At 42.5% G+C, this 72,089-nt stretch overlaps 1 protein-coding gene across 1 annotated transcript; it reads right to left on the bottom strand.

The window, feature by feature from the left end:
* Window positions 1-25,927: 25,927 nt before the first annotated feature.
* SNX7 (sorting nexin 7) lies at window positions 25,928-54,095 on the bottom strand (the record flags this gene model as incomplete). The annotated part of the gene is made up of 9 exons (XM_080623071.1): window positions 25,928-26,008; window positions 32,474-32,626; window positions 37,480-37,560; window positions 41,248-41,447; window positions 43,326-43,530; window positions 44,521-44,685; window positions 45,147-45,257; window positions 47,510-47,692; window positions 53,943-54,095. 9 exons carry the CDS (start codon window positions 54,093-54,095, stop codon window positions 25,928-25,930), a joined length of 1,332 nt encoding a protein of 443 aa, XP_080479197.1.
* Window positions 54,096-72,089: the final 17,994 nt, after the last annotated feature.

The raw sequence follows: 72,089 nt of genomic DNA, 5'->3' as shown, positions 1-72,089 counted from the left end.
CAGGCCAGCTATAAGTTTACTGTATTTACAAATGGTATTTATGCAACAGGGATTTGTTTCCTGTCCTGCTGTTCCCTGAATGGAGCTCCTCAGGATCACTATGTTCTGAATATGGGTGTGCAGCCAGGACTTGTGGTGTCAGCTAGTTAACAGCAGCTTAGGAGCTGGAGGTGATGGCTACTGAATCCATTATTCACTGATTCCCTTATCACACACCCATGCTCTTACAAAGAGAGACTATAACCAAATCACTCCATTTACAACCTTAGCAATAGGAACCGCCACTGTTGGTAACAGCATGACAGTTTCTAATCCCAGCAGTTGAGAGGGTTCTAGACAAACGAATGGGCAGTTTAGGTGCAGTGTGACACCGTGTATCAGGGTCCTGATGTTCATCACTGCTCATTTACTTCTGGGGAGGCTTAGGAGAAGGATTTGCCAGATAGAGGCTGGGGGCACATGAGGAAAGCAGTTGCACAGCTATGCAAGTGCTAACTCAGCAGTTTGAGTAAGGATGTAGGGCTCCATTTATCAGATAGGGGACTCTGCCTTGGAGGACTCTTTAGCTAGGAGAAGGTGCTTTAGGATGGATTCACTCATCAGCTATTAAAGCAGTTGGTCACTGAGGTATCTAAAAGCAAAATTATGGTTAAAGTCCTTTTTTTCCATCCTGGTAGAGTCGCAGAACATATTGCAGTTTGACCAGATTTTCAGCCAAATTGATGCTCATGCGTTAGTTTTGATAGCAAAGAGCCTGATCCCTTGGCTGGTCTTAACCTAACTCTAATTAAAAACCGCTTATTGCCCTGGGGAATCCACTCCTCAGGAAACTTGCCCTTTCCAACAGCAAAGCAGCAGCTCTTAGGGGTGAGCATTGCTCCTGTTTCCATTTCTCTGGTCTCCTGGTCTTCGTGTCTCGTATCAAAGAAGCAGGACGTACCAGGCAACAGCAAAAATAAGGTCTGAGCCCATCTTTCTCTTCCTCTGTCCTTTAAAAATGGCATTGTAGAGGTCGCCCTTGGTGCAGACATAAGTTTGTAGCTATGTCTTGTTTCCTTTTCTAAATGGAGTTGAGCCTTAGTTGTAGTCCAAGATCTTGGCCATTGTGATGTGAAGATCTGCAGCACGTTCTGTTTTCCAGCTAACCCCAAGGGATGTTCTGGCTTAATTTCCTCAGTGCCACCAACAGACTGGTCACAGTTTTCACTCCCTGTTCTTCAATTTGGCTCAGTGTTGCTGTGCACCACTAAAACAGCCAACCCATGGTAGTCACTGGGCCAAACTGATAGTGACTGAAGAGGCTGGCTCTCCTGAGGCTAGTGATGCAGTGACGGTGGTTGCCTGGGTTCATTTTGGAAGGCAGTTGGTTGTCTACTAGGCTTTGTATTTGCATCTTCTGTAGCCTGCTTAGCAGTGCCTTTCAGGGGTCAGCTGAAGTCTGGGGCAGAGATTGATGGCTCAGATTTCTCACATCTTATTATAGAAAACAGAATTAAGTGAAGGATGGTGAAATAAATGCATGAATCATTATTGTAAGGTGTGAAAGCACAAGGGGAGAGATGGGGAGTTGGGAATATGTTGGGAATATGGAAAGTGTGTTTTAAGCAGAGCATTCAGTCTAGAAAGCACCAAATATAAGAATTAGTAGGCTGAGCTTTGGAAGTCATTCTTCATAGAAAAATCATATTCTAATTTGTACTTTGCATGGAGTTATTCTTTATTATTCCATAAACTTAAGGAAGTTCTCTAGATACTTCTTGGCAGAAGCTTTATTACTTCTGAAAGTGTGTAATTTTACTTGATAGATATTTTTATACTGATGGATCTCTTTCTGATTACTATAAGCTTGTATTTAGGCTGAACAGGTGCTAGGAGAGCTATCTTTGAGCTATCTTAGTAGAGCTATCCTAGTAAAGCTATCTTAGTAAAGCTATCTTAGTAGAGCTATCCTAGTAAAACTATCTTAGTAGAGTTATCTTAGTAGAGTTATCTTGGTAGAGCTTAGTAAAGCTATCATCTTAGTAGAGCTATCATAGTAAAGCTTTCTTAGTAGAGCTATCTTAGTAGAGCTATCCTAGTAAAGCTATCTTAGTAGAGTTATCCTAGTAATGCTATCTTAGTAGAGTTATCTTGGTAGAGCTATCTTAGTAAAGCTATCTTAGTAGAGCTATCTTAGTAAAGCTTTCTTAGTAAAGCTATCTTAGTAGAGCTATCTTAGTAGAGCTATCCTAGTAAAGCTGTCTTAGTAGAGCTATCCTAGTAAAGCTATCTTAGTAAAGCTATCTTAGTAGAGCTATCCAAGTAAAGCTTTCTTAGTAAAGCTATCTTAGTAGAGCTATCTTAGTAGAGCTATCTTAGTAAAGCTATCTTAGTAGAGCTATCTTAGTAAAGCTATCTTAGTAGAGCTATCCAAGTAAAGCTTTCTTAGTAAAGCCATCTTAGTAGAGCTATCTTAGAGCTATCCTAATAAAGCTATCTTAGTAGAGCTATCCTAGTAAAGCTATCTTAGTAGAGCTTAGAGCTATCCTAGTAAAGCTGTCTTAGTAGAGCTATCCTAGTAGAGCTATCCTAGTAGAGCTATCTTAGTAGAGCTATCTTAGTAGAGCTATCTTAGTAAAGCTATCTTAGTAGAGCTGCCTTAGTAAAGCTATCTTAGTAGAGCTATCCTAGTAGACCTATCTTAGTAAAGCTGTCTTAGTAGAGCTATCTTAGATCTATCTTAGTAGAGCTATCCTAGTAAAGCTATCTTAGTAGAGCTATCCTAGTAAACTATCTTAGTAAAGCTATCTTAGTAAAGCTATCTTAGTAAAGCTATCTTAGTAGAGCTATCTTAGTAGAGCTATCCTAGTAGAGCTATCTTAGTAGAGCTATCCTAGTAGAGTGTCGTGGTTTAAGCCCAGGCCGTAAATCAGAACCATGCAGTCTACTTCCCCCCCCACACACTCCCCAGAGGGATGGGGAGGAGAATCGAAAGAATGTAACTCCCATGGGTTGAGATAAAAACAGTCCAGTAACTAAGGTATAACACAAATCACTACTGCTGCCACCAATAATAATAATGATAAGAGAAATAACAAGGGAAGAAAATATGATACCGCTCGCCGGAAAAGAGCCCGACCGAAAAGAGGACGTGCCCTTCCGGGTAGCTCCCAATTACATCCCCGGGCATGACGTGCTGTGGTATGGAATACCTCTTTGGCTAGTTTGGGTCAGGCGTCCTGTCCCTGCTTCCTCCCGGCCCCTCCTCCTCCCTGGCAGAGCATGAGACTCACAAAGTCCTTGGTCAGTCTAAACATCACTGTTATCAGCTTTGTTCCGAGGCTGAAAGTCAAAAACACAGTGCTGCAACAGCTACTAAGAAGGAGAAAAACTGACTGCTACTGCTGAACCCAGGACATAGAGCTATCCTAGTAGAGCTATCTTAGTAGAGCTATCTTAGTAGAGCTATCTTAGTAGAGCTATCTTAGTAAAGCTGTCTTAGTAAAGCTATCTTAGTAGAGCTATCCTAGTAGACCTATCTTAGTAAAGCTGTCTTAGTAGAGCTATCTTGGATCTATCTTAGTAGAGCTATCCTAGTAAAGCTATCTTAGTAGAGCTATCCTAGTAAACTATCTTAGTAAAGCTATCTTAGTAAAGCTATCTTAGTAGAGCTATCTTAGTAGAGCTATCCTAGTAGAGCTATCTTAGTAGAGCTATCCTAGTAGAGCTATCCTAGTAGAGCTATCTTAGTAGAGCTATCTTAGTAGAGCTATCTTAGTAGAGCTATCTTAGTAGAGCTATCTTAGTAAAGCTGTCTTAGTAAAGCTATCTTAGTAGAGCTATCCTAGTAGACCTATCTTAGTAAAGCTGTCTTAGTAGAGCTATCTTAGATCTATCTTAGTAGAGCTATCCTAGTAAAGCTATCTTAGTAGAGCTATCCTAGTAAACTATCTTAGTAAAGCTATCTTAGTAGAGTTATCCTCATAGAGCTATCTTAGTAGAGCTATCTTAGTAAAGCTATCTTAATAGAGCTGTCTTAGCAGAGCTTAGTAGAGCTATCCTAGTAAAGCTATCCTAGTAGAGCTATCCTAGTAAAGCTATCTTAGTAAAGCTGTCTTATTAAAGCTGTCTTAGTAAAGCTGTCTTAGAGCTTTCTTAGTAAAGCTCTCTTAGTAGAGCTTTCTTAATAAAACTATCTTAATAAAGCTTTCTTAGTAGAGCTATCTTAATAGAGTTATCCTAGTAGAGCTATCTTAGTAGAGTTATCCTAGTAGAGCTATCCTAGTAAAGCTATCTTAGTAGAGCTTTCTTAGTAAAGCTATCTTAGTTGAGCTATCTTAGTAAAACTATCTTAGTAAAGCTATCTTAGTAAAGCTGTCTTAGTAAAGCTATCCTAGTAAAGCTATCTTAGTAGAGCTATCCTAGTAAAGCTATCTTAGTAGAGCTATCTTAATAGATCTATCTTAATAGAGCTATCTTAGAGCTATGTTAGTAGGGCTATCTTAGAGCTATCTTAGTCGAGCTAGCTTATTAGAGCTGTCTTAGTAAAGCTATCTTAGTAGAGCTAGCTTAAAGTAACAGCTGACTTGAGCTTTTTCAAACTGTTGGTAGCAATTTTACTTTTCTGTGTCCTTGGGCCGAGGCTTTCAAATGCATTTTATCATTCAAATGTTAGTATTTTTTCAAAGGCATTAACTGACCACATCTACCTGAATGTGCCTATTTCTGGATGAAGCTGTCTAATATTAGACTGAACACTTAGATTTGGCCTTAATATGCTGGCAGTGCTGAGCTGATGCTGGAATGAACCTACAAGAGTCTGCTTGCAAGTCTCAGTTTGTTGGCTTCACGCAGAGAAAGATGATTGCACAGGATGCTGAGCTGCGGAAACACATTACTGTGGGACAGGCACAGCAAAGGGCTTCCAGACATTCTGAGGAGCTCAACTTGAGATCTTGGATTTGCCTCAAGCTCTTGATGGGCTCATTGGACACAGCCAGCAGGGACTGAAAGCAATGAGTGCCTCATCACTGATTTAGCAGGGGCAGCGGCGGCCCACGTAGTCTATGCGGAGCAGATTACCCTGGAAGGAATCCCAGGAATGAAAAGTACAAAAGCAGAGATTAGAACTCATTCCAGCAGGGTGGTGGAAAAGGCAGGCCACAGGTTCATCCTGAGCAGGGACATGGCAAGAAGTGCTCACCCTATGAAATAGCCTTGCTTCTTCCTGCTGGGGCATTTATGCTGGCTGGGAAGCCATGAAAGTCTCTGCAGGAGGCAGTTTCTTTTTGGCCAAGAAAAGGTGCTTATATACCATAGCTGAGGGATTTGCTAAAGACAGAAAGCAGATGTCAAATGCTTTAGCTTGCAGTGGGAGTTCTGTGGATTAGCTTTTGGGTGCCTTTGAAAAGCACAGCCTGTGCTATTCATTTGAGAATATCAGGTGGTGGATTCGGGGATTCTGAAGAGCCCTTTCTTGAAGTCACAGTTTCTGGCTTTTTTAAATCTATTAATCTCCATATTGGAATATTGCATCTGAGACAAAGAAATCTCCACTTTGCCTCTACTGTCTATTAAGAGATTTCCCGTGCTTCCAAGGCAGCAGGAAAGAGCTCTACAAAGTTCAAGCTGGGAAGCCCAGTTCTGCAGCATACAAGCACATGTGATGTAGTAATATTTCTGTCCATACTTGTCTTAGAGTAAACCAGAAAGAAAAGGAGCACAAAGCTTAATTTGCCAATGCCTCTGAGGTTGGTGCAAAGCTTCCAGTTTAGCTTAACATCTTTTGGAAGGAGGAGAGAAGAGAGAAGAAAAGGTTCAGGGAGCTGAATTGTTCTTTGGCTTGTAGGCCGAGGGCTGGAGGGTTTGGTTTGGAGTGATAGGACAAGGGGTGATGGGTTCACACTGAACCAGGGGCAGTTCAGGTTAGATCTAAGGCAGAAGCTCTTCCCTGTGAGGGTGCTGAGGCGCTGGCACAGGGTGCCCAGAGAAGCTGTGGCTGCCCCATCCCTGGCAGTGTTCAAGGCCAGGTTGGACACAGGGGCTTGGAGCAACCTGCTCTAGTGTGAGGTGTCCCTGCCTGTGGCAGGGGGTTGGAGCTGGATGAGGAAGGTCCTTTCAACCCAAACCATTCTATGATTCTAAAGTATAAAAAACCCCATCATGTGAATGCATCTTCTGCAATGCAGTTAATACAGTGAAATCCATTCTGAGATCAAGGGTATATATATATATTTTTTTTTTTTTTTTTTTGGTTATTTTTTCAGGTAACAAGTTAAACTCTTGTCATGGCTTAAGCCCAGCCGTAACTCAGAACCATGCAGCTGCTTTCTCACTCCCCCTCTTCCTCCCCCCAGCTCCCAGAGGGATGGGGAGGAGAACAGAAAGAATGTAACTGCCACGGGTTAAGAGCAGTCCAGTAACTAAAGTATAACACAAACCACTGCTGCTACCACCAATAATAATAAGGGAAATAACAAGGAAGAGAATACAACCTCTCACCACCAGCCGACCAATACCCAGCTGGACCCAAGCAGTGATCTGGATCTTTTGGGTAACTCTCCCCAGTTTATATACTGTGAATGATGTGCTGCGGTATGGAATACCCCGTTGGCTAGTTTGGGTCAGGTGTCCTGTCTCTGCTTCCTCCTGGCTTCCCCTCCTCCCTGGCAGAGCATGAGACTCACAAAGTCCTTGATCAGAGTAAACATTACTGAGCAGTAACTAACCCATCGGTGTTATCAGCGCTGTTCCCAGGCTGAGAGTCAGAAACACAGCACTGCACCAGCTGCTAAGAAGGAGAAAAGTGACTGCTACTGCTGAACCCAGGACAACTCTATAAACTTATTAAACTGGTTTAACTACAGGCTTATCCTGGTTATCCTTTCCTGGTTTCTATGCAGTGTACCCACTGTGCTGTAACATAATAGCAGGAATACGTGACTATTTTATTTGGTAATGTGTATACTTTTAAGATAATGGAAGACAAATTCTCCAGCAGTCACTGACTGAGTCCAAAGTGTACTTGCAATTCAGTTCTCTTAATACCATCTGTAGCTGCTATAATGGTGCCTTGTACATTCGGATGCTGAGATCAGTTGGAAATAAAAACAAGGCTTAAACTACTCCTACGTAGTAAATAAGCAAAGAATGATGTTCTCCATGCTCTTTACTGCAGGTGATTTTGCTTTTTACAGGCCATTTCGGAACACCTCAGGGCTTACCTAGTAGATTATAGGTAATAATCCCCAATGAAACGGTAGAGTTTTCCTCCACACATCACCTGCCTGCATCAGAGGAACCAAATGGAGCATGTGGAGGTTTTGTTTTTCTTGATTCGGTGTCAACAAATGCTCTTGAGCATCAATTGAGTGGTTTTATTTCTTCTTTCCTTTCCCCCTTGAGGAGCTGGGAAACGAAACTCACTTTTTCAGGGAGCTGGGTGTACAGAGCTCCTTATGGGCAAGAAATGAGATGAGGAAATGATCCTTACTCATGCACCTTGCACACCACTTACCACTTACAGCTATTTCCAACCCATTACTGAGTCATTACGTCAATGGTTATAGCTGACACTTGTGAGTACCATAAACTGTTCCCAACCACTCCTGTCTGCAGGGCACCCATGGCTTCTGAGAGCTGATTTGTCCCTTGGTGATTTCCTCCCCTCACCTCCTGCTGGGTTGGAAGCTGCTGTGAGCCCGGCCTGGCGCTGTCCTGGTGCATGGACACCCTCCAGAGGACACTCCAACTGCTCCGCAGGGCTTGGAGCCTCCTGGCATGGGCGCTGCTGAGGGAGGAGTTCTCCTTTCAGCAGGAATCACGGCCCCCATCACATTCATTAGACATTGCATTGGGAAGCTCTGAAATGACTGCATTGCACAATCCCGATCCTTTGGGAAGAAGGATGGTTCAGAACAGTTTCTGATGGAATTGCAAGTTGAGGTTCACCCTTTTAATTTTTGAACTCAGAACTGGGCCCTTTAAAGCTGCTGCTCCCCTTTGTGAGTGTTTTGGGACAAATGGCTTTGCTTTCTGAGGCTTTTCTCACTAGGGACTTGTTTTGATGCTCAGCACCACTGCAAGGGGCTTGGCACTGGGCATACGTCCTAATAACTGCATCTCCTTTAGATGATTCAGCACAGCTGAAATAGAGCTTTTCCCTCATGAGCAGCAGCATCTTCTACATCCCTGATGTCTCATGGCTGAGGAGTGAGGTACACCAGACCTCGTACCCTGTGGCTTTGCGCAGTGCACTGATTGACACTGGAACTTGGCCTAAGTGAAGGCAACGCAGGGCTGGGGTGAAGCAGGTTTCCAGGCACTGGTAAACCCCAGTGTTAAAGGCAGGCTTTTAGCATCACCATACTGTGCTCAGTTCCACGGTCATAATGTGACTATGGTGTTACCTGATGTGCATCCCTTGCTCAACAAATGAGGCTATAGAAAAAGTCACCCTCATTAAGGTGTTTGGGGTTTACTTCAAGGAAACAGCAGCAAAATGGTTTAATTAAGAAAACTGAATGTATCAGAGAACAGGAAGAATATTGAGAGAAACGAATAGTGTGTGTTGAGTAGTAAGGATTTTGCAAAATGGGTGTTTTCTTCCAGTTCTGTGTGGCAACAAGTAAAAGAGGCCATGGTGAAAGCAAGCAAGTGAGGGGAGGAAAGCTCCAGCTCCTCAGGAGCTGTTACCCTGTGTGCAAAGGTGTTTTTGCCTAGGAGACAAGCTTGAAACTGATGCCCTTTAAAATTAACTCAGAGCATCTCTTACCATAGGGTTGTGCTGAAGCGAAGAGCTTAGGAAGAGTCAGGAACTGAATGAAGATGAATAGATGATGGAAATGTTCATGATTATTGTATGTAAGATTACAAGCCATTTACAATAGAATTAAACCGAGAGGCTAAGGGAGCAATCTTAGTCCTGAAGAGAGGACTTCTCTTGTAGGACTTTTTACTTCATATTTGCTCTTACCCGACGTCTTGTGAATAAATCCCATGTGAGACCCACAAGAGACTGCATACTGGGCTAAATGGATCTCAGTTGAGTCTATGCTTACAAATGCTCTCTCAGATGGTTTATATCTGTGAATTGGCTACAGATAACTTCATCAACATGCTTAGTATTTGCAGTTTGACCTGTTCGGATCAGAAAGAAGTGAATCAGTGATGTGGCGTTGTTCCTGCTTTCTGCCTGGCTAAATGCACAAACACTTCAGAAAGGCAGGCCCTTGGGTTGGGTTGTTTTGGCAAAGTGGTTTTGGTTCGTAGTAAAATACAAGGTGAAGTCTTACTGTAATGGGGCAGTAATGTTGCAAATCTGATTTGTGTAGCTAGCAAACAGTGTGTAGATGAGAAACAGCCAAGGAAATAGCATAAATCATAGCATAAATCATAGCTGGGCATAATGTACGGAGTGGATGTTGGTGTCATTCTCATGGTGTTTCAGTACCCTTCACCTTTTGTACATGAGACACAGTTGCTGTACATGCAGGAACAAGACATGCAAATCCCCTCTGGATTTCCATTGGAGATATAATTCAAGTATGCATTTAATAATAGGAAATAATAAATTGTTAATAATAGGAAAGTCGTAACTTAAATATGACAGGTCAAGAAAGAACCTGTAAAGAAGTCAGATGTGGTCATCACCTACAGTACCTCATTCAGCCTTAGTTTGGTGTATTGGTCCTTTGCATACATTACAAAGCCCATCTTTTCTCTCTGCCCCATGGGATAAGCAAGTGCGGGAGCACGCTGCAGGCTCGACACAGGCTTCTTTGAGTTACCATGAAGGTTTTGCTGTTTAGCATTGCTGCATCTGAAGGTTTGTTTTCTTTGCAGACAGGGTTCCTGGACACACCGTGTGTGAACTTAGCAGAGCTGGTTCTGGAACGTTTCGGGCTTATTGCATGACAAACAGTTTGCCACAAGCCCCAAGAGGATGATGTTTTGAGGCAATCTCCTGAATTCCCGTGGGTCGTCGTTTTGATGTGGTTAACTACACACACAGTTCTGTTCCTTTTGGCAAAGATTCATCAGCGCGTGAAATGGTACAAAGGGCCCTGGATTTTCATACATGAGATTTCCTGAGTTCCTGCGTTTCAAAAGGCTTTCCTCACTTGTATTTCCCTTTGTAATTGTCTTTGCTATAGGAAAAGTGGGTTGTCATTTAACTTGGCTAACATCACAGTTGTGAGAGCTTTGTTTCCTCCCGATCACATCTGTCTGCTTCTCTTAGGTTTATGACAAAGCCCATTCCCATCACAAACGCCACAGGCTGCAGAATCCTTGATGTTGAGATGATGTTGCTCTGATTAAGACGTAGGCAGCCAGCAAATTGGAAATGCTGATCCTCAGCTGCTGAGCCGGAGGTTTGATTCATCATTAGCAGTAAATAGAAAAGTCCTATCAAAATACCTTCCTCACTCATAGATAAACAGCATGTGTCGTGCCTATCTCTTTTGCAGGGATCCCTCCTGTTCTCTGCGACAGTGACCAACAGCCCGATGTGGCACAGTGGCCGCAAGCAGTGGAGTGGTCCATGAAGTACGGCAGTCAGGTAAGGATGAAGGGCATAACACATCCAGGAAGTGCCTTCCACAGACAGCAGTAGCTGCAGCTTCATCTGTGTCATATTAGTTGTTCTCACACTATATACTGCTTCAGAATGGCTGATCAGAGGTAGGAGATCCCTAGGGTGTGAGGACCATAATGGCTAGGCCCAGATGTCTGTTTAAATGGGCTATTGCCCTCTTCTAAGTTGGAGTACTGTGGCATGGGGAGCTGTAACCTGGAATACTGTGGCAATGCGCTGGCAAGGGGGGATGATAGACTGCGTCAGCTTTGGTGCTATAATAATCCCTATAAATAAGCTGTTCATCGTACAATTATATACACATGGTTTAATTTTTTTCATAGTGTTTTTCAGCTACTTTTCCCCTTGTATAACTGAGGTTTAACAGTGATAACAATGTGAAAAGATCAGTAGTGTTCCGAACAAAATCTGATTTCATAAGAGATCCATTTCACAGTTGAATTTTAGCCCTCAACTGCTTGATCTGCCTTCTAGTTAGTAGGAAATCCATCATGTGCTCATAGAGCAAGAGCTGTAAATCTCAAGACAAGAGGGAGAACAGAAGGGAAACCACTTCATCCACCTAAATAATGAAGTTGACCCCTGATTTAAATGCAAAGCTCGATTCAGCCTGAACTATAGAGCTGCAGCTGGCACCTCATAATATAAACCCTTCAGTGCCCTTCAGACTTTATCCTCAGTGTCCACAAATGAAGTTATGAACTTGCTTTAGAGCTTCCCTTTTGCTTCAATGCCAGAGGACCCATGGGTTTAGGTCCTCTGTAGACTTCACAATAGCCCTGTGTTTCCTTGGCTGCGCGGGAAGTTCCATAGGAAACCTGCAAACATCCCATGCCTTGAGCTCTCTGCAGCTGTGCAAACAGCACCAAGGCGTGTGCAATACTCTGCTTTAAACATGCCCGTGGATAATTGAGCTTCAAAGCAATAGCTCTGCTAATTCTTTTATGAGAATGCAAATTCCTGGTGTGATTCTCACTGGCTTGGGAGCTTAATGGGACAATCAGTGGGATCTAAGCCCGCCCCAAGGCTTGAGCACAGCTGGGGGTATTTCTGCAAGTCTGATCCATGCTTTACTCACTGGCAGGGTGCAAAACTAACAGCAGCCTGGAGTTAGTCAAGTTTTCACATTCAAACCCTAGTACTCGAGTTACCTCCCCTTATAACCTGCAGTATTTCAGGAACGAGCGTCCTGATTCTGGTATTAGTTGCAGGGATCAAGCATGAGCAAGAGGGACTTCATCAGGGACTGTAGCGATAGGACAAGGGGTGATGGGTTCACACTGAACCAGGGGCAGTTCAGGTTAGATCTAAGGCAGAAGCTCTTCCCTGTGAGGGTGCTGAGGCGCTGGCACAGGGTGCCCAGAGAAGCTGTGGCTGCCCCATCCCTGGCAGTGTTCAAGGCCAGGTTGGACACAGGGGCTTGGAGCACCCTGCTCTAGTGTGAGGTGTCCCTGCCCGTGGCAGGGGTTGGAGCTGAAGGAGCTTTAAGGTCCCTTCCAACCCAAACCAGTCTGTGATTCTGTGAAGATAAAAGTTTAATAAGGGGAAAAAACTCCATGTATTCTCAAAGATTTAGTATGGAAAGATGGGGTATTTGTTAAATTCAGTGTCTTTCAGCAAAATCATGCCCAACTGTTGTTAAAATATGTAGCAGATTTGCCTTCATTATACGTATTTGCTGGTGTAGTTTTGTAAATGAGCCTTAACTTGCTAAATACTTGGCAGCTTCTCCTTTGACCATCACCACTGTACAGCTGGCTCTTATGTGAAAGGCTGAAAAATGCATCAGGTGCCTCAAAGGCAGCCAGAACAATTTGCCATCTTGCTTTCCAGTCACAGAAACAGATATGAAAGTTTAGCTTCCAGCTATTGGGAAGTCCAACTCTGATTACTTCAATATGGAAAATCAAGGCCTAAGCGGAATAAATGGCTGTTTGTGGCTTTGGCTTTCCCTGTTCAACTGCCTTTGTCTCGACCCATGAGTTGTTTCCTCACTTTGACCCTTCCCATTCTCCATCCATCCCACTGGGGAGGAGTGAGCAAGCGGCTGCGTGGGGCTTAGTTGCTGGCTGGGGTTAAACCACAACACCCAGCATGGGGCTTGAAGTAGTGGAGATAGTTGCATGGTGTGATAGATGCCATCTCCATGCTAGGTGGAATTTATAGCTGTTATTGCTGTTTAGTCCTTGCCTTACTGTATATTGAACGTAGTGTTTGTTAGTGGGTGCTTTTTGCTTTTGCTGCTTGCTGTACCACTTGCCATCTTACACTGCTGTGCCTGGGAACATTCTGATAACAGCAATGTGGTGCTGTACCTGGGCAGGACATTAATGCTGTTTCTGTGCTGGACAGGCTGCAACTCCCGTGTCAACTTGATTTGAAGGGGCTGTGACCCATCTGTGGCCATGGTTATGTCTGTGCATGTCACAGCAAAAGGATGAGTCCTTGCTGGAGAAGGTGCACCTCGAAGCATCTGTGGCTGTGGAGAAGTCCACGCAGCAGCAGGTACCCCTTGAAGCATCCATGGCTGTGCATGAGGTCATGCTGGAGCATCTCAAAGCATGGATGAGCCCATGGTGGAGGAGGTACGCCCCTGAAGGGACTGCAGCCAGGGGCAAGGCCATGCTGGAGCAGGTTTACTCCTGAAAGGACTTTGAGTACAGCTACACTGGAGCAGGCTCATCTCTGAAGGCATTGTGGCCCTTGGAGACAGTGGCTGTGGGTTAGTCTGTGCAGCAGCAGGTTATACCCATGAACAGACTCGTAGGTAAGGCTTCTCCTGGGGCAGGTACAACCTTAAGGGACTGCAGTCTGTGAGCGCGTCTAGGCTGGAGTAGGGGCAAGGGGATGTGTTCATCACAATGTAAACCCTATGGTCTGTCCAAAGGGATGGGGGTGAAGATGGAAATACCTTTAAATTGTTGTATCTGGGGTTTGAGGTGCATGTTGTAGGGTATAGGATATATATATATGTGTGTGTGTGTATATATACATATAACCACCTGAACCCATGGAGAACAAGCCTTACAAGAAGCGGTGCAAATGCTTATTTGCCAGCTGGGGTTAAACCACAGCAGCGGCAAAGGGTGAAGCGTGGAGGTGGACACAGCAACAGAGGTTCTTGCAGCGTATTAGTTCATACCTTGCTTGTACTAATGCTGGGGCCCTAACAGGCTGTCCAGTCTGAGACCGTTGTCCCCCTTGAACACCAGTCAGAAACCTCTCCTCCTTGTGCATGGCCAGTTCCGTGCAGCAGAGCCACAGTGCCACTGGAGCAAGCCGACGTTGGACATGGAGAGTGTAGCATTTATTTATACAAGGTGCCTTTTTTCTCTTCTCCTCTCTACCCTTTGATCAGAGACTCCCACATCTTGTGTTCTACCTCCTGGTGCTCTTGTTTTTCTCTGCTGGGTTTTTTCCTCTGGGTCTTGTTTTTCGTCTTCATTTTTTCACAGCAGTTTTGAAGCAGAAAATGCATCAAAGATGCTTTAAGGTTGAGCTGAGCTTTAAACCCCACAGTTCCTGAGGGGCTCGAGGGCTGAGCTGGATTCACATCCTTCCCTGGTGATGAGGCCGGTCTGGACCTGGTGTGTCCCTTGGGCAGGCAGGGCAGGAGCTATCCCCAGGGAGGACCAGAGCCAAGCTGCATCACTGATGGGAACAGGGGCAGGAGCAGGGTGAGTGTCCCGCTGCGAACGCGCTTCCAGGAGTTCGCCATGTCCCGAATTATCCTCTTAATAGAAAGGAAACCCTAAAAGCCAGGGCGGCCACGTGCCAGCACCCCTGCACCACGCAGCCCCATGGCGCTGCTTTCAATCTGGCATTTGAAATCGCTCCGACAGATGGAACAAAGGGATGTGGTAAAATGTGACATTCCGTTTTATCATCTCTGTTTGTTGGGTGAACTCTGCTGCTCTTTCCCACTGCTGGTAGCACTGAAGGCAGGTCAGATCCTGATGGGTTTGCAGTTTAGAAAGCCCAACTCCGGGGGTCAGAGGGAAAACCGATCAGTAATAATGAGTTACAGGATACATGTTCAGCTATGGAATTGGCTCCGGTGGGTGACAGCTCAGTTCAATCACAGCCTGGTTTGGGCTGGAAAGGACCTTAAAGCTCATCCAGTCCCAACCCCTACCACGGGCAGGGACACCTTCCACTAGAGCAGCTTGCTCCAAGCCCTGTCCCTTGAACACTGCCAGGGATGGAGCACCCTGGTGAGTCCAAATAGTCAGAGCTTCTACAGTCAATCATTTACACACCACTTCTCAGTACCCATTGCCTATTAAGTCATCATCCTTATGTGTATTTCTATGTCTCAAGATAGAAGCTCAGAAAGTAAAACTGTATTTGTTTTCTTCACTGTCTTCCACGTGAGTGCCACTGGTTTGCTTTGCTATGGAACGTGGCGCCTCCTCTCTGTCCTCTTCCAGTTTGGTCAGGGACTTGAGCAGCAGTTAGATCACTTCATGTTCATTTAGTGCTACAGCGGGAATATTAAGCAGTAAATGACTGAACTTTTAATTAGCAGTTAAACTAAAAGCAGCCTCCTCGCTGTGAGGGATGTCACCGAGGATTAACTTTACACCTGATGCTGTTTGCCATGCAGCTTACAGGGGACACTTTCCTCGGGGCTGGTCCTGAGTTCGTGATGACTGCCTAAGGGTTTGCATCCATATGATCCTATGGTTTACATCCGTAGGACATTCCAAAACCACAACAGAGGTAATTATTAATCCCACTGCAGCATAATCTTGTAATCTCAAATTCAGAACAGCAAATGCTGGCTTAAGTGCTTCAGCAACAAAACTGAACCGCCCGCGGCCTTTAAGCTGATCATCTGAGGACCTGCAGTATTTACATCTGTGCTTCCACAAATGCTTGGAAGACGTAATAACTACTGCTAGAATGTGGTGTCACTATTTATTCGTGGCAACAGAAGAAGCCAAAGTGGCCAAGAAAGTACTGACATCTCTCTATGTGGTGCAGAAACAAGCTGGAAGCTGGGGATGCTCTGCTCCCATGAGACCCCACTTGCAGCACTGTTTGCAGTGCTGGTGTCCTCAGCGTGAGAAGGACATGGAGCTGTTCTATGATTCCATGCTGTGTTTACGGGGCCATGCTTTTGGCCAGCAAATGGGGTCTCATAAGAGCACAGAAGAGGGACAGGGTCATCTCCTTTGACCTTGTTTTCAGGAAGCCAGTTTGAAGCAGGGACATCTTCACTGGATCAGAAGAGCTTCCACCAGGACAGTTGGATGCAAGTTGGGTTTTTGCCACTGGGATCCTTGGTGGCCCCTCTGGACAATACAAGAGGAATTGTTTGCCAAAATTACTCAGCAACACGTTTCAGGTAATGAGTATTTCAAGTGAATCATTCTGGGCCAGACTTGATCAGGAAAGGAGGTGAAAGAGTTGGTGAATTATTCATGCAGCTTTAGCACAAATGCAATAAATATTCCATGGTGTCAGAGGGAAATGAAGGGGGTTGAAATGAAGAAAGAAGTTATGAAGGAAAAGCACCTGAAAACTGTGGAAGGTGAATACACAGATCTGAGGTATTTGAATAATAATGATGAGACTAACAGGGGGAAATGCAAGGGATGGAAGCCATGGACCACGTTCAGAGGCAGCTCTTCCTCAATGGTTCTTTCTCTACAGACAATGTATGAACTTTTCAAGCTTCCTTCAGTTCTGTTTAGAAACAAAGCAAAGAAAACAAAAGTTAGCCAGGGAAGGACATCCCTAGATCTGGCTAAAGGAATTACGTGTTCAGGAGCAGTGATTTATGACCAGGCTATAACTTCGGGAGAGAAATACCATTTTGAGTATCAGATAATGATGTGTTACTTGGCTTTTCCAGAGTGACTTTTCTCAGAAGCTGAACACTGAATTAGGACAATAGGATTGTGTGGTTTTTAAGGACAGAATCCATAGGGCTTCTGTTGTGCTTGGGACAGGCACATCCAGCAGCAGTAGCTGCTGTGCCATTAAGGATCTGCTCTGGCACCACGTAAAGTAACACCGCCATTACTCCTGGTGTGCTCAGGTGTGATGTGTTCAGATGCTCATTGGTCTTATGAGTCAACTTTTCATGTTAACAGCTGAGAACTCACTAATTTTGAATCTTAGTTTTGGGGGAGATTGATTTAACTTTGTTTTTCACTTCCAAATCCCTTCCTCCTCAAACTTCCTTTTCCAGAAGGAAATGGGCGAGAAGAGAGGAAACAAGTGAGGGAACCCCAACATACTCCAAACAGATATTGAAAAACTGTGATTTTTCTGAACCCCAGAGGCACGACACGTTTGTTTCCCTGTTGACAATGGACTTGGGCTTCTTTTAACCTCAGGACTAACATTCAAGTGCAAATGCTTAATGTTCATCTTTGCTGTGAACAGACAAGAACTGTCATGGGCACACCAGTCTCCTCCTCATTGGCCATTTCCCAGCTTTGGCACATCAATCCATCCCTTGCACATCTGCTCAGAAAATGTCATTAGTTGTGCCCATATGCTGCAGAAGTACATGCTAAAACTTAAGGAACAGAAAAGGCCAAGAGACGTGACAGTCCTTCTGCTTCCTGCTATGTGTGTTTTGTCAGAGATGTAGGCAAATGAGCTTTTCTTGCCCTCTGCCACACGGTGGGGATATCACTGTGTCCTAAGCACCATCAGGAGATGAGGCAACAGCAATTTATCATTTATTCTGATACTTCTGGTTCTATTCACAGAATCAACCAGGTTGGAAAAGCCCTTTAAGCTCATCCAGTCCAACCCTTACCCCAGCACTTGCCAAAGCCACCACTAATGAGAAACTCTTACTATGAAAAATGACACTCGAATGTAGCAAATATGGAAACTCTGAGCTTGTTGATCACCTTTTTGACAGCTGGGCTTAATTTTGGTGGCAAATGGCAAAGGAGAGAGGGACTCCAATCCCAAACCAAGCTATGCCGCAGCAACTCAAAGTTGCTTCAGTGGCATCTTGGTACCATTTGGCTTGTGCGTAGAGCTGTTCCAATGTTCAGCCCTGCATTCAGTGGCCATGTCTCTGCAAAAAGGCCAAACAGAGGACTGGTGTTACCCCCTTGGACTTTACTCAGCTACAGAGTCCTCTAAAATCTGCTTTATTCACTAAGCAACATCAATTACTTTGCATTCATATTAGGCTCTTCCTTCTTATGATGCTATAGTTTAAGGCTATAGATACAGGATTAGAGCTGTTATAACTACGATTTATCTATTAATGGTAGCTTCTTCTAAGTTAAAGAATGCGATAGACTCTGAATATACTGTTTCCATCTCCATGACAAGGGGCTGGCAGCTGTTCTCAATATCTGCTGTAATGAAACAACAGTTCAGTTCTTTCCTGCGTGGTCCATTATGAACCTGAGCCAGTGGCGTGTTTAAAACCCAGGGCTGCAGTTCAGTTGACAAGAGATTGGAGCTTTCAGCAGGGCCTCGCTGCCGCAGTGAGGAGCAGAAGTCATCGGCTATTATTTAAATGAGAGGGTACCAAACAGAAGTCTGAAAATGCTAATTTTCTGTCAACTCTTGTCTTGGTTCCTGACTGAAATCCAAACCAGTGTGTCACTGGTCACTGTCTGAACAACCTGATGGTGATTCAGCATTGCAGAAACACCATTGGAAGTTCATCTCTTGGCACCCCCCATTCAGCCTTTGCATGTGCTGTTCAATGGCTGTACCTTAAAACAAAGCCCAAAACAAACCAACGTATCAAATTAGCAGCATTCTTTTACTCCAGGAGGCGGTTCCAAATCAAAGCTACTCAACCTCCATCCTCCTCTTTTTGCTTTAGGATTAACTGGGGAAAAAGAAAAGCTTTCCTAATTATAGAGCTTTAGCTTGCTTTATGATCTGGCTATTTAAAGATCTGTTTAGAAGACCACAATATGAAACATCATTCAACAACAGTGTGAATTGATTACATCCTTCTGAAGACCATGTCGCAGTAGAATATGCATTTGTAGCTCTTACACTGCCCTATAATTACGGCTTTATTGCTTCCATTCTAAACACGCTGCTGCTGGAGAACAGCTGAGATACTGAATATGAGACAATAGAAAATGCTACCCCAAAAACCGTCATCTCCCCAACCTTCTAGAAACAAATGGAACAAATATAAGCGTAAGTCAAGATACTGATTGTATTTTTCTGCTCCAGTTTCTTTTTAATGTGCAAATTTTCCCCAAATACTATTAATAAATTGAATGCTGCTTTATTGGGACACTTTGTGTTAGAATGGCTGAACGCAGTCTTTGGTCTTTTCATTCATTTCTGTGGAACCTGGAGAACAGCTTGATGCTGGCATGGTTAGCAATCACACTGGGGATCGTCACGTGCCCCACCATGAATGAACAGACCAAAAACCAAGAGGCACCATATAAATACATTTGCATGGTTAGAATGGCTCTTCTCCAGGCTGAACAGCCCCAATGTTCTCAGCCTGTCTCCATATGGGAGCTGCTGCAGCCCCTCATCATCCTCATGGCTTCCTCTGGGCTTGCTCCAACAGCTCTGTGTCCTTCTTATAATACTGGTTTCCATAAAAGTCATCCATGTCCTTCTAAGGGCAGATAAACATAGATAGCAATACCACTGTTCGGCTTTATCACGTTGCAGACAATGACTTTCTGAGCAATGAAGCCAGAATTCCCATAGCAACACTCACAAAATGCAGGTGTAGGTAGCAAGCTGTATAAAGCAGGAACAGGAACATCTTGAGTTAAGGGTTAAAACTAAGCTAAATGTAATTTAAATCATGAAAGCAAATATCCTTCTAATTGTATCCGAGTCATTTTTTCCCTTTCCGTACTATTTTTTGCTGTTCTATATTCTGAAATATATGTATAGACTGCAATTGAAGTGACAGATGACAGTTATCTTTGTACCACTCCCAGCACCTGAGTAAGGAGACAAGGTACAGCAGCTCCTTTTGCTCCTCAGCACCTCTCAGCACTGGGGCAGTGCTGCAGCCAAGAGAACCGGGGCTGAGAACATTGGGGCTGTTCAGCCTGGAGAAGAGAAGCTGCGTGGAGACCTCAGAGCAGCTTCCAGTGTCTGAAGGGGGCTCCAAGGATGCTGGAGAGGGACTCTGCATCAGGGACTGTAGCGATAGGACAAGGGGTGATGGGTTCACACTGAACCAGGGGCAGTTCAGGTTAGATCTAAGGCAGAAGCTCTTCCCTGTGAGGGTGCTGAGGCGCTGGCACAGGGTGCCCAGAGAAGCTGTGGCTGCCCCATCCCTGGCAGTGTTCAAGGCCAGGTTGGACACAGGGGCTTGGAGCAAGCTGCTCTAGTGTGAGGTGTCCCTGCCCGTGGCAGGGGTTGGAGCTGGATGAGCTTTAAGGTCCCTTCCAACCCAAACCAGTCTGGAATTATATGATTCCATGATTACTTCTTCCCAGTGTGTACTTGCCCCCCAGCTCTCCACACCTTGCTCTTTGCCAGCTCCTCCATCAGAGGACTGCGTACCCTGCCTGAATGTGGCTCTAAATGCCCTTATAAGCCTGAATGAGTTGCTCAGTGGGTAAGCAGGAACCAGAGTGGAACCTGTATTAGGTGGCTTTCCAGCTCTTATGGAAAAGGAGGGGAAAAAAACCCAGAATTAGGGAATGTTTTCTATTGGCATCTCTGCATTTTGGCCAGGCAGGGCACGGCTTTCTTCGTCTTGGTTAACAGAAGCTGGCTCAGATTTGCCAGTTTGACCCAGTACTGCCTTTCTGCAATTAGATACTCTGGATAAGGCTGATGCTGGTCCGTACTGAGTCTTTCTGCTTCAGCAAAGAAACTCAGAACTGAAGACAAGGCTAATAGAAGGCAAAGGTTCTGGGTTCAGTCGTCAGCAGAAGTGTGTTTCTTCATTGCCTGGACTCATATATGACAAAATGAGGCTCTCAACAATGCCACAGGGCATGGCAATCATCTCAGAAGATGATAAGTAAGTTAGCTGCTTTTTCCCCTTGTTTGCCTCCCTTTTCCTGTTTCTCCCTTCTTTTTCTTGCTCTCACAATGAGGTGGTTACAAAATCTGTGCACTGTCATGACAGAATCACCATGCTGGATGGCACCAACAGCTATCAAACAAGTGACTTTACTATGTTAAGCTGTCACAATTGATTTGCTTATAATGCGTCGACTGGTCAGTGAATGAACACAGTCTCCAAAGAGAGCTTCTCACTTTGCTGTTTTCTCTCAAACCCAATTACAAACCCTCGTCTCACCTTACCTGAGCCTGCTTTTATGTCAGCAGAGTACCCACCAGCTTGTTTTGGCTATGGCAAAGTGTGTTGGTGTGCGACAAGAGTAGAAGAGGATGCACTAAATCCCCATGGTAGTTTTCCTCTTCTTATCATTACTCTCAGTTTTCACTCTATTTCATAGACTCATAGAATACTTTTTAGGTTGAAAGGGACCTTCATAACCTTCCCTCTTTTGATTTTATTAGGTAGGAACTTTGTACTCTTGAGCTGTGTATATTGAAGTGTCAAGCAGTAAAAAGAGATGAAAAAGCACTCTGAAACGCCAGTGAGGCAGATACAAGGAGCCTTGTGATAGTTGTACATGTGTGGAGCCTCAAGCTCAGCTCTCCTTTTACATTACTGGTTTTTTACCTCCTGATGCAAGCTTAACTTCTTATTTAAATGAAGGCAGTTCCAGAGCACAACTGAGAACGAAACACCTCATTTCTTTTCATTTGCGGAAGAGCCTGGTGAGATGTTTTCCTTTTGGAAAAACAAAACATCCCATTATAACACTGCAGCCACTTAGGTTCTGATTAAAGAAGTTAATTTGGAATATGCTCTTTAAGCTGACACAGTGTTATACAACAGTGCACGTTCCCCACACTGTGTAATCAACGTTGCCTTGATTCCAAGGCTGTTTCTTAGTTTGGCTTTGACAGTTAATGGCTTACTGGCAACTCTTGGTTAATTATTAATGCAGATATCATAATGCTTATTCGTTAACTAACCTTCTAAGCAATCCAGTTATCAAAGGAATTCTTCCTGCTGAAAACCCAGTGTCGTATCACAGTCTAGATCAAAAACTGTTAAATCTCAAAGTCTGGCTCTTTGCCTTGAGGAACACAGTGGGGTTTTGATACTCTTTCCAATTAAACAAGGACATCCTTTTACAGTTCTGCATGTCTTTCACGGTGTATCTTCCCTAAAACAGGAGGTGCCTTCACTTGTCAGGTCCCCAAAACCTCCCAAATCTACTGAGTTTGTGGCTGTCCCTTTCAGGTTCAGTTGAGCAGTGGCCTCTCAGATCCCCCAGCAAGGCAGAGCTACTGCCAAGAGTGGGGCTGCACCAATCACTGCTGCAGCTTGGAAAAGCAACACAGTTGGTTTCTTGAAGGACTTTCAGGTTCAGTTTGTTGAGCAGTGTTTCTTTTAATCACTCTGTATTCAACCGGCTGCCTCTGTGGGGGTTTTATCTCTTCATGATGATGGCAGGGCGAGAGTGGAGGAAACAGAAAGCCAACAGTACATAACTGCTATGAGCTTCAAAGCTGTGCTGTGCTTCATGAACATTCTGCTGTCCAGGAGCTTCCATAGCATCCCAGACTGGGTTGGGTTGGGAAGGACCTTCAGCTCCTCCAGTTCCAACCCCCTGCCATGGGGTTGTAACTTTCTGCTTTACCTTCTGCTAAGGCTTTGCTATTTGTTCCTCTAGTCCCTCAGTCAACCCCACCAGCGGCAGGTAGGAGCTCCTCCATCTGTCGGCAGAGGTTTATTTAGCTGTTCTCCTTGAGTAAACCTAAAACACATCAGAGCCTATTGAACAACCTCTGCCCTCATCATGAGGCTGCAAGAGACTGTTTGTGCAGTATTTAAATAGTGCAGATATTTAAGTGTGATTTGGGCATATAGAAGGAAAACCCTTGGTCTTCCTCCTGGTGTGCATGGCTCCTGCTGGAAGGTTGGTTTCATGATTCATTTGTGCCAGCGTTACCCTTGTTTTAGTAATGCTGTCAGTGAGATCCATAGCTGCCCATAGCTATCAGGCGAATGAATTGATTTCAGTATATAAACCCCACATCCTTTTGCAAACTCTCTATTTTGGGTGTGCGTTGGCAGCAGCAGGGACCAGCAGATCTTTTTGTCCATGCATCCTTTTTCTCTGGACATGCGTCTTATCTCACATCACTTGTGAAGCTATGGCGTCTGTACCAGGCAAGCATACAGTGGTTAGAGCCACTGATGCTTTACCCGTACAAGCTGTCTACCTCTGTTACCAGCAGTTTGCAATGGTGACAGCTCCCCTGTCAGGTAGCTGAGAAGCTTTTTGTTCTTGTCTTTGTATGTGTTTTCAGTCTAACAAAAGAAACGCAGATTTGCAGCCCAAGGTTTGAACCTCTAACACAGAAAGAGGCAGCACGTTCCCAACAACTGACCTTTTCTTCTGGCTTGGAATTGTTTCCTCTTTATGGTCGAGACACTCACCATGACATCTAAGCCTTGCAGCCCTACAAGCTGTGCAATCACATTCACCCTGGTTTGCGCAACAAAACCTACCCAGGAAGCGTTGTACCGCTCAGCGCTGGTGTTTCTTGCTCTCTGCAGACAGACACAATAAAACGTTGCCCTATTTTTACACCGCTTTCTTTTCCTGAAGATCAGATTTGTCCTGTGATTCATTATATTCAGTCTGCAAATGTGCAGAAGGGAGTGGAGGCCTCCGGACAGGAGCTGAAGCTGGAAGCAGCTGGAAGTTGAATTCCTTGTCGGACTTGTGGTACTTCAGAACTGATTTGAAGTGGCTGGGCTCTAACAAGCTGTACACAAAGCTGTCTGAAAACAGCAGAAAGAAAATCCACTAAGACTGATTTTGAGTAATCAAATAGTTTAAGCACTTGCTAGGCATTCGTCTAAGGAAGGTGACTCCATACAAGAAAGACCTTTGGAAATAGGTCTAAGTATACAATAGACTCTAAAATTGTGCGTGTCAGAAGTATTCTCGTGACACAAAAAGGACAATGGTGGATTGTACTCAATTGGTTTGCTTGATGACAGTGCTACCAGAAAATCAGCCTCTATATAGCTGATTACCAAAGTCTTTCCCCCCTAAGTTATGGCCTAGCTAAAAAGGAAAAGAAATTAAAACTGAGCCATGCACATAATGAACCACAGCCCACGTTTTTACCAAGGATGTAAAATGCTTCTGATTTCCAAATACCTCAAAGAGCAGCTTTCTGCTGAACATATGGGTAAAATCAGTGCAAAGCACACTGGCATTCCCCATCTCAGCTCACCAGGCATTACACTTTCTTGGAGGAACCTAAATTAGAGGCTCAGTATTTAACTTTGTGTTCCATTTAACCATTCATATCCTTGCAGGTAAGCCTGTTCCAGCTGAATTTCTTGAACTCTTGCTTATCTGGTATTCAGAGTGTTACTGCTGTCTATCTTGTTGGAATCCTGTTTATAGGAGCGTAAACTACTGGGAGATTAGGAGCTAAAAACAGCAGGCAAAACTGAGTATTAATAAATGCAAATGAATGCTCCCTGGGGAAAAACCAGTTCTCCTATATATACACACTGATGATGGAAATTCAATTATTTAATAACCTTCAGAACAGCTCTTAATGTTAGTGGACAGTTCTATGGGACGGCAGCTCAGCATCCGGTGCTACTTTAAATTAGAAATGAGTAGGAAAGAATGAGGAAAAGTAATCAAAGGCATAATTCCAACAAGATTTACATGTCTGATATGCCTGCGCTTTGAATCTCAATCTCAGAAGAACTAGAAAATGGAGAGGAAAGCAGCAGCCGTGAGCACAGATGTGAAATGCCTGTTGTACAAGATGAGATTGAGCTACGGCTTTTCCTCTGGGAAAAGAGGCAGTGCTTGGAAGGCACACTAGAGGTTTGTCAATTCTTGAGTGGCACAGGGAAGACAAATAGGAAGCAGTTGTTCACCTCTTCTCCCAGTTTCAGATGCAGAGGGCATTACCTGAAATTACTGGGTAGCTGGTTTAGGAAATCTCAAAACTAATTGGATTTTTTTCCTGCCAATTAAATTGTGGAGTCCACCGATATTCAGCATGGTAAATACGAAAAGTTTAGATGGAAATCAAAAGAAAATAAAGCACAAAGAAAGACATTAAGGGCTATTAAGCACATTGATAGAAGCTCTGATATTAAAAACAATCAGTGGGAAGGGTACAATGGGAAAAGTCGAGCCATGTTATTCCATGCCTCCTGCGAGCATCCATACCCATACCAAATTCCTCCTAACATGGACTTGCCTCTCATCTGAGTTGTCCATGCTGAGAGAGATGCATTCTTCCTGCAGTATTGCAGAAGCATGTTAAGTGCTATTTTATAGCTGAAAGAAAGAAATAGCTGAACTTTCATTAATACTTGATAGGGGAAGCAGAAAAGCAGTGTTCCTTGCAGCGTTGAAAAGGCCATGCTAGTATTCCAGGTCTCACTCAGAACCTACAGTTCTCAATGGCTCATCCAGCTTGGACAGGTCCACAGCCACCGAGCCCATCATTTTAATGCAAAAGTCTCTTTCCCTTCCTTATCTCTTTCTTGACCACACCAGCTATCCAAAGAGGGAGGAAGTTCAGGATTACAGGAAGGTCAACCATGAGAATACAAGGTTTGATCCTGCAGTCTCCAAATGGAGCTCTTGTGTTGGCAGGATCAGTGCTGCAACTAATGTTGTATCACTGTAGAAACAGTCTGTTTCATGACCTGTCAGGGGTTTTTTATCCATTATAAAATGTCAAATTGAAGATGTTTAATAGGCATGGAAATACAGCAAAATGAATGATGAATTACCAGTACTTTAAAGCAGCATTAATCTCACGAGAACATGTTCAGCATCTTTCCGTACCATGTTGCCATCGGGTGAGTAGCACAAGGTAGTAAATCCTAAAGAGCTCCTTGAAGACTACACTAGGTAATTTCACAGGAAATTACTAACAAAGAGAATGGAACAAGCATGCTAAAATACCAAAATACTTCTTCCAGGCTAAGATCCACAACAAAAACAAGCTTCTCTTATTAAACTTTTTATTAAAATGAAGCTATTTTCACATTTTGAAAATACTTTATATCCAAATTATGCAATATTTATGAAAACAATTGTATGCAAACACTTGCATAAAAATATGTAAAATCACAGCTAAGCAATATAAAGCAATATAGAGCAATATATAGCATGTTCCAAAATGTACTTCAGGACTAGAATACCTGAGTTTTCAATAAGCTGGTTTCACTGATTCTTAATAGTTAAATTTAATGATGTATTTGATCTTGTATAAAGCACTTTGGTTGGGAAACACTGCACGGACTATGCAGAGGTTGAGCAGAGATGTTACTCAAGGTCTGTCTTCAGAATCTTCTTCCATATGAAGTTCCACTGTTTGAGATGCTAGGAAGGACTCCCATGTAGCAAGGCACTTAAAAAAAACCAAAAGACAACACAAATACATGTGAATATGGCAGATAGATAGATTCCTGTCAAACTGGTAGCCAAGGAGAAGAAAAAAGCAGAATACATCCGCATTGTCCCAAGCTGCTTTTGTGGGGCTATGGTGAGAGCAAAATATGGTTTCCTAGGCAGCTCAGTGATGTGCAGAATGTTAGCCAACAAGCCAAGTGAGCTGTAAAGGTCACTTCTTTTACATAATGACAAGAGCACAGTGTGAGTATTGTAATGGTATGTGTTAGCATGGAAGATGCTAACATTAATTACATTCTTCTTTCATCTCCCCCTTTAGTTACAGACAAAGATCTCTACCAAATAGGAAGCACACTGTCAGTTACAGTTCCCTTGTAATCCTTGTGGCTTCCTATTGTATACCTAATTCTCCTTCCAACTTAAAGGTTATATTCTAAACACACTGAAAATTCTTTTTGCCCCTGAGTAATAGGAAAGAAATGGGACCAGAAAGGCAGGGGCTGAGGAAACTGTCATCCTTAGAACAAGTAGCATTTCTCTCCTCATGGCAAAATGTATTTATAATCCTACAAACTTTTTCATTTGAAACAGGTTCTTTTTCAATAGCATCACAGCAATAGAATGATTGCATGAATTTGCCTGCCCTGTTTTAATCATAGAATCACAGACTGGTTTGGGTTGGAAATGGCCTTAAAGCTCATCCAGTTCCAACCTACTCCTCCAGTCTTTTTCTGATGTGGCTGACAAAAATCCCCAACTAACTTCTGCTGCTTGAGCACACAACAACGTTGTGCTGCTGTTCAGAGCGCATGTATGGTTCAAATTACTGTGAAAAGAGAAGACCAACAGGCTAGGAGTTGTGTGGAAATCCACTTCTTCACTGACTTTTTGGAGAAGTGTTATTTTGACATGGTAAATCACGGAGAAACAGTGAAAACAGCACTAGCACGAACTGCAAGTGCTGCAAACCGATTTCTGGCTTAAAAGGTCTTTTTGACTTTTTGTATAAAGCCTTGAAGGTTTGATCAACAGCTTCTCCCCTACTTCATGTGACACTGTGGCAGGCAAGTCTATCTGAGATGCCTGAGCTGGAAGGTGGCACCTTGGTTTTAAAATGTCATCAGCTGCTAGCACTGTGTCTTTACTGTGGTGCTTGGACTTTGATTTCTGCCTGCTTGAGCACAGCTTGGATTACCATCCTAGACAGCTGCAAGGCACATCTGTTTTCTTAGGCTCTTTCTAGGTGTGGGACAAGAAATGATCACTCTTTCTTGACGAGTCTTTTGTTGGCAATGGCTGACTTTTGCTTTTCCTGAACAAGAGTTTAATTTCTAGCCTGTAACTCCATGGTTTGCCATTCTGTTATTCCAGCCATGTGAATTAAAACACACGTATCAGCACTGGCTGGAAGGCGAAAATGGCTTTCTGTTATCTTTGCCATGCTGAGCCAAACTGCAAATCTCCAAATGCAATCCCAGGATGTTCGTTACCCAGACTGATACAATCTCCTGAAGTCTTTCCAGACAAAAGATGCAAAACATTTTCAGTGACACAAGTTATTCAGTTTTTAATTCATCCTCCTTTATATAACCAAAACACATTTCCCAAACTGTAAGAGCAGTGGTGGCTCATTTCACTGTCAGACATCACAGCTGACAAGCTTTATAATTAACCACACCAACCCAAAACTAGGTCTCTGTGCCTTAGGCTCAAGCTTTTTCTACTGCGAAGCATGAGCTGCATAAACAACATTTGTTAGTGATGGATATTGCAACATTATTATGGAATGATTGTACTTCATTTTCCTGGAAGTTGGAAAACTGAGATGGAAATAGAGGATCAGCCAGCTTTCACAAAGGAGACAGAAAAGAAGGGGAGAAAAAGGAAAACCAAACCTAGGAAATTCAATGAGGATTGAAATTCATAATCCATTTACTTGTGAAAGCCTGGTGGAAGACATAAAAAAGCCTAAATACACAAAATGAAACAGCAAGAAGCTGAATAGGCCTACTTTACCTAAAATATTCTGATTACTACTGCAGGTCATACATTGATTCTGCAACAGCAAGAAGGTTTTCATATCTAGTACAACTGCATAGCTAAGTAAAAAGGAGATCTAAAAATAGAGCCCGTAGTAGGGATAACAGCAGAAGCAGTGTGTCACGTGCCATGTGTGTTTCTGTCCCAGCTGCCTCTTCTCTAAGGTTGAAACCTTAAAAATACCTTTTCTGGTGGCATTTTCTGGAGTAAAACCTGAAAATAAAATCTTACGTGTGCCTGAGAAAGTGACCAAAAATATTGTCATAGTCCTGTGTGCATGGAAACGAAAACTGGAGTGCACAGAAACAGTGATCCCAACAGCAAGGAAAAACGTCTTCCTCAAAGTATTCAAAAGAAAAGTTTATGGTTGACATGAGTGAAGGTTCAAGGATGGATAGTGGCTTTGAAGTGACAGTTACAAATAGGCTCAGCCATGTGGAAGCTTTGGGAAATCACATGAAGTTTGTTAGCTAAAATCCCAGGCACTGCTAAGGTAGGATGTAATCAACATGCATGAGCAGCTAACTTTTTGCTATGCAACCAAATGACTAGTTAAATGCATCACTACAGAGGCCTCTAGGGCAAACAACAAATCTCGTCTATTTTTCTACAGCTTTTACTAGCTAGAGAGGCACAGGAGGGGCTTTGGATTGTGAAGGAAGTTGTTGTAATGGGGAAGGAGTATTGCTTTGCCCCAGTGGATCTTTTGGCTCAATGTATGCCTGTACAACAATGTAGGTCACAGAAATAAACTTGAAATAGTTAAGAAAATGAGGAAATGTTTTCTGTTTTGGGGAAAAGAGTAAGTTGTGTCATTACCAACAAGAATCTCACTATAGCAAAGATGACTGTAGCTTTTTATTTGATTAACCTGCAAAGATTGTAACAAGATTACTTTGACATGACAAAATCAGAGGCTATGCTGTAAAAAAAAAAGGCTCATCCATGCACAAGAGAAAAGCATGTTCTTTCCATGCCAAAACTAATTAAACATCATCCTACATTATGACAAAAACCCAGCCTTCATGCGTTTACTACAGTGCCTCATGAGCAGTGGAAAACCAAACTCTGGTATATTTGCTGCATTTATAATGTTTGACTAATCTCTGGTTTGGGCTGCAAAATCTCACCACTTCTGGTGTTTGTTCTGGAGAGAATAGGTTAACAAAGATCCTCACTGAGAAACATGTAAAGTGTTTCTTTGTCTTCGCTGCTGTAAGCATCCTCATGACTATAGTAAACACGTTGAGAAAGCAAAAGGAAGAATGTAGTAAATGTTTAATTTCCCTTGCTCTTTGAAGCCACAGTTCAGCATTGCCTGGTTTGGTTTTGCTCATTTGTACCAGGAACGCTTTAGACACGCTGGCTAAATAATACCACCACCAGCACTAACTTCAGATGTTGGTTTGGTTTTAGTCTGCAGAGCATCTGTACCTAACTTAATGAAAATACTCCTGGTGACAGTCATCCTTTTCAGCTGTAAGCTCCACTCTGTGAACAGACTGTGATTTCAACTGTGTGGCAGGCACCTTGTCTGGGCTAAGGTGTGCTATTGTAGACAATAGCATCGCACCTAAGGCATGGAGAAAAGAATAAAACAAAGGGTAGGGTGTTAACGCATGCTTCGTTCAAGCATTTTTCTCTGTAGGACTAAAGAATCACTGCTATTTACTTCAGAAATCAAGTTTTGAATTTTGAAATCTTGTATCAGAAAATCCCCCCTATTTTAGCAGTGCATTTACAGTCATTACTAATACAGCATATTACTGGCTTTAAGCCTTTGTGGAATACAGAGAGACTTGAGTGTGTGTTCAACTGTTTTCCAGAAGCAAAGAAAAGGAAGCAGAGAACCGTATGAACTTTTGAGACCAGCTACAAAATGGTATAGCTACAAAAGCTATACCAAATACTCCGTCATGGTAATTCTTGGCTACTAAGTTACCGGCGGGTTGGAACTGGATGATCTTAAGGTCCTTTCCAACCCTAACTATTCTATGATTCTATGATTATATTTAAATAACATTCTAAGATAGCTTGCACATTATCACAGCAAAACCTTCACTCTCATAACCCTGTACATTTGCAACATGGGGCTTTAGTTATCTTTGTTGCCACAGCTTCGAGTGACACAAAGAGATTGGTGAAGAAACACCACAGCTGTAGAATCAAAGGGACACTACTTATTCAAGTACATGAAATTCAGGTAGTCAATAAAGTGGAAGGCTACAGAAATACTTCTACTTGTTTTGAATGAATAAATCTGGAGAAATATAATTACAGGTAACAGTTGAAAGTAGCACTTCATGTAACATGACCATCAACTCAGCTTAAGGGAGACATTCTCTTTCATGCGATGAGACATACCCTTTTAAGTACATCTTTTAAGCAATGCTTGACAGATTGACAGCAGAACCCTTAGACAACTACAAATAAGGAGAGATCCAAACAATGTAAGGTCATACTCTTTCCTCATATTGTGACAAAGACAAAATAACATTTTAGATGTTCTAGTGCACTTTGATGCATGTCAATGTTGGACTTGATCACACTGGTGTTTGCTAGTTTTATATACTCTTGAAGGACTGGATTCTCTACTGCAAAATCCACCAGAAAACATGAGATGTCTCTCATTACTCTGTAGTTCTCAGCAATGTAAGGGATGCAGAGAATGGCCACCAACATGAATGACTCCTCGTTAGTTGTGTGCTTGGAAAATGAAGTCAGCAAGACTGGGCAAAGACAAAGCACAGTGAAATGTTGACGCAGAGAAGAACATGGGACAGTGCTTGTGGAGAGGCAAGAATGGGAGTTTAACTGGAGGGGGAGGAAGCTGTGGAAAGGAGGAGAAGCAGGTACTGACTATATTAGAAAGTAAGAGATGATATCTCACAGGAGATGAACAGAAGAGCTGGGCATGAATCCTATCCATGGCATCCATGACCTGGAAGCATGCAGAGAACATACTTTGGGGGGGAATAAAAAAGCAGGAAATAAGATGAGGGATGCTACAGCAAAGGAAAGCCTAGTAAGCACCAAATGGTGCATCAAAAGCAAAGGATCACTTCTTATTCAAGTACATCTTAAATTCAGACAGTCAATAAACTGGAAGGCTACAGAAATACCTCTGCTTGTTTCAAATGACTAAATCTGGAGAAATATAATTACAGGTAACACTTGAAAGTAGTTTAATTTTGGACATGTGACAGCTAAACCAGTTTGTGACTTAATGAGAGTAATTCAATGTACAGGATGAGCTTTGCTATTCTGAATTCAAAGTCTAATCAGCAAAAAAGCATTTCTAGACAGGAAAGAGAAATAAATTATTATTTTGGGATTTTAATTTAGCAAATCGTTCATTAACAAAATATTCCAATCCACTCCGCATCGTTTTTACATACGTATTGCTGAGATAGAAGTCAGAGATCATCAATAACTGAGGAAAACGTGAAAGGATGCCAAAAGCTTGCTGCCTGATTTCAGGAGATATTTTGATTTTAATAGAGAACAACAGCTTGTCGATGTCCATGCATCTCATAGACTGGATGTTAATTAATTAGATTATGATCAACAGCTCTGTCTTTTCAATTATGTTTTAACAAAGTGATTTGTAAAATCAGGACACCGTCATTGGCCATAAAAAGTTCAGCATACAGGATTGGAAATCACGGCTAGCCACACAGATCTGTGAAATCACTGATTTATGGTTAATAGATAGCTTATATATTGCAAGTATACATCCTTGTAAAAGGGAATTCTCACCAAGAATATTATCTGTGGCATTTGATATGAAAATAAGAATCTAATTTCAACCAATTTTCTTCCTTTCTGAAGGAGTAAGTTTCCATGATAAAGAGATTTGATTTATTCACTTTACATACTTGCAGCATTTGTATTTTTTTAAGCTTTTCAGATTAACTTCTAAAAATTGCATTCTTCTTTCTCCTCCTAAAGTCTGATTATTTCATGAAACACAATTCCTTTAGAAAAGTAATAAGGACTTCCTGACTGTGCTGTCTGAAATGGAATCACATTTCAATGTTATCCTCATACATTTAACAGAAGTTTCAGCTTTCCAGAGGGCTTCTTCATGCAGTTACAGCAAAGGATTTCCAAATTGAACTATAGCAGCTGACACTGAACCACAAAATATGGCCCAAATTATGTGGTTAAATGGTTAGTAAAACTAGAGTGCCCTCTGTCGATGATGAACTCAGGATCAAGCACTTGAGAACAAATAAAACACATATGGCTTGAAACATGTCCAGTTAAGGATAACTGCCTCCCTCTTCGCACAAAAACTGATTCTGAACTTAACACAGGTCTGGACTGAAATGCAAAAATTCCTCTTTACAGACAACCCATGGACTTCTCCACTGAAATAATCTGTGAAAGAATAACACTGCTATTGTGGAAGTGGTTTTACCTCTTCATAATAACGGAGGTTATTCTCAGCCACATCAGTGAACGCTGATCTCATGTCACACTGCATGTTTTGCTTCCACCTGTCCCAGTCTGCTTTCAGGGCATTATTGGCACATTCGACTTTGTCTTCAAGTTTCCCAATCTCTTCTGAGAACTAAGTATGAATTGTAAACATGAAAAATATTAGTAAAGGCGCTATTTCAAAGGGACTGAAATCAAGTGTTTGTAAGTGCACAGAAAGAGAAGTGCTGAACCGAAGTTGGTATTGAACCTAGGAGAGAAAATCAGGCCCCAAGAGAAAATGTAAGTTTTATTCTTAATGAATAACTTGGGAAAAAGTCTGAGATATTAATAATAGAAATTCTAGACCAGAAGTAAAGTGATGCTGAAGAGATTTGTATTGACTGAGAAGTTACAGACTCTGGCACCTCTTCACTAGCACTTGACAGTAATGCATCTAGAAAGGAAAATGCCAAATCAACTATACACAGTAGATTTGGCCAGAAAAACTGAGGAAACCCTGACAGAACATTTGAGAACCTCAGGAGAAAACAGAATGGGGAGAAGACAGCAGAAATCAAAAGCACAAACTGCCTGACTTCTTGCCTATCACATTGCTGTCTTTTCCTGTGTGACCATATGAGAGAAATGCAGAAGCAGAGCAAGAAAGTAAACCAAAGGACTTCTGCAGAGAAGAAACTCTTCCACAGTGATCCAGGCCCAAACCCTTGAGGGCTACTCTACAGCCATCATTTGCTTCTACTCACTGTACAAACACAAAGTGACTTTTCAGCTAACGGAAATGAGGAAGTAGATGGAGCTGAAAAGCCCAAGTTCAATTATCAAGCCAGATCAGTAATTAAACTATGGACACAGGTAATTTCAAGTGCCAACACTGTATTCAATATGAAAAGGTTAATCTAAAGTTTAAGTGTGGGGAAATCACCTTTAAAGGAATTACAGGCGGCTGGATTTGGTATCTTGGACATGTCCCACGTTAATTGCATTTCCTTCAAATACCAAAACATTCTGAATGGACACAGAATACTGAAAACAGTTAATGTTTTCAGATGATTTGGTGTATGAAAGGCAGTTGAATCCATTTTCTGCTTTTACAAGAAAAAAAAGCCTCTGTATGGGAATGAGTTAGGCTGCACACATAAAGAACCTCTCTGACTTTGAACTCTTGGTTGTGGCAGCTTCCTCTTATCTCATGCTTCGTATCTTTGAGACATTTATTTTACAGGGGTTTCTTGTCTTGCCTTTTCTAGGAACTCTGAATTTCTTCCACGGTGTAGTCACAACATGATGTGGACAGGCAGACTCTGGTGGTTTAAACATCACCCTCTACAGCCCAAAGAAGCTGTGTGCTCTGTCAAGGTAAGGGTTGGACTTAAGGTCAAAAGACAGCGTTATACCACGCTTCTTCATCTGAAATAGAGAGGTTTAAGTTCTACTTTTTCACAACTTATAACATAAATGCCACCCTCTTCAGCTGCCATGACAGCAGAAACCAAAGAAGAATGGCTTGGTCCAACAAAACCATCTACCTAATGTGTTCCTCATTTACACAACTTATCCTGCAAATTAAATATGATTCTGAATCAGTTTTCTTACACTGATCTCACTGAAGCAGCTAGTAGGATAAATTAAGTCTCCCATCAGTGAAGGACAGCATAGTGCTCATCAGACCTCAGACATGGGACAGGAAGTGGGAACCAGGCACTGCTAGGGCAGAACACAACCAGATGTGAACCTGTAGCCAAAGAGACTTGGCCTAACAGCCAAATTACCTGGTAAGTGACACAGGATTTTACAGTCACACTATGCAAAACAGCACAAATTCCTATCTGCTCTGTGAACTAATCCTACAGCTTGGTAATACTAACTCTTCTTAGCCTGGAGTTGGTGCCCAGCACCAGGATCTAAACTTCCTCTGTTTAAGTTTGAACCCATTAACCCTAGTCCTATCACTACAGTCCCTGATGAAGAGTCCCTCTCCAGCATCCTTGTAGGCCAATGCTTAGTGAGTCTGTGATTCTGTGAGTCAAAACATAAGATATATTCAGAATGTGATAGATCCAGCAATTCCTCTCTTTACTACTCAGTTCCAAGCCTGAACACAAAAATCCTGAAGTTAGCATTTAATGCTCATCTGTCTCTGTCAGAGCACATTATACCAACCAAAGTCAGAAGAACTAGTGGCAGTACCAAAACTGTTAAAAACTCCCAAGCCACAGAGGGATGCTCTAGCATTGCTGTTTATGCTTTCAGAATGGAGTGTGGGAGAGGAAGAGCCACAAACTCCCAACATCTTTTCAGGCTGGAGGCAAGGAAGGTCTAGATAAGCAAAGTCCTCCCAGATACCTCTGTCAAACCTGCATCCAAACTCACAGTTTTCAAACCTTCCATCTTGTGAACAACTGCCCACTTCACGGACTAACTTTTGGAGAGGGAAACAAGGTTTTGGCTTTTTAGCAGCACCACCAGCAGCTCTGTAAAAACCCAGTGGCAGAAGCACAACTCAAGAAAACAGTTTTTCTCAGCCAATGAACCTGACATCTCCTAAGGTTTGATTTGTGATTCCAGCCTCTTTCAGCTGCACTGACCTTGGAGATGTTTTGCATTCTCTTGCTGTATAACCTCCTGTTGGTTAAATCATCTAATGGTTGTCATGACCAGTGCTAAAGATCTCGCAGGCTTTTATCAGCTATAATGACAGTCTGAGATTCCTTATCTATGGTGGAAATACACTTCAAATGAGATTAGAGTTCGTGCCACTCGTTGTCAGCAGAATTTCTGGCTACTAAATTGCACTGACAAGTTCAATCTGACATCTATGAGATCATTAGAAGCTACATAAGTTCTGCTTAGGAATAGAAATGTGCAAATACAGCCAAACTTGGTGTTTGACACCAATTCCAATGACACTAACATATAGTATGACCACCTCTGGTTCTAAAATCAGTCTGGTTTGAAATGTGAGCAGAGTATTTCAACATATATATATATATATATGAAACAAATTATAACACTAAAAAAAACAGATGAAGAAAGTGCTTACAAGTTACTTGAATGGTTAAAAATAGCAGTGGCCAAACTAAAATTCATAGAAAAAGCCTTCAACTTCCAATGAAGAAAAAGTCTTCAGGATACACCTGCCACTCCATTGGATAACACAGGGGTTTATGATCAGATGAGACAGACAGACATCTGTTCTACTGCTCTTGTGAGACTGAAGGGAGAATCAGGCTCTAGAAAAAGAGGCTTTTGAACTGAGTAAGAAATAAGAGGGGTTGGAAAGATAAAGCCAAGATCTGAACACCTGGATAACCCCAACGGCCAAAGGCTTTTACCAAAACTGTAAACATGGCTTTGGAAACACAGAAACAGTTAAGACAAACAAGACCTCCAAATTTTACTGGAAGCAACTACGAACACCTCCTTAAGGAGTAACCACTGTCGAGATCAGCTCAACATGGTATGATCAATACTGTGCTAAAGGAAAAATACTCCTTTTTGTCTGTCCCAGTTCAGGAAGAGAGGGTGCATGTGCCTTGTCTGAGGACTCCATCAGATCTGTATCAGAAGTACTTTCTGAAAAGACCACATCCTGCCAGGCAGTATCCTGTGAAACCACAGGACAACAGAAGATATAAGAGAACAGGATTTCTACCTCAGGAAAAACCAAACCTAGAGGTATTTACTTACTGTCCTACTGCAGGACAGAGAGGCAAATTGGTACAAAATATGCTATAGCCATCGTAGAGCTCAGACAGTGCTAATATAACTGAATTATTCAGCTAAGTGACAAGAAATAACAGAAGGATAAGCATTTCAAGTGCCAAACCCGACCTCAACAGCTCATCTTTACATGAAAGCTGATTACAACAACCCTAATTAAAAGTACCTGAAATGTCAAGGACTTTTTCCTTTGATGTACTAAAAAGTTATTAGTCATTTTTATGTATTCTGTGTAACACTTTGTGATAACACTGCGCTAAAAGAACACTATTTGGGCTGGAGAGTTAAACAAGAATTTTAAAAACACCAATATCCATCCTTGGAGCAGCAGCTCCAAGAGCACTGCAGCAAATCCTCCTTCCCTTCATCTCCCAGTGTGGAAGTAAAGAGAAGTGCCAATATTAAGCTATGGTACAGATTGTGTTGACAAAACAAGAGTGGTCACCCGCTGTTTGTTTTTCCTTTGCTTCAGTGTCCTGTCTTCTGAAGTTGTGCATCTTTCTCATGATTGCCTTTACAGGACATGCATAGCTACGAAGACCTTGTCATCATAAGGATCAGAATTACAGAAATTATGCAGTTATAAAGCATCGCTTCAGAGGACAACTGTATGCTGGGCTGCATCAAAAGGAGTGTGGCCAGCAGGTCAAGGGAGGTGATTCTACCCGTCTACTCTGCTCCTGTGAGACCCTACATGGAGTACTGTGTTCACTACTCATAAGGACAGGGAGCTGTTGGAGCAGAGTCAAAAGGAGGACCACAGTGATGCTCTGAGGGCTGGAGCACCTCTCCTATGGAGACAGGCTGAGAGAGCTGGGCTTGTTCAGCCTGGAGAAGGGAAGGCTCCTTAAGGGGGGACCTTAGAGTAGCTCCCAGGGCCTAAAGGGGCTACAGGAAACCTGGAGAGGGGCTTTGGAAAGGGGCCTGTACGGACAGGACAAGGGGAATGGCTTTAACCTGGGAGACTGAGATGAGCTCTTACGCAGAAGTTCCTCCCTTTGAGGGTGCTGAGGTGCTGGCACAGGGTGCCCAGAAGTAAGAGCCATCCCTAGCAGTGTTCAAGGCCAGGCAAGTGGACAGGGCTTGGAGCAACCTGCTCTAGTGGAAGGTGTCCCTGCCCATGGCAGGGGGTTGGAACTGGATGCTCTTTAAGGTCCATTCCAACCAAAACCATTCTATGGTTCTATGACATGCTTTCCTCAGGGGATCATCTTTTACAGTTAGAAAAGGCCTGGAAGATTTCAACTTTCTGTACCTACTCACCAGATCCTTTTCTGCCTTTTTATTGGCATCAACTTTGGAGTCGAGCTCGGCTTGAATTTGGTCTCTCCTTTTCAAAACACCCTTCATAGAGAAAAAGAGAAAGAAAGAAAGTAGTAAACTTCACCAAATTTTAGCCATTTGTGCAGAAAACCATCAAGCAACTTGGCTATTTAAGAAACGAAGCAAGATCACAGAATGATGCCATTTAGTACTTTGGACATGATACATGTACTTTCCAGAAAAAAAACCAAACCTTAAAATCAGGATCTTATTTTTCAATACCTGTATTTTATCTTATGTGTTTTTCAAGAATCCTGGTAAATCCCAACTAAGTGCCACAAGAATCTGCCATACATAGTGTCACTGTATGCTTGTATGAGAAAATCTGCAACAGCAGCTTACTTACTATCAGCTCAACTTAGTACAGATTCAGATTTGAAACCAGCAACATGAGTTTGCCCAATCTTAGGAACAAAAGTATCTTCTTTGAGAAAAAAGTTACAGTATAGATTAGAAAAAATGACTAAAAATGGTATTCCTGCGATTGTGAGTTTAGCCTTCAATATTATTTTGTAAGTGCCAAAAGTAGTTCAGAAAAATCAGATGAAATTATCATGAAAATGAGAGATGTGCTAACACTGACATATGTGCTTATTTTCAGCATATGTAATTATTACCTCCTTTAAAACTGTCTTAGTTGGTATTGGTTTTTTAGCATAATGTCAAAAAATAGTTAGAAAGGGGAAGGAATGTTACTTGAACAACAAAACAGGAATGGTATTATGATTAGACTCCCATTTCCAGTGCTCATTTGCTCTGCGACCTTGATGAAGCCTTAGTTTCCTCATCTGGAAAAGCACACTCAGGTGTGCGTGTCTTGCAGAAATGTTGCAAGGCTTTCATCCTCTTTAAAAAGAAAAGAAGTCAGAAGCAGACATAGAATACAAATCTCAAACCCTTCTTTTACATCACCTTGCCACAACTGCATATAATTAAGAGATTCCGAGTATTCACCACTAGCAGAGGGCATGTTGAAATAGCAGAGGGCATGAGCAGCTCTGCCTTCTCTAGCTGTCTTATCTGACTGAGTTCGCTTTGAAATCTTGTCACTTTATCAAACACAACAGGAGAATTTAGGAGGTTAATTCTCAAATAACTTTTCAACATTTCTTTTTGAACAGGTACTCACTAGAAAAATACTGGTGAACCTGAATGGACAAATGTGAGTAGTAACAGATTAGCAATACACACTAATGCTCATCAATCTATATCTTTATAGCTCAGGGTATCTTTTGGTTAGATAGAGAAAATGTTTAGCAAAATGAGTATATTTGGAAAAGCTGCCCTTAAAAATGCTTTTTCTATTTCTTTTGCCTCTTTTAAAACTCTTTTAATGATTATTTGGCAACTTTTATCACAAATAGTCCTTAAATTATAAGATAAACCCAATTACTTTAATATTAATGTGCTACAACTGCAGACAAGTGCTGACTTCTAATGGCAAAGAGAAGGACTTTATAAAGGTTTTAAAGCATATTATTATACTTGTACAATGTTTTTTGTGTAATATTTAATGGTATCCTGCCATAAAACCCTCAAATAATGGTATGTGGACCCATAACCAATTTAATGCTGCAGTTTGTACCCTGAGGCACAGCAGGACTCTGCACTTCCCAGATTTGTTCTGTTAGTCACTTAGGAAGGAGCCAATCCAGATGTATATATTTTAGCTATGAATTCATCCCTTTCCCCAGATTCAGGCTGAACTTCCAAACCTGGAAGATACAAGGATTGTATTGTATTGACCACACCTTCTCCTGCTCATCTGCCCATGATCCTAGCAGCAGAGCACAAAGATCCCTGTGATGAGGGGTTAAACACACCTCTGAAAGCAGGTTTTACTAGTGTGTGACTTCCCTTCTTGTGTTTTTAGTGTGAGTAGAAGTTTGCCCTCTCCAAACTTCAAGAGGGAAGCAAGCTGTAGGTGAACAAAAAAATCCATTGTGAATGAAGGGAAAGGAACAGTTGTAGAACAGGAATGAGCAAGTGAAGGAAGATTTTCTTCTGGACAGGACTACGTGGCAGCCTAATCCTGTGCTGCAAATGTTGAATAAAGAACACTGTAAGCAGAAAGAAACAAGGTCATGGGCAACAGCTGTTTGTAACATGTGCATAAAGAGCCAGGTAGTCACGCTGGGGCTTGTTCACAGGAACCCCTCTGTGCTCTGAACAAAAGAGAATACCTGAGAATCACAATCACAGAATGGTTTTGGTTGGAAAGAACCTTAAGATCATCCAGTTCCAACCTCCTGCCACAGGCAGGGACACCTTCCACTAGAGCAGCTTGCTCCAAGCCCCTGTGTCCAACCTGGCCTTGAGCACTGCCAGGGATGGGGCAGCCACAGCTTCTCTGGGCACCCTGTGCCAGTGCCTCAGCACCCTCACAGGGAAGAGCTTCTGCCTTAGATCTAACCTGAACTGCCCCTGTTACAGTTTGTACCCATCACTCCTTGTCCTATCACTACATAATCCCTAATGAAGAGTCCCTCTCCAGCATCCTTGTAGGCCCCCTTCAGATACTGGAAAATAGAAAGAGTGATATTCAAGAGTAAAATTCCAGATATCGGAAAACAGAGAAAGGGTGATGCAAACGAGAAGACAATGGGCAGGCAGCATCTCCTCAATAGCATGAAGGCTGGGAATGCTCCTGGATAACAGAAAATGTGATGTCTGTAAGGGAGGCAGAGGAATAAGACCTGCAATTGGTAGGAATCAATTCAGACCTTAAGCAAAGCAGTTCCTACCCTCATCTACCTGCATGCGCCTGCAGGCATTGCAGCAATAATTCTTAAGCTTTACTGAGAAACTGGCAATGCTCTGTTCAGTGCCAGGAAAAGCTCAGTTAACTTGGGTCTTGCTCTACCCATGGCCTGTAACACACTCTCTGCTCCTACTCAGAAACCACTGCAGCAGCAGCTGGGTTCCCAGCAGTAAGGCAAGAACAGATCCTGCAGTTTGCATTGCTCAAAACCTAGACAAAGAGGGGTTTGTGCACATTTTCTGCTTCCTGGAGGCAGCAGAGTAGGAATTATATGCTGAATTCAGTTACTTAATCATGTTGATTATCCATCAGCACTGACTTTGTCAACTCTATAGTGAGATTTTTTCCATTCTCTCCTAGTGTAAGAAAAACGCATACATAAAGGGAACTGAAAGCATCAGCTTATGGCAAAGACTAACACACGCTTATATAATGGCACGGGGACTGGAAGCTCCCTGCTGTTCTGGAAAAAGAAAACATAATTTAGGAACATCTCCTGGAAAGGGAAAAGCCTCTCCAACTCCTTTTTCCCCCACACAATCTGTTGCTCAATGAGTTCATATTTCAGCAGAAACGAAGGTCTTTCAGACTCCTTTCAGAGGAGGTCTTTCCCAGATGCTCTTCCTCAAACCTGTCTGTGATCCTGTCTCTCTGCTACAATGCAGATGGCAAAACCTCATGCTCTTTAGCACAGCTACCAAGGGCTGCCCGCCAGGCAAAACTATCAAGATCTTCTCATCTGGAAGGGGTGCTTGCCTGATTAGCAAGGGAAACAGAACCAGATTCCCTAATGGAAAGCTCTCCCATGCTGTGCACCTTTAGTAATGACAGTAAATCGAGGGACTGCAAAATCTTTTTCCATCAGTTACAAATTCTCTTGTAGAGTCTGTTACTGGACTATACCAGATTTTACATACAGCCATAAGCAATCCTTAAGGAACACTTACCATCAGAATTTCACTGTAGAGGACATATTCATGTAGAATGGGCAGCAGGTTTTCCGAGAGCCCTGACATCTTCTTCTCCGTAGCCTTGCAACACTTGTCAATGCAGCTGGCAACACCTTTCAGGGACTCTGCTATATCTTCTTCTGATGCTGACCACAGTGTGTGGATGGGGCCGTATTCCTTCATTTCATTAAAATACTCTTAACAGGAACATATATGCATATTACTCTTTCGTTCATTTATAGATGTCTAAGTGATACTAATTGCAACCTCCTATTTGCTGTGAACAAATTAAGAGACTGAGGCTAAGGTTTAGATCTGCTCAAGTGACTGAGGCAAGTAAACTGCAGTTCATTGTTTATAAATAAATTAAGCAATGAATGTCTTGTAATTAAGTAGTTCCTAGAAACCTATCAGCAAAAATGCCCCAGCCATTTCAAAAGGACACACATACTCGAGTAGACCTCAAGAGTTGTATTCAAGACTGCCCAATGACCTGAATTAGTTCACGTTGTCTTCATAGAGAGGGACAGGAGCCATAGCATCTCTGGGAAGAAGTCAGTCTGATTTGCTCCTACTGCCCTGAATTCCTCTGCTGCAGTAGTGCTCCGAGTCCTGTCTTAGTTACTAAGCCTTGGTATGTCCCACACGCTTCAGAAGACACACTGAAGTTGATTCCAGTTCTGCAGGTGTTAGCTCATTTAGTAGTTTTTACTGATCTAAATACTAGGATGTCCTACAAATTACTCCTCTTCTGTCTCTAGGCCAAGTGATAATCTGTAAGCAGAAAAAAAGCCCAGAATTCACCATTGTGCCATTTGGTAGGGCCAAACTTGGGCGAGGCTGGATATGATCTGGAAGCTGCATGTTTACAGTAGGGCACTGTGAACGTGCTGGTCATGTATTGAAAACTCAATTTCATCACAACTGAAGTGATAATAAAGAAATGTCCAAGACAATATGCAAAGCAGCCATGTGGCATGAAGAGTGTAATGCTTACTTTGAGATTAAATGGACAACAAAAACCTCCATGAAAGATGTCATTAAGAAACCCATGTTAAGCAACTGCAAGCACGAATGTCTGAATCAGTTATCACCAGTTCATACCCACAACAGTGCAGCCCTGCACACGAGTGTTCCGCCCAGTGCTATTTGGAATATCTAGAAAGATACGATCTACAGCATTTGGGAGCATGTCAAAATTCATAAGGTTTTCCAAGAAATATTTTGGCACTGATGCCTTGATCCTATGGACCTCAACCAGCTATTTCCACTGAAACGAATGATATCAAAAGAAACAATTCCTTTAATAAGACCCTCTCCATTTTAGTGAGGACACATTGAGGTCTGGTACTGCACAATAAAGCACAAGGGCTCAGTTCTGAAAGAACACAGTGCAGCCCTTCAAATTATATTATACAGACAATAAAATCCCTTCAAGTGCTGACCAGTGGAAGTTCTACTGAATAGGCCTAGTCTGAGATGAGGGTTAATCTCAGGAAGTCAGAAAAGTAACGTTCCAAAGAGGTGCAAACTGCTGTTACTTAAGGAGAAAATTCAGATTAAGCCATCCTTCTTAAGAAAATCCTAACAGAAATTATGGCCAATGGTAAAGCTATTTAAAAACCCCTAAAATCTCCTTGGTCGACACAGAAAAAGGTGCAGAATGAAACCCAGAAAAGAAATGTTTAGAGATCTGGACTCTAGACAGCATTATGCCAGTATGAGAGCTCAGAAAACTGTGACTGTTCACATTCCACTCAAAGTACAAAACAAAAGGTCACACAGCTTTCCAAAAAGCGCAAGTAAAAATAGAGCCAAACTTGCTACGTTTTCTTCGAAGTTCCTGATCAAGTAGTTCAATGATATGTTAAAACTCTTCCTATTAACAAGTTACTCAAACTAATGTGAAGGGCTGCCAAAACAATAACCATTATGAAAAGTACAGTAGAAACACCAATCTCTCCTTTCCCCTGCTTGCTGGGAAGAGAATTTTGCCCGGCACAATGAAAACTAATTTACTTTGCCAATATACTCATTTCTTTCATCAATAAAACTGACACTTGTTTTCCACTTACCCCTTTCTTCCTTGTAAATTCTATGAGCGATTTTGTCAAGTACATTGATTTTCTGACTAAATGCTTCCATATAGCTGTTCATTTCTGTAAACATTTCAGGACGATTTTTAACTCCTCCTCCTCTCACTGAGGATGCTACAGCTCTGACAGTCTGTCCCATCCTGCTCAGCAAACCAGGACCCTGCTTCTTGTGGGAGGAGAGTTCCTAAAGACAGAACAAGTATTTACTTCCAAGTACTTTCCTTTTAAATTCTCTACAAATAATGTGTTTAAAAGCTTTTTCTTCAAAAAACCCAATGAAACTACTTAAACTTCTGCATGGGTTTTTTTAGCATAGAAATCTTACTTTAAACTCATGAGATCGGTGTCAGAACTCTTCCTGTCATGTGCATTTATTAGCTAAGCCTTTCTGGGCAAACACAAGCGTGCTGTGTATCACTCTCTCCCAAGAACCTTTACCCTTTCACTCCTTAGGGTGAGGTAGCTGGTTTGCAATTTAGCCTTTTGACAGGAAAGCAGAGGTAATGATTGCAGGAATAAGTCATTGAGAAAAGCAAACAGTGTTCCTACTGGAAGAAGTAATCCATCTCTTTGTTTTCTTTAACTCTTTTTCTGTGTTGCTAGAATAACATTTGCTGAAGTTCAGAGCTTTTGCTGAGTACAAACCTTCAATTTTCAACTGGATACATCATGCAAAACTACAACAGGAAATTCAAAGGCTGTATTTGAGTTTTATGAGACTAGTATAACTCTGTAACATCTGAAAAGCAGATGAAAAAGACAGTGCCATGCCAAAACAAGAATTAATTTTAAATACTACTTTTCATATCATCTTGGAAGCTTATCTGTATACCAAAAAGCATGCCGAGTTGAGATATTGTGAATTTGACACAGAAATCCAAAATGGAGCAAGAAAAGCTGCTATGGAAGCTTTTATATATATATATATATATACAGCAATATTTATGGCAACACAATTTGTAACTATAAATATAGTTTTCATGTACCAAAAGCACAGAAGAAAAGGTTATCTCAGAGGATGAATATTCCATAAATCCCCTGTCTTCCTCTGGCACATCTGTCACAAGCTGTGGGAGGACACTATTGAATCTTGAACTAGGGAGACTCCTGATATACTCTATTAACACAAGACATGGTTTCACACATCTGTAAATATAAAATAAAGTCATTTTACCCAGGCCTGTGCAGTAAGAAAAATTTTGAAGTCTTCATTAAAAGTTAAAGTTGGATGATCAGCAATGCGGTTCAGGAATTTATGTAAAGCTTTCCTTCGAGTCTCAATGAATTCATCACTGAATCGTTCCACCATTCCTTTCATGATGAATTTTTCAGGCAATGGCTATGGAAAGAAGAAGAAATAGATTGTATCATTTGCATAATATCACGGGTATTATAACAGCTCCTCCACTTACTAAAATAACAGGTAAAAAAACCTTGTAAAATCCACCATGCAAACCCCAAACTGTTATAGTCATTTTCAACAGTGGTATAACATGGTTCTTTTAGGACACAGTGCAGAAGAATACAAGTACAACTAAGAAAGAAGGACATAAATTACTGCAAATGGCACAATTATAACCATAATACCTTTCTGGGTACTTATGGGATACCTTTATGGGATTTTTAATTATCACAGGCATGTAAAGCTAATAAAAAGAGGTTGAGTTTGATGCTTGTGAGACTTCAGAAACTGAAGAAAGGCCTCAAGCATCTCCGTATAAAACTGGAGCCATCTTATAAACACATACAAATAATTTAACCAATATTTTAAGCAATATTTTAACAAATAGTTGAACAAACAGGAATAATCAGTGTTGGATGTGCTTCTTCAAGTTTGCTCTTCAACCAAAGGAAATCCTGGTACCGTCTTCGAACTTCGTATTCACTGGAGTCAAATTCACCCCGGGATGTCTGAAAAACAAAGGCAGAAAAAACAGGCCTAGGTTAAGGTGCCAAAAAATAAAAGAAGGACAGAATAGTATTAGACTTAAAAGAAAATTGAATACTTGAAGGGAACGCATATGTGATTTTATTTTGCCTGTGTTATTTGCTTGCTGGTTCTTAAAGGTCAACGATCAACTACTTGAAGAGATAAAACACATCTCATTTGAGCAAGAAATCAAAGTTTTGTTGTAAAAAAAGTCACTTATAATATTAGCCTCCCACAATGTTTCAAAATATTTCAGTCATTGTTTTAGTGTGGCCTTTTCCTTTCAGTAATCATGGTTGTGTTCCTTACTTTTAGGGCACTTCTTTGCAAGTTATTAATAATCCACCAGTGAGGAAAGTCCATTTTTTTAGCATTCCAAACAAAAGCCCCAGATAGCTGCCATACATCCTCAGGACTTGCTGACACTAGGCAACAATCCCCACATTCAAGAAATGAAAACTTCAGCATATCATAGCAATAACACTTCCTGTGCTGCTTAACGGACTCTGCGTACCATCATCACTTCTAGTTTTGTAGCCCTTTGTTAGAACTTGCCAACAAACCTTTAATGAGCAGGAAAAAATGCTTATTACAGAGTTGCAAAGTTGTCAGACCATGACATTTATTTTATCACTGCTCTATCTTCTCAAATCAAGCCACGAAAAGCCCATGTTTTCATTAATGTGTGCTGTTTAACATGCATTGTTGCACGGAGATTTATAACGCAACGCACGTAAATTCAACAAACCTCCAAACATGCTTTTGTACTCAACATTTTTGAAGGTTGAATAAGAATTCTTTGAGGTATGTGGAAGGAATGCTATTACTTTATCATCAACAACCAGCACTTCAAATTAAATACGATAAGAAAGGATAGAACAGATAAAAAAGCAAAAGCAATCCACCTTACAGCCCTGCCATATTTGCCTGAAGAGAAAATGTTCTCTTGTCTCCAAAAGCATGCATAAAGTCAAAATGATTGTTAGCAATCTCCCGAAGATAGCTCTCTTCCTACTCTTTAAACATTTCATGAAGAATTGATATCTCCTCGTATTTGAAGATGAGTCATTCCCATTTGGAAATTTGGGTTTAAATGAACCTTTTCAAAGGAACTCCAAGTAAAATAAATTAACAGTGCAAGTCTCAACATGCAGCCTGCAGAATATTTGCTGGTAATCCCAGAAGAAGCTGGCTGGTCTCACAAGGCTGACTTTATTCCTTCTTTCTCATCAATAATTTGCATTCAGGACAGCTAAAAATATACCTGGTTGTTTCCTAAAATCTACTTTTACATTGCACAATTATGGCAGCTTCCCCAGAAAGCATATGCAACTGTCAATGGGAAACAAACATTCATGTGATAGTGGACACTGCAATTAGAAAGGAACGGAATTAAAAGACATTGTAGCTGGTTGCATTTAAGCAAGACAAAAGTCACAAATACTTGAGCTAATATTCTGCCTTCAAACTGAATCAGTCCTGTTGCTGTTTCATATTCCTGCTGAAGATCACAACACAATACGTTATTCTCACACAGAACTGATGTTGCTCTGGAAGAATTAGTAGCTATTTTCATAGACTCATAGAATCATAAAATAGTTAGGGTTGGAAAGGACCTTAAGATCATCAAGTTCCAACCCCCTGCCATGGGCAGGGACACCTCACACTAAACCAGGCCACCCAAGGCCTCATCCAACCTGGCCTTGAACACCGCCAGGGATGGAGCATTCACAGCCTCCCTGGGCAAACCATTCCAGCGCCTCACCACCCTCACAGGAAAGAATTTCTTCCTTATATCCAATCTAAACTTCCCCTGTTTAAGTTTGAACCCGTTACCCCTTGTCCTGTCACTACAGTCCCTGATGAAGAGTCCATCCCCAGCATCCTTACAGGCCCCCTTCAGATACTGGAAGGCTGCTATGAGGTCTTCACACAGCCTTCTCTTCTCCAGGCTGAATGGTTTGGGTTGGAAGGGACCTTAAGATCATACAGTTCCACCCCCCCTGCCACGGGCAGGGACATAAAGAACCTAAGCACTGATGTACGTAGACTTACACTGAGTTTTTTCAGGAACCTACTGCACAGTTTCATACAGTTTTAGTGGTCTGTAACTCATGGCAAAATCAGAGTATAATTTAAAATTAATAATATCCCAGAGAATGGTAAGCAAGATGAGTGAAAATGCTCCTACTGTTAGCAGTGTACACTGTTATAGCCCCAAATAGATTCTTACCTTTGTGACTACCCTGTAAGTAATAAATGTTTCGATGGCTGTAATGTGGCTTTCAGGATCATCGACTGTAATGAAGAGATCTTTTAATTCTGGTTCATCTTCCAATTTATACTGGTTTATCATTGGTGAGGGGGATATTGGCACTGAAGAACTGAATGAGTTTACCTCAGCCAGTGATGTATCCTACAGACAAGACAGGAGAACATCCATCTCAGTACATCTTTGTATACAAACACACACATACAAACACATATGTCTCAGATGCTAAAATGGCAAGCTTTTAAATAATCAGATAAACCATGTAAAACATACAGCAGATGGAAGAATTCTATAGTACATGGCAAGTCCATTCTCCTTTTCAGTATCTGCTGCAGTGTGGAGGTAAGAAATGAGATTTATTCTAAAACTGGTGAAAAAGCAAAATGCCACCATTTGAGAAGAATGTGATGCTTAGCTAAGAAAGAGAACTCACCATTGAGTAGTAAAATCAGTTATGAATCCAAGCACCCAGTAGGATACTTACCACCTCGATTAAAATTGGTAGAAGCCAGTTATTCAAGACTTACGAAGTTTCAATTATTCTCTCTATTAACCTGACCAGGATGGATAAAACACGACGATATTAAAAGAAAACAAGACAAAATCTGAATCACAGTTTTGATTGGAATTGGATGCTTCAGTTTGCATCTATTTCAATATGAAATTTTAAATGGAAAATGTTTATAGAGCCATCATCTTTTTCACAAAGAAAACCAGGAAGGAACAGGACAAATTTGCTGCTTCATTTCTCAAAGAAAAAGTCAAACCACAGTTTTGCTGAAGTGAAAAACCACTTTTTGATAGCATCAGCCACTTCCACCACAGCTCTCTAAGAACATGTCCCCATAGCAGCTGCTGCTGTTCAGTCTCTTCAATGGCGATTACTCAAATGCTGAGAAACAGAGGAAAATGGGAACAGGCAAGAAATCTTACCTAGATATGAGTCCAGATGAGATCTACTGATCTAAAATCTGAAGGATGCAGTGACAAGGAAAATTAATTAAATTAACTAACTCTATAAAAGAGCATAATAAATGAATGTCATTAAAAATAACAAATTAGAGCAATTTAAATAGATCACTACATTTTAAATATCAGCTATTTTCATAGCATCCCAGACTGGTTTGGGTTGGAAAGGATTAAGATCATCCAGTTCCAACCCCCTGCCACGGGCAGGGACACCTCACACTAGAGCAGCTTGCTCCAAGCCCCTGTGTCCAACCTGGCCTTGAACACTGCCAGGGATGGGGCAGCCACAGCTTCTCTGGGCACCCTGTGCCAGCGCCTCAGCACCCTCACAGGGAAGAGCTTCTGCCTTAGATCTAACCTGAACTGCCCCTGGTTCAGTGTGAACCCATCACCCCTTGTCCTATCGCTACAGTCCCTGATGCAGAGTCCCTCTCCAGCATCCTTGCAGCCCCCTTCAGACACTGGGAGCTGCTCTGAGGTCTCCACGCAGCTTCTCTTCTCCAGGCTGAACAGCCCCAATGTTCTCAGCCTGTCTCCACACGGGAGGTGCTCCAGTCCCTGAGCATCCTCGTGGCCTCCTCTGGACTTGCTCCAACAGCTCCATGTCCTTCTTATATTGAGGACACCAGCACTGTGGTGCCTCACAAGAGTGAGGTCTCATGAGAGCAGAGCAGAGGGGCAAGATCACCTCCTTTGACCTGCTGCTCATGTTCCTTTTGATGCATTTTATACATTTCTCCTAATATATCCAATGCAATGAAGTATTTTTATGGAAATACAAACTTCAAAATTCATCTCAAAGTTTTCTAAAGGTGTAGTTAGACTACACTAACTACCCAGTTGCACAGAGTTACCCTTTCTGGTGCCTTGCTAACTATGGAGCAGGGCGAAAAGAAAAAACCCACTCAAATGCCAGAAGTGGAAACTTGCATGTCCACACAAACTACAGTCACGGCATCATCCCAAGGCCAATCCCATGGGAGCAAAGAGCACAGCACTGCTGCTGGGCTTGCTGGAAGTCATCTTTTCCCTTTGAATTCATCTGGATCAAAACTTCCTCTGGAACACGTTCTCTCTTGCTCTTTTCCTGCCTAGTGCCATCTCTCCTTTATCATGTATTTATCAGTCTATTTATCAGTGTACCCCCACAAATAAAGGGTAGAAATTGATATTGGGAATTATGCCTGGAAAACACTCATGTACCAGTTGTCCTATCATTTACGTGCAGTTCTGTGAACAGGGAAATAAAAACAAAGTGGAAAACTACAAGTACTCTTTAAATATTATACAAATATATGTATTGGTACACCTGACAGTCATTTTTCTTTTACTCAGTGTGTTCCTACACCATTTCTATACTGGTATCCAGCCAGCACTGTCCTGAGTATGATAGAGAAGCACTAACTGGCCATTCTCTACGTGGAGAATGAGGGCTGCTGGTTTAGAGCAGCCCAAAGTACTGAGACGAAAGGAAATTTCCAGGGAAAGAAGAATGCCTGTGAGCATCCAAGGGATTTGAATGGCCATATAACTTAAGGAATAAGGACTCTGCAAGGCCTAAATTGTATCAAGGCAAATGCGCTTCATATTTTCTCATTTTCCATGGGTCATTAATATCTCAATGTCTCATTCCTCTTGCTAGGTTGCTGCTAAAAATTGCTCTACACAAGCAGGTTTCTGAAAGTCTATTTTGATCTGGGAGGGCTTGTGAATATGTGGTTTGTGAAACAAAACAAGGGCAATAAAACTCCTGTTTTGTGGTAACACAGCTGTAGTGTTCATCTGCACGTGAATGAATGCACAGGAGTTTCAAACAAGCATCTGTTTCTCTTTGTCTTTATGATACTTGAGGTTTAATTCCAGTAGTTCTTGAAGTTCATGTGACAAAAGTCTGATGTTATCACAGAAACACAGTAAAAAAAGGTGATTGTTTTCTATACAGCAGTAATTTTATGGCTAGAACTCTGCTTTTGCGTGCATACAGATGAGGGCAGGAGTTTTGTGGCACAAGACAGACAACTCTTCTAGCTCTTGGGCTGTATAGATGGCATTTGGCAGAGCTGTGTGCACCGATTAGCAAAAAGGTTAATGCATTTTCATTTACCAGCCAGGAGACCAAGCAGATAGAAAATCAATGAGCCCCTGGCAGCATGAGGGCCTTGTTCTGGGTCTCCTTCCTCTAATGCTTGCAGTTACTGTACCTCACTCTCACATTTGGCAGCAATTGGTCAGTAAGACTCCAAAATAAGGGAAGGAAAACACTCATACAGCAGGAAGAGCCTCAAAGTAGGCTGAGCACACCACTGAGCCTCAGCTCTTTGTAGAAGAATCATAGAACCAACCAGGTTGGAAAAGCCCTTTAAGCTCATCCAGTCCAACCATTCCCAGCACTGCCAAGGCCACCACTAACCCATGGCACTGAGGCCTCGTCTACACAGTGTGTGAACACTGCCAGGGACAGTGACTCCAGCGCTGCCCTGGGCAGCCTGTTCCAATGCCTGAGCACATTAAGTCTTCCCCAGAGCACAGATCCTTGACTCAGGGTGCCTCCCTGCCTTATCCATGCCTCCCTTCATCCATCCCTCCCAAGGAGGATCCAGAACTTGGAATCTTCTGAGGCCAGGGATCCAAAGCAGGTTTGGAGCTAAAGGATATGGTGGCAGAGTTCATCTTAGAAGAGAAGAGCTTCATTGCTGGCACATTCTTCAAAGAAACAAAGAGATTCAGGAAGCCAGACTAGTTCCTTGGCCAGAAGAATCACTTATAATCAGTCTCAAATCCTTGATCAACTTGTTACAGAAGAAAAATTAGCCCTATGCAATTCTGAAGTGGCATGTTTCCAGAAATACCATTAATTAAGTTTCCTGTAACTATGAAATGGAGATAAACACTCTGAAACAGAGTCTGAAAGAAGAGCTGCTGAAGATTTTAAGGATTAACCAAAGTGCTGACAGCCTTCTCAATGCTAGGTCACTGTACCAGTTAACAAAGGAATGGATACATGTGGTACTCTATACTTTGAAGCCAATGGAAGAAAGCAGATTGGAAACACTGTGTTTGTGTGACTCGTAACTCCACCCCAGAAGTTGTCTCTGCTAAGAAGTACCCAGAACATTTTTGATGGTAATGGAAACCAGGGTAAAGTGAACTGCACATCACATCATGAAATGCTTTAGCAGAGTTGATAAAGCAGACTAAAGCCAAAACACAGCACTGTACCAGCTACTAGGAAGAAGATTAACTCCATCCCAGCCGAAACCAGATGGTAGTCTGTAATATTTGAGCTATGTCACAGGATACCGGATCAACAGTTTCTGATGCTCTCAGGTTAAATCTCTATGAATGTTCATAAAATAAAAGCCCTGTGTTTACATCTTGAGTAATAACTTCTGGTATTGAGGTTGACAAGCTTTAAGAATCTCATTTTTCACCATTTTGGTAGCTGGTACCTTTCACTGACTAAACTGAGAACGATGAAGTTGATATCAGCGACAAGCACGGAGCCCTGCACTGTCCCCCTTAGCCGCAAATGCTCCACAACTACCTTAAAGACAGTGGTATGAGAAACCCCATTAGGATATGATTTAAAACAAGGCAATCCTGGAACAGTAGGTTATGGAAAAATGAGGTTTACAAAACCTAGTCTGAAGCTCCATTTAGGCTGTTGGTTTGCCTTGAATACATTGAAAATGAACAAAAATGGGGTGTAATGCCCAATGAACCTCACAGATTTTCTTTCATCAGCTCAAAAGATCAGCCCTCAAATTGCACTTGGAAGCAAAGCCTGAATTTCTGGTCTATCTATAGCCACCACATGAAGGTGTCCAAGCTTTGGAAAGAATGCGTATTTTCACATTGTATGACAGATGTTCTTGTTTGCAGGAATAAGTTATCATCATGCATTAATAGCAGTTAAGATTTAATATAAGGAAGAAGTATTTGGTATGAATCCAGGTAGCAGAAATCTGAAGATACAGATACTTGCCGTACAGCAGCAGTAACCTGCATCAACTACACTTGGTTTTATCTTTGATACACAAGGAGCATTGCTCTTGACAAGCAAGCAGCATAATCCTGCATGCACAACTGCCTGAGCTCACCTAGTAAAAGCAAAAGAATACAAAGGAAGAAACAGACAACTAAAATCATATTTTAGCACCACTTTTGCATGCAAGTTCAGTGAATCATTCATCTCTTTAAGTCGAATCAAGAGTAGAGATTACAATTTAGCCAGACCCTAGTTATGCTTCAGAAAAACACAGATAACTTGGTGAAATTTAGCCTGCCCTCGTGCATGTTACAGACCATTAGATCACCTAATAGCCCTTTCTGGCCTTAAAATCCATGAATTCCAAAGAATTTTACTACAGTCAAAGTTTAAATACATAGCTCCTAAGAACGAAGCTCCTCTTGCAATGTCTGTATTTATGCATACCAAAAAATAAACCTCATTTACAGAAATATAACAAAATGCACCTTTAATTTGTATGACCTGGAAATACGTTTGATGTCACATTTTCAAACAGGAAACGCATCTCTCTAGTGTCACGCATCCTGTCACACAGCAGCTCATCAGCCTCAGAAGGTGAATGGGGCCTTATATATATATAAATATATATATATATATATTTCACCTTAGCTCTCTGCATGTCCTTATGTTATATTTTAGCTGCTGCCTTGATAAGGCAAATAGATCCACGACATGCTTTCTTTAAGGGCTGCGAAGGCAAGAGGTAAGTCTCATCTTAGCCAAATGAGTATGAAATGAGAAACAATGTACATGGTGGCCTCACTTCTCTGCTTTAATGAAAATCAGCAATTTGGCAAGCCTGTGCCCATGTAGCTAGCTAACCCTGTGTGCTTGCGCAACGTGGGCCCTAATACCTCACCAGTTACATTCACCTTATTCTCATCATCGAAACACAGGCAGAACCTTCGCAAACCACCTCTGCAAAGGAGCTGGGCTTCACTTCGTCTTTTAAAAGAAAACTCTGGCACTACTTATTTAAATACAACGGCAACTACTAAATGCATCGACATTTACAGACACATACTTGGCACACGCCAAACGTAAGCGATGGTTACAGCGACCACTTGGCAAATGGAAGGTAAGCGCAGTCAGGACTTGCTCAGCTCCTCTCACGGTGCATTTCATTGACAGGAACAGAACAACATGCACGTTTAATTCATAAGACCTCCTGAAAACACACTGGAAATACATCCGCCCATTGTCCCCAGTGTCACACATCGCGTCACACACCAGGATCCTCTCAGCCCCTTGCCATGCCCAAGCACACAGGCCCCCAGGGCTCGGCGGCCCCGGTGCCTCCTCCTCGGCGGCCCGCCCAGCGCTGCACGGCCCGGGGCAGCCGGGCAGAGGCCGCGCTCGCTGCCGCCCCGTCCCGTCGGGGAGCGCGCTCCGTACCTTGCTGAACACCTCCAGGTCCTCCTCATCGTCCAGCGACAGCACCTCAGCGGCGAGCAGCGGCCCCAGCACCTCGCCGGGAGCCCCGGCCCCTCCGCCGCCGGGTGAAGGCGAGCGGAGCGGCGGCGCCAGCACCCGGCCCTCAGCCGCCATCCTGCCCGGCGAGCGCGGGCGGCGGCCCCGCCACAGCCGCTCCCCTGGGGGCCGCGATGGGCCGCCCGCAGCCCGCCCCAGTGCGCAGGACTGGAAGCGGCGGCGGGAGGGCAGCGCCGCGGCGCCGGGCCTGCCCCTCGCAGGGCGGCGGGGCTGTGGCGGAGGCCGCAGCCTCTCCCGTGAAGGGGTGGGAGCAGGCGGCGGCTCACAACGCCCACAGGCGGATGCGGGCAGGCGGCGGGCTCGTTGCGGTGTCCCGGCTTCCCGCCGCCGGAGCTGCCGAGGGGACGGTGCGGCCGGGGAGAGCGGCCCTTGGTTAGTGGGGAGCGCTGCTGCGGGTCCGGGTGACTGGGAAGGCTCCGTGCTTGGGTTGGAACCGTACGGTTCTAACAGAGGGGTTGGGAAGGGCCTCTGAGATCATCCAGTCCACCCGTTCCCAGCACTGCCAAGGCTTCGAGGTGCGGCCTCACCCAGCATAGAGGGGCGATCACTGCCCTGGCCCTGCTGCCGCACTGGTGCTGGTACAGGCCAGGATGCTGGTGGCTTCCTGGCTGCCTGGGCACAAGCTGCTCCTGTTCAGCTCCATCAATCAGCACCCCCAGCTCCTTTCCCATGAGCAGTTTCCAGCCGCGCTTCCCCAAGCCTGGAGCGTTGCAGGGGGTTGTTGTGGCCCAGGGGCAGGACCCAGCACTTTGCCTTGTTGAACCTCATCCATTTGGCCACAGCCCATGGATCCAGCCTGCCCGGATCCCTCTGCAGAGCTTCCTACCCTCCAGCAGATCAATGCTCCCACCCAACTTGGTGTCATCTGCAGATTTACTGAGGGTGCCCTCAACCAGATCATCAGAGCTGGTGTTCTCAGAAGCCCTGACAGCCCTCGGCAGGGATGGGCATACCCAGACTTTCCTTCTTTCTTTGAGCTGATGGTCTCCTCCCTCCAGGCTTCAGGTCCCACATCGTTCATCCCTGCCACCGAGGCAGCAGACAGAAAATTGGCCTTGTTTCTTGGATATTTCCTTGGATAGCTGTTCTGTCCTTTGTAGCTGGAGGCTTACTCACTCCATCATGGGGTCTGGTGTACTTTCTGGTATTGGGGACAGATATTACTTTGGGGGCAGAGGTTTACTTGTGAGGATAAATTGACACCACATTACACGTGAAAAGGAGCTGGGAAAGGGGTGCCAAACCTTTAAAAGCTGCAGAAAGTAGAAGCATCAGAACTGAGCGATTTTGGAGTTGACAGTGTTGAATAAGAAGTAATGAGCAGTGCTGCTAATTGCAAGAGCCAGGGGTGTGTAATAAGTGGGCAGGCAAATTGAAGGAGGGGAAGGCTGGTCTGACCTGTGGTGGGGTTCCACACCACCCTATGCAACCAGCTTCTGTGCTGAGCATGGAGCTCCTCCTCCACATCAGCAAGGCCATAGAATCATAAACTGGTTTGGGTTGGAAAGGACCTTAAGATCATCCAGTTCCAACCCCCGTGCCATGGGCAGGGACACCTCACACTAAACCATGCCACCAAAGGCTCTGTCCAACCTGGCCTTGAACACCGCCAGCGATGGAGCATTCACAACTTCCTTGGGCAACCCATTGTTTGTACAGTGTAGAATCCCAGGACCATCAGTGTTGGCAGGGCCCTCTGTAGATCACCCGGTCCAACCCCTGCCAAGCCAGGGCCACCCAGAGCAGGGCACACAGGAACGTGTCCATGGTGGGTTTGGGATGGCTCCAGAGAGGGAGACTCCACAAGCCCCTGGGCAGCCTGTGCCAGGGCTCTGACACCCTCAATGTAAAGAAATTCTTCCTCATGTTGAGGTGCAACTTGTTGTGTGTTAGTTTATGGCCATTGCTCCTCGTGTTGTCGCAGGGCACCACTGGAAAGAACCAGGCAAGTCTTTACAGGCTCCATCTGAAACGTCTGAAGTCAGTGAAGCTTTTGTTGTTAACGTAGGCTTGGAGAGCCCTGGGCAGGTACTTCAGCAGATTGTTGTGGACACCACATAATCTCTATGTACCTTGGGTCCCTCGCTGTCAAATTAGAACAGACAAACCAGGAAATCAAAGGGAAGTGCTTTGAAAAGCATTCATCCGGGAAGCGCTCCAGGCAGTTAATGAGAAAACTCATGCAGTATTTCCTGCTTTTCAGTGAAGTCTTGAGCTGTGACTTAAACAGTTAAGCACAAACTGTTCACTGAGCTGTGCAAAGAAAAGTGCGTAAGGAGATGCCTGTGAGTGTATACTAAGACATTTATATACTAAGACATTTTACTATACATACGTTTACTAAATGCATACTGAGACATTTTCATGTTTGTTTGTAAGAGCCCCAGAGTCTAAAATTTAGAGGGAAGTGTAGGTTGGGGCTTTACGCAGAGCTGAGCGCACGCATTTTGGCAGGCAAGCTCTTGCTGGACTTCTATGGACCAGCCACCAGAGGGAGATGGGATGCGCTTGTCCTGGATGCTCGCTGATGGCAGTGCGCGGTTTAAGTTAAAATAGACTGTTTCCGTGGGTTTACAATAACAGTTGGCGCTGATACGAGAACCCCAGGCTTCTTTCCCTTCCAGCCCTGTGTAAACCGACCCTGCCCTGCGGCTGTTTGCTGTGCCCTGCTCTGTGCCTCTGGAGAACCTGGCCTTTTTCCTATGTGCTGCCTTCCTTGCAGGCTGCTGCCAGCCATTGCCCAGGTGCTGCTCACCTCCAGGCTCTGCAAGGCACGGGCTGGGGTTCCTTGTGCTGCAGGTTCCTCTCATCCAGATCCAAATCTACGGCTCTTCCAAGCTCTTTGTCCTTTACAGTTGCTCTCCAGTGTCCTCACGGCTCCCATGTCCTCTGGTTACCCTCTGGTACCAGATACTGGAAAAGAGTAAATATCAATATTAATTTTCTATTCTCTCCTCCGTCTTTTGTACATCAGTGATAAGGCAAGTGTAACTAGTTTGGTTTCTGACTTTACGTATGTGATGGATGAGTTTTGTTTCCTGGGTTTGTCTGCATTTCACTGGTTTTATGTGTTGTGCCAGAGGCCTACAGGTTTTCTGAATCAAATACCTACAACCCATCTATTGCCTGTTTCAAAGTCTGTATTTAAATTCAGGTGTTATCCTTGTGAGGCAATAACAAAACTCATCAAAGATGAGAATTCCAGACAGCACACATCAGAGATGATAAATAAAGGCCAGCTAGTCAAAGAAAACGTAAAACTGATGTACTATAGGCTTGGATATTAAAGCTGTCATCTGAATCATGCTGAAGTTTCAAAGTTTTACCATTCTCTTGGTTTCTTTATTTCTGTTTGAGAGAAAGCTCACAAGATGCTTTAATTGGATTTTTTCTTATTATAGCGTTTTATTAGGTTGTTAATCAAGCTTAAGAAGACGTATTTTTAGATTCCTTACTGGCAGTGCTTATCTCTCGTGCTTTCTATTTGAAGTACCAATCTGGAAGGAAAAGGTATGCATTGTCCTTGGCTCTAGGAAAATATGCATTCCGTTTAACAGTGATTTGGGGTTTTAATCATCATAAGGACCCATGATAAAACAAAACAGGAGGCTGTTCTGCCACCACTTCCACCTGTCCTCCCCACCCTCTACCCACGTTGTCCCTAATCTCTATCAAAAGGGCCCAGGGAGCAAATTGAAATGGGATTTTCCGGTGGGTTTTCCAGCGCTTCTCCCTCTGCAGTATTTAGCAACAAGAGCTTTATACAGACCCAAGAATTCCTCATTTTCTGCTGTAGGACCCGAGGTGACTTGAAACACTTTGATTGTGCTATTCAGAGATACTGCAGGTAGCATAAATACAGAGCTATGCTTGCTAGAGGTGCAGATCCTGGTTATTCTTCATTTCAATGTGTTATTGTGCACATGTATGATGACAGGCTCCAGACTGCCTGGGATTTTTACACATTTAACCACAGATGTTTGGATCCTGGAGAGGGACTCTTCACCAGGGACTGTAGTGATAGGACAAGGGGTGATGGGTTCACACTGAACCAGGGGCAGTTCAGGTTAGATCTAAGGCAGAAGCTCTTCCCTGTGAGGGTGCTGAGGCGCTGGCACAGGGTGCCCAGAGAAGCTGTGGCTGCCCCATCCCTGGCAGTGCTCAAGGCCAGGTTGGACACAGGGGCTTGGAGCAACCTGCTCTAGTGTGAGGTGTCCCTGCCCGTGCTTTAAGGTCCCTTCCAACCCAAACCAGTCTGGGATTCTGTGATTCTTCCCTGAACCTGTGGAATTAGATCTTGGAATAATTAAGGGTCAATATGTCAGAAGTATTATATGCCAAAAATATTACTACCCCCCTTATTTAAAGAAATAGCTATTGCACTGAAACAGTACTGGGCAATATTTTGCTAAATAAATTCGAGCATTTTGTAAAATGTGTATTTTTCTAGATGCCTGTACAATCTCCATGAAGTACTCAGCCTTTCTGGGCTCTCCTACTCAGGACCACCAATTCCCATATGCCAGGGCTGAGCGGCAGTCGCCTCCAACTTTTATGTATTCACTTAAGCCCAAGAAGCTATTTTGTATGACAGAAATGTCAATATTATTCCTACTTGCATTTCCCCTTTCCCTTTGGTTAGAGTGTTGATCCTAGCTCATAATCCCTTCCAGAGCTGCTTTTTCTTGAACAAATTAAATTTACAAACACTGAAGCAGAACCAAGCTATTCCTTCACTCTCATGTGCAGCCTGCATGTGATCTCTTTAGGCTACAATCCCACTTGGAATGCTTAATGTTGACTTGTCGAGTTTCACCAACTGCACAGTGATACGGACAGGATTAAATCTTGTTTTGTTCCATCGGCTCCCTGAGCAGGCAGAAGCAGGGTATGGAGGGCTCCTGGTGTTTGACTCTGTTCCACCACTGCAGTGCAAATAATCAGCATGTGAGTGAATCTGCTGACATTGGGCACCTTGACTCAAAGAGGGCATTTTTCCAGGACTGAAATGCGTTGTCAAGTAGAGTTCTTGTTCAGGGTTGTGTAGTGTGTAAGCAGAAGGCATTATGTTTACACCCAGAAGACAGCTTGATGGTCAATTAAAGGCTGACCTTCATATCATACCATTTATTAGAGCAAGCTTTATAGTAAGCTCCATATTGTGGTTCAAAATAAGGCTTACTTTATGTTCCATGGATGAACTACCAAAGGAGTTAGAGCATCAAAGCTCTCAGATCAATTGTGAGCTGCTTAGCTTTTTGGTTGAAAGGTGACCGTTAAGCTCTTCTATAAGTTGGGAAGGTGCTTTAACTGGAATATTGTACAATGATTTCTCTGTCAGACAGTGGATATCCTCCAAGCTGATTTTCTTTCAGAGACTATCAGACTGTCTTTGCTTTCTGACTGCCCAAAGGAAATTACAATGTAGGGTACTCATAATCGTGTTATCTCTTTTATAGCTGCAGATCATTTTTATGACACTGTAGATATACAAAGCCCTGATCAATATCGAGAGATGTGCTATCCTTTTAAGTGGTGTGACTCTGCCAAATTTCAGACATGAAAATGTTCCAGGTGAAGCGTTATTGGGTTTCATAATTTTTACAATATCTAAAAACAGTTGCCAAGCTTCATTGGATATGAAAGCATCGATTTTTTTCCTTTTTAATACTTTGCGCTGTTGTCAGATTGAGTCCATCTGTTCTAATCTCGCATTGTCTCTTCTGCTGAAGGAATGGTTTCACGTTTCCAAATAATTGCTGCTGTCCTTGCTTTGTGATGAATAGCATATTTAGCAATCTGTCCTTCATGCCATGAAATACTAGAGTATCTCCTAGGCCCCAAGTATGCAACCAATATATTAATATTTAACATACCTTTAAAAGCCTATTGAATCAATTGGATGTAGGAATCCGTGTTCTTTCTATTTTTAATTTCCCTGATGCCTCATTTGGGAGCTCTGAGCTTTAGGTAGAAGGAAACAGATTAATACTGTACCTCAGTGAACCTGTTTATCAATGACCAGGTGTGGTTCTGGTTGTTAAATAACTGAAAAGAAGCGACAGTGACTGATAGGAATGTTATTTGTTTACCGATGTCTGTTTATAACCCATCGAAATGGAAGAATTCTCTGGTTTAGCTCTTGCAGTGTAATGAGCAGGCTCTGAAAATACGGTGCAAACCTGTTATTGGTTTATCTTGTTAGGCTGTTGTTAGACTTTTCAGATTTGCTTCGTAAGGATTTAGCAGTCTTTTGTTGTTCACTCATGCTTTCAGTGACGCAGTTAATCAAGGGCGGGTAGGTGAGCCCACATAAACCAATCCAGGTTTATGGATTGGTGTTTGAATTAACCCTCCCTACTCATGATGTTTTAATAGATTTCCTTTCTTTTTAGACAGAAACTTCATGTACCTCTTGGCTTAGTTCAGTACCAGGATGACTAATAAGAAAGTTTTTTGTATAAAAGGTGTTTTCAGTCCTCTGAAACTAGTGACATAAAATTAGGATCTACATGGGACCTAATTAACATTTTAATACTTATTGATAAAAAATTATATGTATATAGTAATTCATAACACACATGGAAAATTCATTCTACAGCGATGCTGCCACAGAATATCTCACACTGCCACAGAATATCTCACTTCTATCTTGCGTCACTGAGCTCTTCTCTTTCATAAAACTCTAACTGCTAATTGTAAAGGACAGTGCTTAAAACCTGCCCCTTTTTGTTCTCCAGAGATCAGAAAATGTGACAAAACCCCAAACATCATCATAATGCAGAAAAGAAGGAACGGTCATGGAGAGTGGATTATGACCCAGAGGAAAGAATGTGAACAACGTGGCTGCAGAGAGGAATTTGCAGTGATGTATGTGGAACTGCCAACCTGAGAGTCGCAGCTGAAGGAAGCGAGCCAGCAGTCTAACGACAATCAATATCCAGGTTAAGCAAACAATGAGAGTCTGCTGGAGTTGGAAGGAAATCCACAGAGTCTGGTAGTGTCTTGAGGTGTCAATTCTGAATTTGCTTCATGGATCCCTTTCTTGCCATTTACACAGACTGTAACTGATGTGTTTGGCAGCCTATCAGGCTCAGTTTATGAAGACCTGTTGTTAAGTCCTTGCTAACAAATGATGCATGTCAGTTAGGAGTGGAGGTTGGTTTAGAAACCTGGAAACTGCTGAGACACGTAAGTGACCAAAAGAACAATATGTGTTATCACACAATCTGATTAGCCAGAGAAGCAGGCTTATGAATAAGTAAAAAATACAAAGGGGTAATATTAGGGAACTTTGTGAGTGCTGAGCTTTGCCCAACATAGTCGACATCAATCCTAGGATGGAAACAGCTGTGTTTACAACATTTTAGGATAGTTTCGTTATCAAATATTAACATGTGGGAAAGCCCTTGTGTGAAAACTTGGCAGTTGGTCCAACAGAAGATTCTTCTTCTCCATGCAGTATTTGCCTCAAAATTGCTAAAACAGCTCAAAATAGTTTCAACACCATTAAAAGGGATGCCTCCTGTACCCAAAAAAAAAGAGCTGAGATTGATTTCTAGATGAAAGAATAGTTTTTACATTTTGGCTTGATCTCCTACCCCTTACTTAGGCAAAGCTTCTTGGCAAACTGATAGCATACATACATATGAAACTGATAGTGGAGTAGACAGCTGTTCTACTAATATCCCCTTCTTTTATATATAACCCCTCACCAAATATCTTTATGCTTTAAAAATATCGGTTACTACTACTTGACAAGTAAAGTGTTGGAGAGTGTGTGTTTCTGTGCCTAGACCCAATGGAATGCAATGAACCAGCTACTGCCTGTTCTGCCACCACTGCATGTCTTGCTTAGGATTAGCTAAGACATGTGGTGTATCTAGTGGGAATGCTGTTCAGTGAATGTGTGAGTGAGATGTGGCACGAGCACACGGGAGAGTAGACTTTATTTATTTTGTAGCCCAAATTCGATGTCCTCTTAGCATGATGTGTTTGCACCGTGTACAGTTTTGGAGACTCTTTGTCTTCAAACCTGAGACGTATTTGTCTCCAAATGCTAAGAAGAACCATTGCCAAATTCTAGAAAAGAAATAGCAGAGGAAACAATTTGAATTTCAAGACTTTATGTCAAGATGACTTTGCTCTGGTGAGACCCCACTTGCATCCACTGGGATGGGTTTGTCAAGGGAATTACAGCAGCCCGAGGGAAAAGCAACAAGCTGGAGCAGTTCTTCAGGAGTGTAGTTAAGTGCTGTAATTAGCAGAAAGATTTTGATTCATCTGGGTAAAAACTGAATTTCAGGAAACAGTGATTGAAATGTTTGTATTCACATAAACTGAGCTGTACCGGCAGAATGTGGCATTTCAGAAGGATTACAAGAACACACTGTAAAAGCATATGGAATGGGGTGTGGTCATCAAAAAAGAGAATTGCATGTTAATTTATGAGGCAGGTTAAAATAAGAAGCAGCAATAGTTGTAGCTATGTTGTTTGAATCCAGAGCGCTTCATAATCAGGGGTTGATGATTAGAAAAATGCTATTAATCTGGAAGATATTGTAGGGTTGGGTTTGGCTACTAAAGGGGATCTTTTTAAAGCATTTTGTGTTTTGACATTTTGTGCATGGTTAAAGCTTTAAGTACTCCCAGGAGTTGTGACCATACGGGTGGGCAGCCCCACATAATGGAAATATTTAACTTCTTCAGTACAGCTTGGAGAACAAATGCTAATAATACTGCTTATTTCTGCTGGTAAGAACTGCCAGTTTTTCACTTCATCGATAAGAGAACAATTTTAAGGTTTCATTTAAGTCATGATTAAAGAACTTCTGATGTGTGATTCAGGTAACATTAAATGGCAGGAGTAAAACAAATAGGTATGTAACTGAGGATTTCAAAGCTCGAGACTCTGCAGGTGTGAATGATTAAATCAATCTACCGCAGAAGCTCGGAAACTCAAATGTGGAGGAGGTCTGGAACTTCCTTACTCGAAAGGTAGCGAATTATCTGGAGTTAATATCCAGAACAAAGAAGGAAACGTTGTAGTGAAAAGCCTAACGGGAGGACAGGCCACATTGTTAAAAATAAATGAGGAGAATGAAAAGAAATTGCAGAAAGGACTGACAGGCCAAGAAATCTATGCAAAAGAGGTAACGAAGCTCAGGACTAAGGTGAACTGAGCAAAAGTCAAGCAGAGTTAGACCTTTGCACTGGATGTTAAACATGATAAAATTACCCAGCCTTAAGCAAGCAGTTTCAGAAACAAACCACGAAGAAGAACGTGGGGTCACTGCTCAGAGATTAAATGTGTGACCCTAAAAAGAAGAAAATGCTTTATTCTCTCTTCAAGAAATGCTTCTGCTGACTGTGGTGGGAAATGGAGGTTACCTCATAGGAATGAGTGCACAGGCTTTAAAATCAAGATCATTGCAACTGGTAGACGAGTAAAACACAAGCAATTAGTGAAGGATGGCGATCAAGTTTCATGACCAGAAGGAGACAAGCTTGTGAGAGAGATTGTGAAGGACACACTTGAGTCTACAAAGGTTTTCCCATAAGAATGAAGTCCCCTAGATGAATGTCAAGTTTGGTCCTGGAAGGCAAGTGCTTTATACCTCTTCTTAGCACTAAGCATCAATTAAGATGTAATTTGCAACTTAAATTGATTTTCAAATTGTATTTATGCAATGGTGCTGCGAATGAGGTGAGAAATCACAACAGGCCTTTCCCAATAGGTTCCTTCATAAAGAAGTTTCCTTCTTGACCACCAGAACCAACCAACAGCCTGACAAAACAGCATTCCAAATATGACATTTTCTGTACTGTGTCTACAGGGGCTGCAAGAAAAATAGGTTCAACCCAGATATCAAGGGCAAGTCACTTACATTTTGTGTCCTCTCCTCTTCCCCACCCTTTGGGACTGTCTGTTGGACTGAGGTTTCAGCAGTTCTTCCCAGAAATGAGATGAGGAGGTGGTGGGCAGTTTTACAACATAGGCCATCTTAGTATTAAATTAGTGCTTAGAGTGCTTATACTGTTCCACGTAGTGCTGGAAGAGGGCTGTGCAAAGAATAATAAGTTTAGGCAATGCTGATAAATTAAAACAAAACCTGGCTTTAGAAGTTGCTCAGAGGAGCTTGTTTCATCTTGAAGTTTTCCCAATATTAAATAGGAAATTATTGGGAATGCCTGACATCTTTTATAAGAATGTAGTTCAGATACACGCCTCAAACGGGCTCATGTCATTAGAGAAGCAATTGTGTCATCTCTGGTAGAATTACTCCACACCATTGGTATTTCTTGGCAGACTTGACATGTTTTCATGTGGTCTTACCACTGCCTAAGCATTCTTCCGTAGCAAGCTTCTCTCTCAGCAAAAAGCAAGCTCTCAGCTCTGATCTTTTAGGTCTGCAAAGCAATCCATGTTATTTTTCCAAAGGGTTCTGGAACAGAGCAGTGGAAAGCTGCTGATGCAGTGGCATAGCCTTTGCGAGAGGGCTGGATTGTCTGCAACTGGGCAAAAATGCTGCTAAATCAAACTTTCTCTCATAATTCCAGGCAAAAGGCATGCCTGGCTGCTGAGTAAAATGTGCTAGAATGTACTGTGTAATGACTGAGTAGACTGGCACTGTTAGCAGTGAGCATTCAGACTCCATAGTAAACCCCTGGCAGAACCAGGGAACTATGGGCTTTCATATTTGATCAGGGAATGAAGGGCTCAGCATGCACAGGCATGTTTAAAGCAGCAGTGAAAATGTTTACCTGGAGTCAGTTTGTCTTCTCTTGGAAGTGTAAAAAGCTTGGATTTCCCATTTACCGGGATAAACGGTAGTAGTGAGTAACGAGATTAAGGACCCCACTTGCAGCACTGTGTGCAGTGCTGGTGTCCTCAACCTAAGAAGGACATGGAGCTGTTTGAACAAGTCCAGAGGAAGCCACGAGGATGAGCAGGGGCTGGAGCAGCAACATTGGGGCTGTTCAGCCTGGAGAAGAGAAGCTGCGTGGGGACCTCAGAGCAGCTTCCAGTGTCTGAAGGGGGCTGCAAGGATGCTGGAGAGGGGCTCTGCATCAGGGACTGTAGCAATAGGACAAGGGGTGATGGGTTCACACTGAACCAGGGGCAGTTCAGGTTAGATCTAAGGCAGAAGGCGTTAACTTTATTCTTTACTTTTTCACTTCTGATACGTATTTTTTCATGCCTTTTAGAAAAGCTTGGCTATCAGTTTAAAGAATGTTCATGATAGCAGGCAGGCAAGGGCTGGGTGAGCTCTTCTTCTATTCTTACATGCAGTATCTTGGGTATTTGAAGGGCTCTTTAGTGAGCCCTTCCTCTAAGAAGCTCAAGTAATTCTTGGTATTTTATTAATCTGTCAGAGCAGGGGTTGCTTCTGAATTTATCTTGGTATTTCTGTCTGAAACAGCTGTGCAGCCTATGCTTCAAATTGCCAGCATTAAATCAACATAGTTTTCCTCCTCATTCTTCATCAATTTGTCATCTAGATAAGCCCACTACCTGCACTAGCAATCTTCCATTATCCGCTGTTCTTGCTGGTTTCTTCCATATACTTCCATCAACACCCACAAAGGCTTTTTACTCTCATATATCCTGTCTTTTTCTCTTTAGGTTTTTTAACTCCACTGCTTAAGACGATGCCTGCAGATAGCTAATGACTCTAAAAATTGAGCATGTCATAATGACTTATTTTGCCGGTGATGTAGCTGGGTAGTTTGGACTTTTAATCTCTTGAGATCACACAAAGGAAATAAGAGAATTGTAAGTCAGACATAAAGAAAAAAGCCTCCAAAACCACACAAGAGCAAAAGGCATCTTGATTACTTCTGTTATTTATGGCAACTTTAGCATCATATTTCTTTTCTAATTACTGAAACTGCATACAGTGAGACACGTAAATGAATATACCGTCTCCTGCATTATGCACTGTGCAGACAGTGTCCTTCATGATCAGATTTTTACCCCATGAAATTTACTCATCAGTCAGATTCTTCTGCTTTTTCCATAGATTTGCTTGTCCTTAAATGCGCTTCTGCGACATGTGTATGTGTAACCTCCATAACTGAGATGTTCTCATTTGCATTGTAAAAGAGCAAAGCATTTCTAACGCCAGTATTATAATGAATACTGTATTTAAAAGATCATGCCTTGTTTTTCTCCATGCTGTATTGGCAGCAGAGTGCTGTAGTCTGTCCTGATATTTCACTGTATAAATTAGACAGCTAAGGGAGGAAGAAGAAAAACAGCAGATAGAGATTGACCTGTTCCAGATCACAACGCGCAACTTTGACAGCAGGAGAAGCAAATTCCCAGACCAGCCTCCTAAATTTGGAGCCATCAGAAATGGAATCCTCATTTTTAGGGAAAAAAAAAGGCGAGGGGTTTGAAATTGGCTTGAATTTTATTTTTATCCATTTTGTGCTTCTCTACAGCAATAGTTTTAACAGTGGCTGCTTTTCAGAAACTGCTGTTCCCAGTTGTCATTTCAATCGCATTGGAAACAAAATGAACCCCCCAATTTTTACATAGGAAGAAAGACATTTCAGGGACTTGCTGCTTTTCCTCCATTAGAGCACAAGCACAAGCTGAAAAGGGGCATATGTTTTTCAGTGTGTAACCTCCATATGTGGGCATGTTGGATACTAAAAAAAGACCTGCTAGACTTCTTTGCGAGGAGTAGGTTTATTTGCAAAGGAAAGATTAGCAAAATCACCAAAACACCTGAAGACCAAATAAATCAGAACTAAAACAAATGGGAGGCTCCTCTAGAAATACCTGTAATTGTGCAAGGTGTTTGCAAATAAATGCTTTAGAAGAGATGTTTCTTCTTTCAAATCAGACAGAAGCTGCTGATTCCCTCTGCTTCCCTGTTGCTTCTTGCCGGTGCCCCAGGCTTTTTCCTCTAGTGCAGCTGTGCTCCACTGAAATAAATGGCACTTCCTGGGGACTACATCTTTAGTTACTGGTACAGAAGTCATTGTAATGTGCACTGAGATATTTCAATAATGCTTTCAAATGGCTCTTAAAACACAACACTGCATAATAAAACCACAACTGCATGGTTGCAGATAGAGCTACCAGTGACACAGCTACCTACATATTATTCCCTTCAAAGATCAACTACTAGAGAAACTGTAGGGGAGCAAGGAAAGGTATAAAATCCCCCAGAGACTCACTGCTGTCTGTCTTTTCTTCCTAGGTCCTTCCCAGTTTTCTGGTTTGGTTTACAATCTCCAAAGTACTGAATTTTCATCACTCAACTCAATTATTGCCTTGCATCTCAGGGAATAATAATTAATGCCTAACAGTGTGACATCTGGAAAAGCGGATTCAAGGTAAGCAGATGTTTTCAAGAAGATGCCAGTTATTTCCCAGAGAATCATGGAATGGTTTGGAATGGAAAGGACCTTAACATCATCCAGTTCCAACCCCCTGCAATGGGCAGAGACACTTTCCACTAGACCAGGTTGCTGTTCTGCAGCATCGAAATCTAGAGGATAGAGAAAAAAGTAAACAGCAATGAAGAACTGTAGCAAGTAATCCCCTTCTCTTCCTGAGTATCCACCAGTAAATACCAAAAATGAAACACATGTAAGTTAGTTCTAAGTGCTCTAGTGTGAGGTGTCCCTGGCCACGGCAGGGGGTTGGAACTGAATGAGCTTTAAGGTCCCTTCTAACCCAAACCAATCTGGGATTGTGTGATTCTGTGACATGGTGGATTTATCTGGCAAGAGCTTTGGAGCTCTCAAGGCTCTTGATCTCAAAAGTGTTTCAGGAGTCCTCACCTAACTCAAAGCACTCGTGTGTCTAAGGAAGGATCCCTGTGTATCGAGGCATCAAGATTTCCAGTAAGGAGCGATGCACACCTCTTGGGGCAAGTAAATAAGGACTTAAAGTATCGCTGGGTGCTTGGAAACTGAGCCTTGCAGCAGCTAACAGCATCTAGCCCTGTGCTTTGCTTTTGTTTTCAGATATTTGTGGGTTTGGTTTTGGTCATTAGCTTATTCTGCCCTTAAACGCAGTTTGTAGCTTGTCACTTTTCTCATTTGAGGACCTCTGTGTCATCCTGGACCCATGAAGTTGTACCTATAATATCAATAGTATTTCAAGTGAACCCTGGATATTCTTAAAAAGTTAGAATTTAAGATCTAAAGAGAAGAAGTTCAGGTTAGATCTAAGGCAGAAGCTCTTCCCTGTGAGGGTGCTGAGGCGCTGGCACAGGGTGCCCAGAGAAGCTGTGGCTGCCCCATCCCTGGCAGTGTTCAAGGCCAGGTTGGACACAGGGGCTTGGAGCAACCTGCTCTAGTGTGAGGTGTCCCTGCCCGTGACAGGGGTTGGGACTGAATGAGCTTTAGGGTCCCTTCCAACGAAAACCAGGCTGGGATTATAAGATTCTATGATCTTTCCAGTGACAGCCACGACTGCCTTGTTTAATGTCAGGCTTCTAGAAGATCCTTTCCTAGCCAGTGCTGTTCAGCCATCTGTCCCTTAAGAGAAAGGGAAGCACAGGTCTTACGTTTGAGTTACACAGTCTCCAGCTGGAAACATTGCCTATTAAATTCTTTATTGCATTTTTTACGGAGTATGTGGCACCTGCTTGAGTATACCAACACCACATATTTGTATTGTTTTGTGTGTATAGTGCCTGACATTTGCCCGGTAATGGATAATCAAATCTTTCTGAAATCTCTTATTTTGCAATACATTTTCAGTCTCATTTTGTATTTCGTACTATTTCTTTTTCCGTAAGAACTATTAAAAGTCATAGTAAGCACTTTGACACTCTCGTTTGTCAGGCAGTTTAGTTGGGAACAAGCATGGTTATCTTGAAGATATTTCCAGCATGGTATTTGTGAAAACAAAGCCTTTGTCTCTGCACTAGTTGAGAAAATCAGTGATTGAAATCTGAGCCGTATGCTGCTTTGATAGAAAGTATATTCTGGGTTTGTTTTCTGCTTGGGGAGGAATCAGCTTTCAGCTCGAGCAGTCATGTATTCTCCATCTGTATTTTGTTTCTGGGAGGTTGTTCTACAAGCTTGCAGAGTAGTGTTACAGGATAAAAACCTTCTGAACACATCCTAAATACCTTTACGTGTATAGATATGTAGATATGACAGATTAGAATATTTGTAATTTAAAGGATTTTGATTTCCTTATATTTTGGAGAGGATTTTGGAGTGTCAGGAAAAAAAAAATTCATCTGATTCTTCGCTTAGTGTAAGGAAATTCTCCCCATAAATATGTCTAGGAAAAATAGTCTCCTTTGATTCTTCAGTAGCTTAAAGGCATCACTTAATGTCATCCCTTTATATATATATATATATGTGTGTGGTTTGAATACAAAGACTGAAGATTAACATGGTTGGGACACTTGAAAGCTGATGGAAAAGGGACAGTGGACAGTTATTCAAATTCAGCATAATTGAGACTAGAGGTGCAAGCAACTGCTCTAATATTGGCAGCTAATTATTGTGCCTAATTGGCTTGTGATGATTTGTGTCGTATCGAAAAGATGTGATTTTGCAGATGAAGCTTCCTATGGAGCCATCAAATTCCTATCGTTCCCATTCCTGAAATAATCAAATGACACCTTCTTATATTTAGCTAGAGAGACCAAAGTGCTTTTCACATGCAGTGCTGCGCTTAGCACGAAAACAAATGCTAATGTGACTATCGGTACAGGACCAAACTTTATCTGAGATCTGGGGTGTTGCCATGGCAATTCCAATTGTTGGGGAAAAAAAAATCCCTTTGTGCTTCATTCTGACATTATATTGCAAAATGATGATTATGAAGAAACATGCAACCCAAAAGGGGGGGAAATATCTCCTTTTGAAGGTGTAAAACACACTTTCTACCCCATTTACTTCTTCTGGAACACTGAGTGTGTGCCCAGATTGTTGCCAGCTCTGTTTTTTGCAGATGTGTTTTTGGTTCTCAAATTGCCATAATAACACTGAATGTTATTTCTCCTAACTGTAATAATCAACATAATAAGGATCTTGGAGACATAGATCCCATTTCCTATGCAAAATGGCAATTTCTAGTGTCTTACACTGTGACCTGGACCTCCTGCGTTTAACAATACTGCCTATGTTAGTTGAAGCATAGCTAAAATACAAAACTTGGCTATGTTATTTATATAGATCAACTGTATGATCTATGTATAATATAACCAGAATAGCTCATAATAGCCAATAGATCAGTCATTTCTGTTTCTAGTTAAAAAGTTGTTTTCTACCAATACATCTCACTGGGAGAAAATTGATGTGGTATTACCTATTCCTTGCTAAATCAATATACAGCAAGCTTTAAGTAAAAAAACCCACACAGTACTTAAAAAAAAAAGAGGAAAAAGAATGAAGGGGTAAAGTTAACAAAAGGCTACAATTCCCACTGAAGTTTCGTGTGCATTCTTTCCTGTAGGAAATGCATCAAATGGGAAACATTTCCAGAAGAGAACTAATGCTTGCAGTGCTGCATTGCTGCTTTATAAATAAATCATTGTCCTTTCTCTATTGATCACAGGAACAATCCAGTGGAAGAATGCTGACTTAGTGCAGCCCTGCTCAGGAGCGCTGGATTGAGGGAAAAAGCTGGGCAAGCAGGACCCCGCAGTAGGGAGTAGGGAAAACCCCATGCTGGTTAGAGATCAGGGTTGGCGCATCAAATCCAGCCCTTCATTTCTTTCTTACCTCCAAAGAAGCTTATTTTGATGTCATAAATCAGGGGAAATAAAACACAATACCAGTTGTAACTACTAGATGCTGAAGACCTGTGCATAATCTGCTGTGAAATTTTTGTAGCACATGCTCAAAAAGACCTATTCTGAATGAAATCCAGTCTTTTAATGATCCTAATTGTGGCATTTATTTGTTAAGAAATAAGGCTCGAGTCTTCAAGGAATAAGTTTGAATGAGTAGACTCTTGGAAATAGTACTGCATTCCTGTGATTTGGGCTGGAATCTGGGTTGTATTTGGTCATCTCAAAGGTCATGGCTTGCCAGTCTGACAGTCTGAGATGTCGGCTTTGTCAGAATTGCTGGTATGGGACCACAGGGCTTTTCTGGGAAGAGAAGGAACCTGTTCAGCGAGGAGCAGAGAAATACTGTCTAGTTTGCATGTCTGGCCGTTATGATCAGTGTTGGATCTCAGAGGCATACACCTAAAGCATGGCTTTCACTGGAGCCTGTGGTAGGTGTCTCTATCGAGACTGTACACTCACAGTGCTGTCACCTAGAGCTTCCACCTAGTTTCAGAATACAAACTTCTTCTTTTTCATATAATACGATTTCCTGGTAGAGGGCTCAGCTGATGGCAGGACATTCAAGGCCACGGTGACGCAGTGCTTTTAGGGTATGTTGTCATCACATCAGGATTTTTCTGTTTCCCATTAATTATGAATGCTTCCAGGATACAGGCCTGTAAGATGTAATTATTTATTCCCCTAGGAGTTTTGTCTCTAGTGTCGCATTCAGAGGCAGCACAAGCTCCCTATACTCTCACCCAGCGCTGTTAGCTGTCTGATAGGAAGCAAAGTATTAGCCAGCTTTCTGGAATACAAGACAGCAGAACAGCTGCATGTGAGGGACTGTGGACCTGAATGCATGAACTGATCTAAATCACCTCAGTCGTGCAGGGTTGCTGTTACCTCTTTGCTGATGACGAGGTGAGGCTGTGGACCCATCAGCCCTGCGCACAGTCGACGGCAAACCATCCCCCAACTTAAACTATAAATCTGGACCAAAAGCACTATAGGGAACAATTCTGGAGGCAAAGAAAGAGATTAAACGTAGCACTGTTGCTAACATAGCGGAAAGCACCCCTGCCACAGCCTATTGGACTGGCAGCGGGTGGGCTTTCCCTTTCTTCTCCCAGTGTCCATGTATCATTCCGTTCATGCCTTCTGCTCATGTGCTGAAATGCTCGTCATTAACATGGACATCATGAACCGTGAAGTGTTTTTGTTATGTAGGGTAATGCAATCTGTTAAACAGGCAACCAACAAACCTGGTGGTTATTACTTCTCCCTTGGA

This window comes from Psittacula echo (assembly GCF_963264785.1).
Source record: "Psittacula echo genome assembly, chromosome: 7".
NCBI lineage: Eukaryota > Metazoa > Chordata > Aves > Psittaciformes > Psittacidae > Psittacula > Psittacula echo.
The sequence above is the reverse complement of the archived record's forward strand: the minus strand, read 5'-3'. Positions and strand labels throughout refer to the sequence as shown.